Below are 72,089 nucleotides of genomic sequence, written 5' to 3'. Positions count from 1 at the left end.
TGCTGAAACGAACATGACACCATTTATGTCATTTTGAGTGATTTTAGTGATCGTATGATAACACAATCAATAGGATTAATGCTTGTATTGAGTGAACATTTCTAGATCCCAGGGCATGAAGTAAAAGGCATGGAAGCAGCAAACACGAAGAAAGAACCTCAAAGAAAAACGCTGAATTGGACGAGTTCGGTAGAATTCAGTAGCACCGGATGAACGTGTGGGTCCCAAAGAAGACTTAAAGCCAAGGACGGCTTCAGAGAATTTGAAGGCTTGGCGAGGTTTGGGATGCATGAGTAGGGATGCATCATGCAAAGTTACATTAGAGCCAAGTTATGGATTAAAGATTAGTGACCCAAGTTCCCCTCCCCTACACACAAGGTAATGGCAGCTAGAATTTAATTCAAGCATCATGTAGCTCCATTGTTTTTTGCTATGTTGTTTGCATTGCATCACCTAATGTTATATATGGTGGGTTGCTTGTGCCACGACTCTAACCCATGAGCAACCTACATGGTTTGATAAGTGTGTAGAAAGCTACACAAGGTCACCCTTCATGGTACATGGACTTCATAAGGTATGTATTTTATATGTGTACCATGAGCACAAGCTATAGGGTAAACTTCCCAATTGTGTCAAAATCAATGTGCATATATTTGCTTGGTGATTCAAACACTAAATGCACACATTTAGGGGGAGTTCACTCTATAGTTTGTGATTTTGAGACTAATGTGTTTTCAAGTTTATCTTTTGTAGTCTCACGTGGAGTTAACACTCTAAGAGAATATTTCTCACAATTCATGTGATCAAACAACTCTATAAGTGTGATTAGATAAATTGTGCTTTCATGCATATTGAGTCATGCTCAATTGAACTTACATGCTTATATCTAAGTTCATAAGCTATGTGCTCATACATTTGCTTAACCTTAGTGTACCAAGTGCTCTTTGACCTCAAAGACTTTCAAGTGGTTTTCAACTTCAATTAGAATCATATGCAAATCACTTTCAAATTGGTACATGCAAGGTAAATAATCCCCCGGAGGTATGCAAGATTCTAATTTCTAGCAAGTGATATCTTTATCAATCTCTTATCATTTTTAGAGCTATCTCCGTGCATGATATGATCTAAGCTCTCTAGCTATAACATCTAGTTGTGCACTTGATTTTCACATTATAATTTTGTGCACATACTTATGGAGAGTTTAGCTCATGTCATGCTAATTTCATGATTTTGTGATCCATCATAGTAAAATTTTCAATTGGTATCTTCATTGATATCATACAATTGGATCATGAGTCATGAAACTAACTCTCTAGGCTACTAATTTTCTCTTAAGCTATATTATTTTGCAAGACCTTTTAGGTGCAAGACCTTTTTAGGTTATTTGATTCCAAAGGGGGAGAATTGTGGATCAAAGTAAGGCATGTTCTCAACAAAGGGGGAGAGTTCCCTATTCCAAAGGAGGAGAAATGCCAAGTGAATCAAGTCATGAGGGAGAAGTAGCGAGATAGGGGGAGGAACAAAGGGGAAAATCATGGTTCTAGGGGGAGGTCAAGCCATCATTAGATGGTAGTAAGCATCCAAGCAAGCGTAAGCGGCTTCATTTGATTTCAATTAGTATCAAATGGTTAAATTTGTCAATCCTTTCAAATATTATGCTTGCTTTGATTGTGTTGTCATCAATCACCAAAAAGGGGGAGATTGAAACGAACATGGCATCATTTATGCCATTTCGAGTGATTTTGGTGATCGTATGACAACGCAATCAATGGGATTAATGCTTGTGTTGAGTGAACATTTCTAGATCCCAGGGATGAAGTAAAAAGGCCATATGAAGCAAAACACGAAGAAAGAACTCAAAGAAACGCTGAATTGGACGAGTTCTGCAGAATTCAGTAGCACCGGATGAACCAACGCTATAGGCATTGGTGCATCCGATGGTTGCCGGAAGAACCGACGCCATGGTTTTTGGTGCAGAGAAGAATCGAAGCCAAGTCAGCCTAGAGGCACCGGTTGAACCGACGGATCAAAAAGGGGCATCGGTGCATTGGGCATACCATGTACCAGAGACGATGTCAAACGCCCAGGAGAAGATCTTTTAGCACCGGTTCAACCGACGGAGCATCGGTGCATATCATCGGTGTAATGACGTCAGCAGAAGAGAAGAATAGCAACGGCTAGCTGAGTGCTGTGAGTGATCGGTTAAACCGATGCTATGTCATCGGTTAAACCGGTGGTGCTGCAGACTGTGCGTCAGAAGCCAACGGCTACTTCAGTTGCGTAGAGTGACCGGATGAACCGACGCTACCCCTGCCAGAGGCATCAGTTCATCCGATGATACGCAGAATTCTGCTGACCGTTGGAGCAACGGCTACAAGACTTGGTGGCCTATATATATGCCTCACCCCGGCCATTTGAACTTTTCTGGAGTCCCAAGACACCTCATACACATCCAAGAACATCTCCAAGCCATACAAGAGCTCATTGATCATACCCTTTAGTACTTAGCACACTTTTAGAGTGTTGTGTAAAGGATAACTCTTAGTGAGTGAGTTTGCAAGGCATAGAGCTTTTGTGCTGTGGTTCTATAGTGAACCAAAACAAGAGCTTAGTGCGCCGGTACCTTGGAGCGTTGAAGCTCGCCGGCAACGTCGTGCGACCCTCCGACTTGGTGTGGAGCAGCGACGACAACCTTTGTGCGGGGGACGTGGAGACCCCATCATTCGTGGAAAGGCTCCTTAGTGGAACCCGGGGCCAAGGTGACCGTGATTGTGTTCACGGAAGAGACTTGGTGGCCGAGTAACAATACTCTTAGTGAGTGCTACAATAATGTGGATGTAGGTGTGACTTTGTGGCTAACCGAACCACGGGATAAACACCCACGTCAAGAGTTTGCTATCTCCTTATAGAATAGTTTCTTGATAAAAAAGACTATATGTTGCTAAACTCTTTTGGGATAAGGGTTTACCACTAGAACAACCTAGTTGCACATCTAGAATATATTGTTTTAGTTTAATTTTGTGCAAACTAGTTGGAGCCATAAATCTAAATTTTTAGAGAGCCTAATTCACCCCTCTCCCTCTTAGTCTAGAGCACCCGATCACTTTCATGCTCCTGAAACACATCCCGATCACTGATGATGAATCGACAGCCGGCACGGTCGTCGATGCCGTCGCCACGGTCCTAGTTCTTGGAGCGTTCGTCGCAGTGGAGGCTAGCGAACCTGGGATCAGACTGGGCCATGGTGTCGCTATCCCGTTCTTTAAGCTTCCGCAATTCATACTAGTAATTTATATGCCTTTACTTTTATAGAATAGTTTCTTGATAAAAAAGACTATAGGTTGCTAAACTCTTTTGGGATAAGGGTTTACCACTAGAACAACCTAGTTGCACATCTAGAATAGATTGTTTTAGTTTAATTTTGTGCAAACTAGTTGGAGTCATAAATCTAAATTTTTAGAGAGCCTAATTCACCCCTCTCCCTCTTAGTCTAGAGCACCGGATCACTTTCATGCTCCTTAAACACATCCCGATCACTGATGATGAATCGACAGCCGGCACGGTCGTCGATGCCGTCGCCACGGTCCTAGTTCTTGGAGCGTTCGTCGCAGTGGAGGCATGGCAGACGGTGATGTACCTGGGATCAGACTGGGCCATGGTGTCGCTAGCTTGCTGCCGGCTCACCGCAGGGGCAAACAGGTTCCTCCCATTCGCTCTCCGGAAGCCATTGGGGTTTCTTTCTTGCAGGCGCCCAATGTTCAGCTACTGGCACAACAGCATAGGCCAGCACTCGGTCATCGAGGGTTCTCAGTTCTTGAAGTGCAGCAAGGCTTCTTTCTTCTCCTCTGAAACAACTGAATTCGACCCCATGCTGGTGTTCTCGGCTACCGCCGAGTACCTCCGTCGAGCTTGGGGGAATACTCTGACTCTGACAGCAACAAGCAGAGGTCTGCCCTTCGTCAAGCTACCTGACACGCTGAAGCCTCTGATCGTCGCCCTGCTGAAACTGAAATCCAGCAGCGATGGGCATACTCTAATAAGCAACGGGGAGGCATCGTTGGTGAGGAACGGCGTCTCCCGGCAGCTGTCGTGGACGCTGCAGAACGAGACGCAAGCGGAGACTATGCTCATCTGGCACATCGCCACCGAGTACCTCGTGATCGCGCTGCCTGACGAGGCAGCTGCAGGAAGCTGCAGGCACTGTGAGGTGGCGACCAAACTGTCACGCTACTGCGCGTACCTGATGTCCGAGGCGTCGGAGCTGCTTCCGGGGAATTCGATGGACACGAAGTTCATCTTCGACCACGCCATGATTGAAGCTCGAGAAGCTTTGGGATCGAAATCCAAATCCAAGCTGCGACTGCGAGAAAGGGATCGGCTGCGGAAAGTCCTCGCCGCCGGCTCCACCGGAGACGATGCAGATGCGGGCACCATCTTCAGCAGAGGGATCAAGCTCGGGGCGAAGCTGGAGAGCATACGGGAGGGCTCCCTGCGCTGGAAGCTGATGGCCGAGTTCTGGGTGGAGACCGTGCTCTACGTCGCGCCGTCGGACAAGGCCATGGCGCACATGGAGCGCCTCGCGCGCGGTGGGGAGTTCCTGACGCACGTCTGGCCGCGACGAACAGACCTGGACGAGCCGAGCTCCACGTGGATTGGGAGCCTCCGAATCCTTGTCGAGAAGAGGGATCGCAGCTAGCTATGCGAGGGACGACGGTCTGCGGCTAGAGTGAGACGAACGAGGTGAGGTGAGGTGTCGAGCGAGGGCGAAACTTGGATGGGCCGGATCTACATTGGAAAAGAATATTCTATGATATCCTAAACATTATTAATTATTCTTTGAGATTTGCTCCTCATCAATTGATTGAAATCCCGCTTATCCCTCAGTCGACGCGCTTCTTCGTCCGATGAGAAACAGATGGACGAGATTGTTTTGTGCCTTTCAACCCGTCGGGCCCGCTGTTGTGTGTTGTTTCTACCCGGGTTCACCCTATCGGGTCCGCAAAAACGTTAACGGGTCTGATGTGTGTGTTCCTGTGTCCTTAACCATCCATCATTTCTCTTTTCACCCACCATTTTTGACTCCTCGTTTCCATCTCGAGCTGGGGAGGGGGGAGGGGGCTCAGAGAGGCGGCGGCTGCTGTTCAGGTCCTTTCCCCGCTGGATCGGGAGGAGGGGTTCGAGGGAGCAGGGACGGGCGAGCCGGCGACCATATCCCCGCCGTGCCTGCGCACCTCACTGAGGCACGGTACCAGGGGAAGGGGGCCCGGCTTCTCCTTGTTCTCAAGGTAATCAGGCATCCCCCTAGATTAGGATTTTGTTTGTGGTCTAGGGTTAGTACCTTGCAGTGCAGATTCGATTTTCATTGGCATCTAGGGTTTTGCTCATGGTGATTTCGCATTTTACGTAAATTTTTTATCTGCTGGTGTGTGTGTTTAGGGTTAGGGATTGGCTGGAGTAGTGATTTGGTATGAATGCAATTTGATTTGTCATCTAGTTAGATTCGAAATAGGGAACAAATGCTATTTTATTTGGTGATAGCTTTCACGGCATTTGGTTTCCTGCAGGTAGCAGCTCTTTTTGTTTGCTAGTTCTGGTCTGTGTCCCTATGCTGGCAGGCTGTTGGCCTTGTGTGCGGCAGTCCTGTCTACCAAAACTTTTGGTTCTAGTTCTAGTGCTAATTTCGTTGGAGAACATTGTCAAAAGGTCCCTGTGACTTTGTAACTTCCTTTGATGCTTTTAGTGATTCGTTTTGTTGCCCATTATTTCATTAATTTTCTAGTTTGTCTTGGTGAGTATTTTCCTTCAGGTTCTTGGTTGTGGATTTGAATAATTTCATCAGGACTCATGAGCCCATTTTTGGCCGAGGTTAGCTCATTTAGTTGATCATGTTTGGTGTGAATGCTCTGCATAATTTTATCCCATCAGATATTACTTGTGAAATCCTAGTAGAATAGTTATTTGAATTGTTTAATATTTGCTATCTGACTTTTGCGGTAAAAATTATGGTGTGACTCTGCTAGTGGTAAAATGTTGCCAATTCTGTATTGCGGCAGCGGTAAAAATTATGAGATGTGGGTGTGTTAACTGCAACAGTTTAGTATAGTTTTTGGCCATTCCCTGAAGCTCTAAAAATATATCTGAGGTTCATGCCATTAAGTTGACTACATTTTTGTTTCCTTTTTACTTCAATTTTCTTTCCAGCTATGGTGTCGTACCGGGAATAAGAGGATGTATTGTTGACTTTACACTAGTTCTAGAGACAAGACTTTTTTATGTAGAGTTCATACTCCCATAAATCGGCATGCACTTTTTGCAGAGTAGTACCACCGGCGGGGGATTCTTTTCATGAGGTTTAAGGGTTTTGGTTTTGCACATCTAGCAGGTTGCTGGTAGCCAACTAGGAAGATAAGAAATCAGATTAAGGGGGAGCTTACTGCTAGTATTCATGTCTTGCAGGTTTAAAAGTAGTTGAAGCTATTTTGATTAGAATTTTTTTCAATGTATGTGTTTCAATTTTGGTGAGGGGAATCAAGTTTCATGTTTGCTGTGACCAGTTAGCGGCACACCATTTTTTTGACTAGGCAGAAAACCAAATTTTGTTTTGGTGATCAGCTTAATGCCAGTATAGACTGTAAAAATGGTGTTTTCTGTGATATGAAAAGCTTGCATGGTTATTATACTAAATTTACATATATAGAAATTTGTTAAGTTCAATATTGTTTCTATATAATTTTAAATTTTACAACTAGATAGATTTGTTAATTCCAATATTTCTTCTATGTAATAAGTTTTAAATCAGAAAGAGAGCATTATGATGACCAACTAATATCTAATAAAGGTAGCAATCTGCTAGGCCTTTTTTTGTGATATGAAAAACTTTCATGGTCATTATACTAAATTTACATCTGGAGAATATTGTTAAGTTCAACATTGTTTCTATGTAATTTTTATATTTTACACCTAGATAGATTTGTTAATTTCAGTATTACTACTATGTAATTTTTATTTTACAACTAGAGATTCCATAATTTTTCTACAGTTATTAGTTTTATGTGTCTAAATTATCTTGTCGAGTAAAATTGATATATCCTCCCACATTTCTGTTCCTGAAAGCAATGTATCCATGGTAGTTGTTAGAGGAACAGGTTTGATGTAAATTAATTGTGCAAAGCCTGAAAGCAATGTATCCATGCATGTTCTATGCTATTTTGCTGGTGGTAAAATTTTCATTTGTTTGCACCAATGTGTATGCATTTTGGGTTACACAACATGCTTTCTATCGTATGGAGCATTACTAATAATGTTGGTCATAGAAATAGCTTGGTAGTTGCATTGTACCTAGTTAGGAGTTTTGAGGCATTTTCAATCTTGAATATTTATTCTGTATCTTTTTTATATATTTTTGACATTTGTGCTGATGTTATTTTAATTTTGATTTTTTGAGCGTGTTGTGAACAGGGGCTTAGAGGATCGGTTGCGGGCAGAAGTCCTCTTGCTTGTGGGCACGACCGCACGAATTCCTCCATCCTCTAGAGTACATCTGTTTCTCTTCTTGTGTTTATGTTGGAGTCAGATATACCATGTGTTTTATAGATGTCATATTTTTCTTGTTAGGCATCACCGTGGCTATCCATTCTACTTGAAATGCTACTCCATACAATTTTTCTAATAAATGATTAGTCATCGTCTAGTTTATTTTGAGAAATTGTTTTTGTAGAAAATCATACCATCCTTAGTTTTTACATGCAGTTCACAAAGTTGTGCCTACTTAGCATTGTATTCTTCAAAGGCAGCCCCTTGAGAGATGTATTTAGCAGGTGCATCATGAGTGCTATGGGAAACATGCATGATCATATACTAAATTTGCAGCTAGAGAAGTTTGTGTGTTCATAATACTCATATGTAATTTTTCTACACATAGTAGATTATATGTATGATTTATTTGGTCCAGTGAAATTACAGAGTAGTATTATGGGCTTGCTTGTTAATGATGACCAAGTAGTTAAATATAGCCTTTATGATGTTTCTTTTTAACCAACTAAACTGATCTTTCCCAATTTCTTTTTGGCTGATCAAATTGTTCCTGTGTGCATGTTAATATGTTCTTTTCTTATTGGTATATTCCACCCATTTTTAAATGTATGATATTTAGGGCTAGCTAATTTGTTCATCGAGCAACTTGTTCTTAACGTCACATACTTTTAATTGGAGAGAGTATTTGTTAACTATGTATGAGTTTAGTGCTTTTTTTTTGCTCAACAATTATTTGAAGAGATGTGTCATGTATATCTTAGGATAATCTTCAACGTATTTTTCCTCAAATTCACTCTTTAGTGTTCATATCTTAAGGCATCTATATGTTGAAAGCAAGTTAACAGTTGAACTCTTACAGGTATTATATGAAATTTTACAATGAACTAACTTATATAATTTTGGTACATGTAGGCTGCGACTTTTGCAACTAAGTTTGAGATATTAAGGTGTTTTGTCTTTCTACGAGTGTCTAATTTTGGTTTTGTCTGTCTATAATTGTTTGATTGAGTTATATTGTGGCTTGATTTTTGATTTTCCTATAGGGTTCTATCTGATTTGTGTTTTGTAGTAGCTTGATTGAGGAATACTGGGGCTCGATTTGTTGATTCCTAGTAGGTTTGTTTTGTCTGAATTTTCCTTCTCTTGTCACAAATGGCACAGGAGGATCACTTTGTGTCGATTCTCAATTCTTGATGGCTTATGTTACTTATCTGACACGTTGCCCCATCAGAGGTAGCAAGGTGATCTTGCGCTTTTCACAGTAAGTGTAAACAGGTAAGTCAGAGGAGAGCAGAGGTCTTATTTTAATTTAGCTTGCCATGCCTTTGATCAGTATATTTGTTAGTCATTGAAATTGTTCTTTAGTTTGTGTTTTGCAATACTGATATTATGATCAATACACACCGGTGGTGTTACTCATTTCAAATCTTCATCTGTGTTTTCATGTTCCTGAATCTCACCATAACAAACTTTTTTGTTCTTTCTCGCTGCTAGTATGTATTCCTAATGTGGATCTCATTCTAATTTGGTTTTGATAGAAAAAATTGAAAGATTTTCCTTTTTTCCCAGCTGATATATGAAACACTAATTTACAGTATATATCTATGTGTACTGTGTTTGTATGTTTAATATGAATTTAAAAATATTTATAGTTACTTATATTATTTGTAGGATACAAAATAATGAATTGTCATAAATCTTCAAGTTGCTCAATTATCAGTGCTTTGCTCTTCTGCAAATTTTAGCGATCACATTTTAAGTGGCATTTTTTTTTTGCTGTTATAAGGCTTCTAAAGTGTAAGATCATTAATCAAATTTGTATTACTATGATGTTTACATGTTTTTGTTACACTGTCTTCCACCTGCATGTGGTATTCAACTTGATATAGATTTCAATGCTAAAAAAAAGGCTGAGCCACTGAAGAATTGATACATGTATATATAAGATGATGACCACCTATTTTCCAGCAGTTTTTGTAACCATTACCTGCTTTTTTGTGTCAATTGCATGCAAAAGAAGTATACCCAGGCATGTGTAGAACTCAGCAACCTGTTCCTTTCAATGGCTTAGGAGGTTTTCTGATTCCTTAGCATTATGTGTGGACATTACAGTGTAAGCTGCTTCATTAAGAACATACAGGGGACACACATACAAATGTAATGATTCTTTTTAGATAAGTCGTGTACTTATCAGATAGAGTTCATCCAATTTACTTATTATCTTGTTATATATGTTCTAAAGATAATGTATGCTTAGTTAAGTTAACAACTTTATTTTCTTATGAACTTGCTTCCTTAGGATGTTAGCTTGAATCAGAGTAATAGCCTAGGAGGTTTGTGGTAGTGGCTTCTACTTGTTTTTTTTTCTTGAAGACATCTGTATTTCCATTTTATGTAATGGAAATGGGGAATGACCTCAAGTGGAGAGATAAATATACGATTTGGAGACAATCATAAGCAATTTGTATTAGAGTTACTCCTAGCACGACCTCGCAATTTTTTTGCTGTTATTGTGCTTTTTTTTGGTGAATGCATGGCTTGACCAAATTGATTTTTTTTTGTTATTTGCTATAATTCCCTTGTTATTGACATCATTTTATTTGTTGGTTTCATGCATTCACAGGTTCATCAATTATGCTCAAAACCTTTGCGGACATGCTATTACAGTTGCTCTACATATAGTCATGTTTGAACATCGTCAACATTGAGCTCCTTCGGTATTGTTGCTGTCTATTGTAGGTAGCTTTCTTATATTTAGTGAAAAGATTGATCTAGTAGTCTGATTCAGCTACTTATATATGTGGTTAATATGTTAATTATCTTTCAAGAAAGCGGAGCTTTTTTCCTGCATTTGTCTTTTGTGATTTAACATGACACAAACTCAGGGAAATTACCTTTTAACTTTTGTTGAAATTTTCTTGAAATAAATTTTGTTGAAAATTGTCACCAATGCATGTCAATTGTAGTTCCTGTTTGTTTGATTTTGTCTAGGTGTTCGCATTTGTAATGCAATGTATTTCAAATACAACTATGTGTTGCGGGTATTTCAATTTTTAGAAACATTCAAAACAAAATAAACAATAATTATGAGTGCTAATGCTTCAAGAATTCAAAATCCTGGATCCTTTCAGACATAAAATATGTTTGAGCTCCCAATGGGGCAAAATAACAAAAAACCCATCAATAGATCCAAAATACAACTGGCCTGGGTGACAATAGATCAAACCTTTAGCCAACTGAGGCTACAGCCAAGTCAAAAACCACTAGGAAACCTAATAATGGGTCCAAAATCCATTATGCCAGGCCCGTTTGCTTGATGCGAGCGGAAGCAGCAAAAAAAACACAGCACAACACCATAGAAGTTAACAACGGATCTGAGTTGTTGATTTGTAATCTCACGGCTGAAAGGAGTGACTGATGGATAGACTAAAAATCAGTCGATTGACAAGGAGACACACCCTTATTCTTTTCCATAAACTTTATCAAACTTGGAATAGTTTGACTTAGGATAAACTCATAATCCATCATATTTGCGTATGCGGGGAGTATCATTTTCTTTTTTTCAGATAAAGGAAGCATTACTGTCGATCGGAAATTATTACACCAATAAAGCTAATATAATCGGTCAAACTTTATCTCTTCCGTTATACTGAATTTTCGTTTGACATGCCATGGCCTCTAGGCAGGATAGATACCTCTATAATATATACTTGTTGCCCAGCCTTACCAGAATGGCATTGTGCTGTGTTCCTGAGTATAAAATCTGTAATTCACTTCAGCTATTTGAAATGCATTGTACTCTGTCTTATATAAATCTCATGGCGAACAATGGCAGAACCAGTAAAATTTCATGAGGGGAGGTGGACAAACGTGATCGGTGTCTCGCAATATATACTATAAAAGAATCTACATAAAGATAATTATATGCAAGCTAATTTTTTTTGTTACTTAAACATCTAAAACCCGTTTGAGGTACCCATGACTCTACCTTCATATCTTTTACGCAAATCGAAGCACCGGATAGTGAAAATCATTTTAAAAATCGAGATGAATACGAACTAGAAGTAAAGTGAAGCTAAATTTTTTTAGTTTCACTCGAGAATCAAGTTTTGGAAGAAATCCTTGTTTTGACCCTTACTAAGGATTTAGATAATAAAAATCTTATAATAGGAGTAAAACCTATAGAGATGAAAATTTCACATGCGAGAATAAAACAATAGATATATGTGCTAGTGCACTCGTAACACAGGGTTGATCATCCACATGTAGGCATCCTACAAGCGATCGATGGATGCCACATGCACAGATAATTAAGTTATAGTCGTTTAACACTCAATTCCACTATAATTTGATCGTCTTGTGTTTCCAGTGAAAATAATTGCTCCTTTAGATCGTCAATCCCATGCAAATTGACAAAATCAATTAGTGACTCTAAATGCTCTTGGATCTACTGGAGCGGCTAGCTACATTCCTCTCTGAACTTATGTGTTTCTTTACACCTTAGCCTGCACGTATGTACCGTGTTTGTGCAGGGAGCTCAAGAAAATTTACTGGAGTTAGGGGGGCCAAGGCCCGTGCTAACCCCCCTAGTTCGGTGGTTGACGACAAACATGTAAGCATAAAAAGTCTAATAAATAGAAAAGAGAACTAACTCATATTAAAATGAAATTTAAAAAATATAAATATAAAATATATTTTTATATACATGGAAAACAAGTATATATAAAAAGGAGAGAAGAAGAAAATGAGAAACTAAAATAAAAAATAAAAAATAACTAAAATGATAAAAATAATAGGTAAACTGAAATATAATAGAAACACAACAGGAAAGAGAAAACGAAAAGGGAAAAGTTAATATATGGGCCGCAACTACTCACGTAATTGTATATAATATGGGCTGGATGTAACTTCAGCCGCGTGTTTTCGCGGTTTTTTTCTTTTTTATATTTTTAAAAAAATAAAATTTCAAAAATATATGTCCGTTTTGGAAAATTTCAAAAATAAAATTTGCAACGATGTCCCTGGAGGAAAAAAAAGAGGGGGCCTGTCGCCCCCCAACGGGCGACAGGCCCCTGTCGCCCGCCCCTCGGGCGACCAACCAGTGGGCCTGGCCTACAAGCGCCAGGGGGGGGCGGTCGCCTCTCCTGAGGCCGACAGGGGGGGCCTGTCGCCCCCCCCCCCCCCAACGGGCGACCGGGTCAGGCCGCCTATATAAGGCCTCCCCCTCATTCCCTCCTCTCATTTGACCTCAAAAAATCGAAAAAAATCCAGAAAAAAGAGAGGGGTGAGAAGAAGGGAAGCGGCGAAGCTCTGCCGAATTCCGCACTTGTGATCTACTGGTAACTTCCGTATAAATTCGTTGATATTGTATAACAATTTAATTTAATTAGCAGATTAGCTGAATTAGATTTGGTGTTTTAGAACACTGTTTTAGTATTACAATTTGAGTACTATTACAGATTTTTTCAAATAAAATAATTATACATTAGAATAGAATTATGATAGTACCTTATTGATATTGCAGTATAAGACAATAGAATTATAACAGTACCTATATTTTCACGCATCGATTTGGTATACGATATGTGCATTGCTTAAACATTGTTTGTTATTTGGCGCACCACACTATAGCACCAATGTCTTCGTCAGGATCAACCTACATTCCGTGGAGCAAGTGTAAAGCCACCGTACCCAAAGGAATTAATGTGCCAATGTGCTTCTGCGGTTCGTTATGCAAGTTCATGCAATCTGAGGTTTTAGGAGATGACTACGGCATGAGGTTCTTTATGTGTGAGAACTACGAATATGATCCACCTAAGCGATATGGCAAAGACCGGGCCAAGGTAGTAGGACAACATACGCTATTTTTCTCTATGACCTAACATTGAGTTATGATTCTAACTTGTGTTGGACAAAGTCTCCTCCGCCTCTTTGTGATTTTATGCAGTGGTTCGACACCGTGCAGTCGCAGCAGGCAAAGGACATTGTGGAACAAAAAGCAAGATGGGCTGCAGAACGTTGGCGCCGAATGAAGCACGAGGAACAGCAAGAGTAGAAGCGCAACAAAGAGCAAGAAGAGATCCGCAAGAGGATGGAGGAGGTGGATCGTAAGGCGGCGGCCGAACGTAAAGCTGACAGGGAGAGAAAGCGAGAGAGGGCACGCCGTGCGAAGGAAGCCGGGCCCGAAGCAATTAGGAAGGGCAAATATCCTAGGTGCACTCAGTAGAGTAGTACCATGTAATCCCGGCATTTTACATTCCATAAGGCATGGTAGGTTTAGATGCAACAAGAAATTATCTTGTCGCGTGCACATGTCACTGCAATTAGTTGTTTATGTTTTAAGTTGAGAGCTTAACTCTGTGTGTTGTAGCCTTTACCATTAATTTGCAGTTGTAGCCGGGAGTCTATGAAATCTTTGAACTTTTCCTTAATATTTTCGGAGCTTTTCATGTCACTAGAATACTAAAAAGCACACATTTTATTAATATAACGATAAGAATTAAGAACTAAGAAATACATCAGGGTCTGCTGCTAAAAAGCTCGAATAGCTCAAAATAGGAACCATAGTGTATGTAGCTGCGAGTACGAGATCACAGGTTGCCACTGCTCAGCACGACGATCACGGGTTTCCCAAATGTCGCATTCTTTGCCCAGACATACGTGACAGAAGACGACAACCCAATAGCAGTGCTCTTCCAACATTTCAAAAAGGGAATGGCGGCGAATGGTGGCCAGGGTTTTCTTCTCCTCACCCCTCTTTTTTATCCTGAATTTTTAGGCTCAAATGACAAAGGGAATGGCGGCGAATGGTGGCCAGGGTTTAAAATAGGGGGAAGGGACCCTGTCGCCCCCCCCAACGGGCGACAGGACCCTGTCGCCCCTGGGGTGGGCGACAGGGGCCTGTCGCCCGTTGGGGGGGGGGGCGACAGGCCCCCTCTTTTTTTTTCTCCAGGGACTTCGTTGCAAATTTGAAGAAAAAAAATACATTTGAGCCCTGTCGCCCCCCCATAGGGCGACCGGGGTATATTTTTGAAATTTTTCAAAACGGACATATATTTTTGAAATTTTAATTTTTTTAAATATAAAAAAGAAAAAACCGCCGTGTTTTCCTCCTTTGCGTTGGCTGAAAGAAGTTAACTGATCGAGTCTGCTCATTTGCCTTGCTTCAAGTGATTCTCCGCAATTTTGTCGCTCAAGCGATATATAGCCACAGCGCCTCAAACTCGATTGGATCTGGCGGCAAATGTGTTCGCTATAAGCATCGTTGGAAGCCCATATTCTCAATTCTTGAGGCACAACTATAGGCCCAATTACAACTAACGGCCCATTGGTCATCGAGGTGGCTAGGCTCACTCTGTCCATCATCACAACCTGCACTGCAGCATGCAATTATACATCGCTTTATGTGACATAATCGGCCATTGTCATCTAGAATGTAGTCCAAGAGCCCACCGATCACCTCCCTTTGCAGTGGCTCCTAGATTCACTAGAGTCTAGAAATTAAAGTTCGCATCCTAGCATACTCGTCCCCCTCGCCATCCCCCAACACAGTCTCCGATGGCTGCCCCAACCACATTCGAGACCAATGCTCCTAAAATATTTCAAGAAAGAATATAGTCAAGGCGCGTTAGCATGCAGATCACAGGTGTCGAGGAACTACGACCTGTCCTGTGCAAGTGGCGCTGCCCAAGCGCTAGTCTAACCCATGCCGCGCAGGGGGATGCAAGCACGCAGCCGGCCCGTGCCTGCGCCGCCGCCCGTCACGTGGGGAGGGGGCATGGCCATGCATTGGGAGTGGAATCGCAAGGACTCGATCTATTCTAGGGTTTGAGAGGAGAGAGAGAGATGTTATGGAAAAATTGGGAAGGGCACGAGTGACAAGGCCCAGTGCGGCACACTTCAAAGGGCAAAATGGTCTTTTCAGACCCAGGTTAACACCGTGGACTGTTAAAACAGACAGTAGTGCTAAATAGGGAACACAATTTGAGTTTGGGGTCAAATATGGAAGAAAAAAATTTGAGGGCCAAGAAAAAATAAGCAACCTTCACAGTGTCATATAAGGAATTTTTTTTATTATATATCAATTTGGATTCGAAATCTACCAGAATCTTTGTTTATTACATGTATCATGCTGATGAAGTGCCCTATTTGGTGCCGGATCTTTCATTGTATGTTCACACGGGGTTCACATACATTGAAGTTATGGTGTCTTTGAGACTATATGGGTCGGTATACGCATCATCACGCTTGTACATTTTATCCATTGTTCGTGCAATGTTAACCACCTTCTCCAAAATCTCCATAGGATAAGGTTGATCAAGACATCCCTGGACAATATCCATCCATGCTTCGTCAATTAGGGCTCTAAGCTTTTCATAGGCTTGATGTACTGTCATCCCGTACTCCTTCATGCAAGTTTCCACCGTGGACGCGACATGCTTTGAAACTTGTTCTCGCTTCAAGGAAGAGCAAAGAAGGAAGATTAAAGGAAGTAATTTTTAAAACAATTGTTTTTCTTTAGCTACTTCAACTAATTTTAGTTCTTTTCAAGTAAAATTGATTTGCCAATCTCTATAGTTCTAATAATTTAGAGTGGAAGAAACCAATAAAATGTTTGCTAAATGTAAAGGTAAATAAAAGCTTAAGTAAATGCACTAGCAATAGATCTCTGTCGGTCCAGCATGTAACAGACAGAAATAAGATATTTAGTACGTATTTACAACTATGATCAAGAATTATATCTATACGTTGATAGAGTTACCTCATGTGACATGATGTCATTACAGATGCGCCCGACAGTACAAGCAGCTCTTATCATTTCTGGAAAGGAGAAAGCCCACTCAATGGCCTCTCTGGTAGTTACGTCTCCCATTAAGACGAAAGTGATGTTTGCCAGATGCATACATCCGCTGCTAGCCACTGAAATTTGTAGGTGCTCTTCAATTTTTGCTGGTACATAGCGCTCGTCGCGCCATTTTCTCTCAGCGCCGTAACGTTTGACAGCGTCAATAAACTAGGCATATAGATGAACAAATTGTTAAACATAATAACCTAAACATGTATCGTCCTTGTCATTTTTGCATGGTGTGATCTTTGGAGAAAAACTTACCAGTTCTTTGACGAATTCAGCATGCTTGTTTTTCCGAAGTTTTAACTCTTCCATGATATCATTTATAGTGTTGAGTGTGAAGATGAATAAGTCCTTCATGTATGCGGGCAATTTCTCCGCGGCTTGTTCATCCCACCTATATCATTGTATCATCCACTTGAAGCAAATTATATATAGTTTGTCACAGTAAAATAAATGGAAATTTAAATTGTATATGATGTATAGCTTTTGTTCAATGAATGAAATTATCGAGCACTCGCCCAACCTTTCCAGAGAAGTAATGAATATTTCAAATTCTTCTGTGTCGCTATAGTTGTCGCAGAAGTCGTCCATCAGCGACACAAGTTTGAAACATTTTGTCAATGCTATCCGTGCATATGATTGGCAAGGTTCATGAATAACCCCAAGCATCCAAAAATGCATCTCTGTCACTCTATCCCGTGCAAACCTCGCATACGCTTGTGATTGGAGGCCTTTCCACCATCTGTAAATAAAGATCGATAAACACGATTAACATAAGGCCATTTTTTTGTCTGCAGTGCAAAATAACAGTATCTGTAGCAAGTCTTACGCTGTAAGAGCTTTCAACTCCTCACAATACAGAGCTTGCAGAATGTTGTAGTCCAACTTTGCAAATTCAAGTATGGTGTCATTCCGTGTAACCTTTTTCTCATACAAAGAGATGTAGCGCCTTGCTTCCACTCTTTCAACCCTCCTGTAACTAGGTGTTTCCAATGTGTATTCCACCTCTGCTGCCAGCTCTGGGTCTAAAGTTTTCACCATAGACCGGAGGCGACTCCTGGTAAAAACCACGGCATTGTCAAGGATCTCTTCACCGCGAGTTCTGAGATGCGCAGCCTCATACAGGGCCAGCAGACATTTTGCATCATTACTTGCAAAGTTTCCGTGGTCATCCTTAAACTTCGCAAACACATCTGCTTATATTTACAAGCATAATAACATGTTAACAATGAATCTAAAAAAATTAATTGTATAGCAGAGGAATTGCATTGTTTTACTACTGCAGGGCCTTACCAGAAGAGACATTGTACCCATGCTTTCGGAGCAAATAGAACCGTAGGGATACGAGATACAGCTCGTCATTGTGGCCTCCATCTTCACGCTGTGAGCCGTGAATATCACGCAGCAACTCGTCGATCTCCTTCCTGAAGTGGTAGTCCACTCCGATCCGTTGCAGCGTGTCGACGAGCTCCAGCTTGCGAACCACCGGCTCGGAAGAGGCGGCAATGGTGTCGAGTAAGATCCGCCTCACCTCCTCCTGCTTGCTCCATGCTCTCTCCTCCATGGACAGAAGCTGCATGCAACATAGAGCCGACATGAATGATACTCACTCTGTTCCAAATTATAAGTCATAACAAGAATCTTGGAGAGTCAAACTATCTCAAAGTTTGACCAAAATTATAGAGAGAAATATAAAGATTTGTGACATCAAATAGGTGCATTATGAAAATATATAGCTAACAAGGAATCTAATGATACTTAATTGGTATCATAAATGTTATTATCTTGTCATATAAATTTGGTCAAATTTGTAAAATTTTGACTCTCCAAGATTCTTGAATGACTTTAATTTGGAACGGAGGGAGTACTTAATTCATCACACGCACACACGCACGCACCTTGACGGGGGATTTTTTTTCTTTTTTTATGAAAGATGCTGATCTGCAGGTACCGTACCTGCGATGGGGTGCATGGCTGGTGTTGGAGGAAGAAATCGCCCCAGATGCTTGGGGTGTAGGGCCGGGGCTTGCGCTCCTCATCCTGCGAGGCCAAAGCGAGCACAGGGCTGCCGGAGATCCCCATACGGATGATCGATGAATGCACCTGCTGCCTGCTGCTGGTGGGACTGGGATGGAGGAGGCTAGCTAGCTCGATCGATCGGCTGCTGGGATACTCTGAACCTCTAATCCGCGGGCAAGGCTTTATATAGACCCGGCAGGCCGCGAACCGGCCAGGCTTGTAGCAGATGACTAGATGATGAGTGCGTTTGTGGGCAAGCATCAGATCGAGCTGCCTTAATTTGATGCATATTCCAATCCAAGTATAGTAACTACTGCGCGAATACAATTGATTTATTTTGACACCCTATACGGCTATATTCCGATCAACACATCCCGTGCTGCCGGCCACACGTTTTGCACACATGCGCTGTGCGCTGATGAAGACATGCATGGCTGGTACACCATCGCTATTAGCCAGCTTGTTATAGCCCTGCATGTTTTGCACATGTACGTGTGTTCTATATTTCCAGATGCATGTATCTATCGCTCCCAGTGTACTACATGATCAAAATATGCAAATAAAGGCACTTCGATCTGTGGCACTTGGGAATCAGGGGGGGATGAATTCTTCTACATTTATCTTTTTCTTGAAAATTATTGTCGATTTGTGCGAGACGAGTTTCTACGCTAGCGACCTACCCTATAGGAGAAATCTTAGCGGTAGTTCTCGTTTAAGCAACATATTTGGCATGTGAAAGAACCTTGCGGTGTAGAGAATCGTTCCCTTCGGATGAGACGGCCACACAACTTGTTGGAATAAATTTATAATAAATATGATAAGCACCGAGTATAACTCTTACAACTGCTGGGACAAAACCGTTCGGGATATCTTGGCGGTCTCGCCAACCTACAAGATCCTACGAATCTCAGCTCGTTGATATAATCACCTTGCTCTAATATTACGATCATAGCTACCAACAGTAATCACATTATTTCCACCACACTCGCTGATATAATCTCTAGCATTGGCATAAGCATTGTTCCCATTAAACAGTACATATGGTGCTTCATATAAAGTCCATCCAGAGCATTAGCAATGATGTTCGGCCCTACAGTCTGATGACACCCACAAGACCACACATGCATGCATCCCACGATGGATCATCTGCAGGCCACACGTAATTAATATTATACGGCTGGCGAGGAACCACTCATCTAGTCCTGATGCAGACACCACTTCCTCTGGCGCTGCAGTACCCGCTGATGCAGACACTCCTGTCAGCAAGTGAGCAGCAGATGATGAGGTCATCACTGACATCATCATCATCACTATTGGACATTTATAGCCTTGTGTTGTAAATGTATGGTATACGGTATATGTCATGTCTCGGAGTGCGCGTGCTGCAGAATACCGTACCTTATGAAGAAATAGAAAATATGCAAATTTAGACCGTTTAGATGCAAAATTCAAAATTCCAAAACTATCTTGCGGCACATGCATGGAGTACTAAATCTAAACAAAATAAAAAAAACCAATTACACAGTTTGCTTGTAAATTACGAGACATATCAAATGAGCCTAATTAGAACATGATTAGACAAAAAAAATGCTACAGTAAAGCTATAGTAAACATGTGCTAATGACGAATTAATTAGTCTTAATAAATTCGTCTTGTAGTTTAGTTCTGTAATTAATTTTGTGATTAGTCTATGTTTAACATTTCAAATGTGCAAAGATTCCATTTCAAATAACTTATTACACGGTGCATCTAAACAAGACCTCAAGGTACTTCTGACATCTCCGAACCACCACCACAATAAAAGCTTCAGATAGAAGAAGAATTTGGAAGGAAAAAATGTGGCATGCTTAAGTGGTATGCTAACGACATGCAAGAAAGGGGATGTGATGCTGATGAAACGCAAGGAAGTCCGTGCTGGCAGTGCAGCTGTGGCTTCTTGCTCCGTCACTGGCCGGACAAAACCGAGGGCCTCTTTGGGAGGGCTCCGGTCAGCTCCGGCTTCTGCAATGTTTATCTACTGTTGACTACTGTTCACTGGACAGGGGAGCCACAAAATGCTGGCTCCGGCGGCTCCAACCTCCCTTATGCTGACTGTAGCGCGGAGCAGCAAAACCAACTCCAAACTACAGTGTCGCGAACAGTGCAAAACAGTGGCCAAGGAGCCGGAGCCGATGCGGCCGGAGACCTCCCAAAGGGGGCCCGAATTGAAGACGACACAACTTAAAAAAATATTAATCTAGACCTTTAAAAAGTTCTTAGGAAACTGGCACGATATCTAACCGCCTCAGTTAATGCTGGCGATTAACTGAGGCGGTCATTTTTTATTAACCTATCGATGTGGTTACGGAAAACTGTCTCGCAAAATCGAGAAATTAGTAGTAAGAAAGGTTGTGTCGATGATAGGATATATACCATGTTGCTGTCCCAAATGACAACCAATTATGAAGAGAATAGTGGGTGTGCTTGATTTGATCGGGTACCCTCGTGTTTCATGCTTTGGGACGGTTACGTAACTAACCCATGCTCAGGGGCGAAGCTGTATATTGATTAGGGGTCCTAATGCACCCCTAAAAAAAATGAAAAAACAGTATTGATGTTCAAATTTTTACTATATTTACATTATCCATGATCAAACTCTATGCACCCACAAAGCAAGTGCATCCTCTTCAATTTTCTCTAGCTTCGCCAGGCAGCACAGTCATAGCAGCCAAATGCTCCGGCGCATCATAGCCATATCAGCTGGTCCTTCCATTTCAAAAAAAAACAGCTGAGCCATCTCCAACGGGCCGGTAATCGAAGCGTTGGGCTTGGGCTGCTGGTATCTATGGGCTGGCTGGGTCCGGCGCGGCAGCTCCCAAGTAGGAATCGCCCCGTTGCAACATAAGGCACTAGCCCACCAAACAGAGAAAGCAGAAGGAAATCCAACGGTTTTTTTTTTCTTTTGGACTAACAACCAGGGGCAAAGCTAACATAAAAACTGAGGTGGTGCACCCATTAAGTAACAAACAAAATTTTCTTGTGATATACGGTAAATATTTGTAGATTTAGTGGTAAAAGTTGTTTTTACCCTGGTGCCTGTGCACCAGGCTAGCATGCTGTGGCTTCGCCCCTGCTAACAACAATACGCCAGGTTGAATGGGTGAATCCTATACATCTTCCACAAGATTTTTATATATCCACCTTACAGTATTTGAGATTCGTGCAAAACAACTATAGCCCTTGGATCCAACCAAACCCTAGCTTCTTCTCTCTCCCTCCCTCCTCCTTCCTCTCTCCCCAGCTCCTCCCGCGCGCCGCCGGCACCGGCGCCCTGCCGCCACACGGGCCCCGCTCGCCGCTCGCCCCCCACGAGCCTCCGTGTGCCCTGCCAGCCGTGCGGGCCTCCGCGTGCCCCGCTGGCCGTGCGCCACGCGCCGCCGCGGCCCCGCGCGTCGCACGCACCCCCGCCTTACCAGAATGGCGTTGTGCTGTGTTCCTGAGTATAAAATCTGTAATTCACTTCAGCTATTTGAAATGCATTGTACTCTGTTTTATATAAATCTCATGGCGAACAATGGCAGAACCAATAAAATTTCATGTGGGGAGGTGGACAAACGTGATTGGTGTCTCGCAATATATACTATAAAAGAATCTACATAAAGATAATTATATGCAAGCTAATTTTTTTGTTACTTAAACATCTAAAACCCGTTTGAGGTACCCACGACTCTACCTTCATATCTTTTACGCAAATCGAAGCACCGGATAGTGAAAATCATTTTAAAAATCGAGACAAATACGAACTAGAAGTAAAGTGAAGCTAAATTTTTTTAGTTTCACTCGAGAATCAAGTTTTGGAAGAAACCCTTGTTTTGACCCTTACTAAGGATTTAGATAATAAAAATCTTATAATAGGAGTAAAACCTATAGAGATGAAAATTTCACATGCGAGAATAAAACAATAGATATATGTGCTAGTGCACTCGTAACACAGGGTTGATCATCCACATGTAGGCATCCTACAAGCGATCGATGGATGCCACATGTGCAGATAATTAAGTTATAGTTGTTTAACACTCAATTCCACTATAAATTGATCGTCTTGTGTTTCCAGTGAAATTAATTGCTCCTTTAGATCGTCAATCTCATGCAAATTGACAAAATCAATTAGTGACTCTAAATGCTCTTGGATCTACTGGAGCGACTTGCTACATTCCTCTCTGAACTTATGTGTTTCTTGACACCTTAGCCTGCACGTATGTACCGTGTTTGTGCAGGGAGCTCAAGAAAATTTACTGGAGTTAGGGGGGCCAAGGCCCGTGCTAACCCCCCTAGTTCGGTGGTTGACGACAAACATGTAAGCATAAAAAGTCAAATAAATAGAAAAGAGAAATAACTCATATTAAAATGAAATTTAAAAAATATAAATATAAAATATATTTTTATATACATGGAAAACAAGTATATATAAAAAGGAGAGAAGAAGAAAATGAGAAACTAAAATAAAAAATAACTAAAATGATAATAAAAGATAAAAATAATAGGTAAACTGAAATATAATAGAAACACAACAGGAAAGAGAAAACGAAAAGGGAAAAGTTAATATATGGGCCGCAACTACTCACGTAATTGTATATAATATGGGTTGGATGTAACTTCAGCCGCGTGTTTTCCTCCTTCTTTGCGTTGGCTGAAAGTAGTTAACTGATCTAGTCTACTCATTTGCCTTGCTTCAAGTGATTCTCCGCAATTTTGTCGCTCAAGCGATATATAGCCACAGCGCCTCAAACTTGATTGGATCTGGCGGCAAATGTGTTCGCTATAAGCATCGTTGGAAGCCCATATTCTCAATTCTTGAGGCACAACTATAGGCCCAATTACAACTGACGGCCCAGTGGTCATCGAGGTGGCTAGGCTCACTCTGTCCATCATCACAACCTGCACTGCAGCATGCAATTATACATCGCTTTATGTGACATAATCGGCCATTGTCATCTAGAGTGTAGTCCAAGAGCCCACCGATCACCTCCCTTTGCAGCGGCTCCTAGATTCACTACAAAGTCTAGAAATTAAAGTTCGCATCCTAGCATACTCGTCCCCCTCGCCATCCCCCAACACTGTCCCCGATGGCTGCCCCAACCACATTCGAGACCAATGCTCCTAAAATATTTCAAGAAAGAATATAGTCAAGGCGTGTTAGCATGCAATCACAGGTGTCAAGGAACTACGACCTGTCATGTGCAAGTGGCGCTGCCCAAGCGCTAGTCTAACCCATGCCGCGCAGGGGGATGCAAGCACGCAGCCGGCCCATGCATGCGCCGCCGCCCGTCACGTGGGGAGGGGGCATGGCCATGCATTGGGAGTGGAATCGCAAGGACTCGATCTATTCTAGGGTTTGAGGAGAGAGAGAAAGAGAGAGAGATGTTTTGGAAAAATTGGTAAGGGCACGAGTGACAAGGCCCAGTGCTGTACACTTCAAAGGGCAAAATGGTCTTTTCAGACCCAGGTTAACACCGTGGACTGTTAAACAGACAGTAGTGCTAAATAGGGAAGACAATTTGAGTTTGGGGTCAAATATGGAAGAAAAAAAATTGAGGGCCAAGAAAAAATAAGCAACCTTCACAGTGTCATATAAGGAATTTTTTTTATTATATATCAATTTGGATTCGAAATCTACCAGAATCTTTGTTTATTACATGTATCATGCTGATGAAGTGCCCTATTTGGTGCCGGATCTTTCATTGTATATTCACACGGGGTTCACATACATTGAAGTTATGGTGTCTTTGAGACTATATGGGTCGGTATACGCATCATCACGCTTGTACATTTTATCCATTGTTCGTGCAATGTTAACCACCTTCTCCAAAATCTCCATAGGATAAGGTTGATCAAGACATCCCTGGACAATATCCATCCATGCTTCGTCAATTAGGGCTCTAAGCTTTTCATAGGCTTGATGTACTGTCATCCCGTACTCCTTCATGCAAGTTTCCACCGTGGACGCGACATGCTTTGAAACTTGTTCTCGCTTCAAGGAAGAGCAAAGAAGGAAGATTAAAGGAAGTAATTTTTAAAACAATTGTTTTTCTTTAGCTACTTCAACTAATTTTAGTTCTTTTCAAGTAAAATTGATTTGCCAATCTCTATAGTTCTAATAATTTAGAGTGGAAGAAACCAATAAAATGTTTGCTAAATGTAAAGGTAAATAAAAGCTTAAGTAAATGCACTAGCAATAGATCTCTGTCGGTCCAGCATGTAGCAGACAGAAATAAGATGTTAACAATGAATCTAAAAAAAATTAATTGTATAGCAGAGGAATTGCATTGTTTTACTTCTGCAGGGCCTTACCAGAAGAGACATTGTACCCATGCTTTCTGAGCAAATAGAACCGTAGGGATACGAGATACAGCTCGTCATCGTGGCCTCCTTCACGCTGTGAGCCGTGAATATCACGCAGCAACTCGTCGATCTCCTTCCTGAAGTGGTAGTCCACTCCGATCCGTTGCAGCGTGTCGACGAGCTCCAGCTTGCGAACCACCAGCTCGGAAGAGGCGGCAATGGTGTCAAGTAAGATCCGCCTCACCTCCTCCTGCTTGCTCCATGCTCTCTCCTCCATGGACAGAAGCTGCATGCAACATAGAGCCGACATGAATGATACTCCCTCCGTTCCAAATTATAAGTCATTCCAAGAATCTTGGAGAGTCAAACTATCTCAAAGTTTGACCAAAATTATAGAGAGAAATATAAAGATTTGTGACATCAAATATGTGCATTATGAAAATATATAGCTAACAAAGAATCTAATAATACTTAATTGGTATCATAAATGTTATTATCTTGTCATATAAATTTGGTCAAATTTGAAAAATTTTGACTCTCCAAGATTCTTGAAATGACTTTAATTTGGAACGGAGGGAGTACTTAATTCATCACACGCACGCACCTTGACGGGGGAATTTTTTTTTCTTTTTTTTATGAAAGATGCTGATCTGCAGGTACCGTACCTGCGATGGGGTGCATGGTTGGTGTTGGAGGAAGAAATCGCCCCAGATGCTTGGGGTGTAGGACCGGGGCTTGCGCTCCTCATCCTGCGAGGCCAAAGCGAGCACAGGGCTGCCGGAGATCCCCATATGGATGATCGATGAATGAACCTGCTGCCTGCTGCTGGTGATGAGATCGATCGATAGATAGATAGATTGCGCCTGGGACTGGGATGGAGGAGGCTAGCTAGCTCGATCGATCGGCTGCTGGGATACTCTGAACCTCTAATCCGCGGGCAAGGCTTTATATAGACCCGGCAGGCCGCGAACCGGCCAGGCTTGTAGCAGATGACTAGATGATGAGTGCGTTTGTGGGCAAGCATCAGATCGAGCTGCCTTAATTTGATGCATATTCCAATCCAAGTATAGTAACTACTGCGCGAATACAATTGATTTATTTTGACACCCTATACGGCTATATTCCGATCAACACATCCCGTGCTGCCGGCCACACGTTTTGCACACATGCGCTGTGCGCTGATGAAGACATGCATGGCTGGTACACCATCGCTATTAGCCAGCTTGTTATAGCCCTGCATGTTTTGCACATGTACGTGTGTTCTATATTTCCAGATGCATGTATCTATCGCTCCCAGTGTACTACATGATCAAAATATGCAAATAAAGGCACTTCGATCTGTGGCACTTGGGAATCAGGGGGGGATGAATTCTTCTACATTTATCTTTTTCTTGAAAATTATTGTCGATTTGTGCGAGACGAGTTTCTACGCTAGCGACCTACCCTATAGGAGAAATCTTAGCGGTAGTTCTCGTTTAAGCAACATATTTGGCATGTGAAAGAACCTTGCGGTGTAGAGAATCGTTCCCTTCGGATGAGACGGCCACACAACTTGTTGGAATAAATTTATAATAAATATGATAAGCACCGAGTATAACTCTTACAACTGCTGGGACAAAACCGTACGGGATATCTTGGTGGTCTCGCCAACCTACAAGATCCTACGAATCTCAGCTCGCTGATATAATCACCTTGCTCTAATATTACGATCATAGCTACCAACAGTAATCAAATTATTTCCACCACACTCGCTGATTTAATCTCTAGCATTGGCATAAGCATTGTTCCCATTAAACAGTACATATGGTGCTTCATATAATTATATAAAGTCCATCCAGAGCATTAGCAATGATGTTCGGCCCTACAGTCTGATGACACCCACAAGACCACACATGCATGCATCCCACGATGGATCATCTGCAGGCCACACGTAATTAATATTATACGGCTGGCGAGGAACCACTCAATAATCTAGGCCCTATTTAGATGCGTAAATTTTTTGGTGTAAAGTTTTGTAGCACTTTTATTTATATTTGGTAATTACTATTCCATCATGGGTTAATTAGACTCAAAAGATTCGTCTCGCAAATTATAGACAAACTGTGTAATTAATTATTTTGTTTAGATATATTTAATACTTCGTACATGAATTGAAACATTCGATGATGTGATGAAAAATCTTATAAAATTTTAAAATTTTGAAAGAACTAAACAAGACCCTAGTCATCTGATGCAGACACCACTTCCTCTGGCGCTGCAGTACCCGCTGATGCAGACACTCCTGTCAGCAAGTGAGCAGCAGATGATGAGGTCATCACTGACATCATCATCACTATTGGACAATTATAGCCTTGTGTTGTAAATGTATGGTATACGGTATATATCATGGCTCGGAGTGCGCGTGCTGCAGAATACCGTACATTATGAAGAAATAGAAAATATGCAAATTTAGGCTTGTTTAGATACAAAATTCAAAATCTAAAAACTATCTTGCGACACATGCATAGAGTATTAAATCTAAAGAAATAAAAAAACCAATTGCATAATTTGCTTGTAAATTACGAGACGTATCTAATGAGCCTAATTAGAACATGATTAGGAAAAAAATACTACAGTGAAGCTACAGTAAACATGTGCTAATGACGAATTAATTAGTTTTAATAAATTCATCTTGTAGTTTAGTTTTGTGATTAGTCTATGTTTAACATTTCAAATGTGCAAAGATTCTATTTCAAATACCTTATTACACGGTGCATCTAAACAAGGCCTCAAGGTACTTCTGACATCTCCGAACCACCACCACAATAAAAGCTTAGATAGAAGAAGAATTTGGAAGGAAAAAAATGTGAGCATGCTTAAGTGGTATGCTAACGACATGCAAGAAAGGGGATGTGATGCTGATGAAACGCAAGGAAGTCGTGCTGGCTGTGCTGCTGTGGCTTCTTGCTCCGTCACTGGCCGGACAAAACCGAATTGAAGACGACACAACTTAAAAAAACATTAATCGAGACCTTTAAAAAGGTCTTAGGAAACGGGCACGATATCTAACCGACTCAGTTAATGCTGGCGATTAACTGAGGTGGTCATTTTTTATTAACCTATCGAAGTGGTTACGAAAAACTGCCTCGCAAAATCAAAAAATTAGTAGTAAGAAAGGTTGTATCGATGATAGGATATATACCATGGTGCTGCTGTCCCAAATGACAACCAATTATGAAGAGAATAGTGGGTGTGCTTGATTTGATCGGGTACCCTCGTGTTTCATGCTTTGGGACGATTACGTAACTAAGGCCAGTCTCAGTGGGAGTTTAATGGGCACAGATACCTAGATTGGAAACTAGGTAACCGTCCAGATGAGTTTCATGGTGATGAAACTCTCCTCACATCCCATGAAACTCCAATATTCTCTCTCCTTGCCACGTCAGCAAAATTAATGATATTTAATGTCATGAAACTCTCCATGAAACCTCCACTGAGACTGGCATAACCCATGCTCAGGGGCGAAGCTATATATTGATTAGGGGTCCTAATGCACCCCTAAAAAATGAAAAAACAATATTGATGTTCAAATTTTTACTATATTTGCACCATTCATGATCAAACTCTATGCACCCACAAAGCAAGTGCATCCCCTCCAATTTTCTCTAGCTTCGCCAGGCAGCACAGTCATGGCAGCCTAATGCGGGGGCAATTATATATCGCTTGAGGTGATACAATCCCGTTAGAAGATGGGCTTATTAGGTACGGTCCACTATTTATTAGCATAGGGAGAGGAAATATATATGCATGCATGCAAGCAGAGAAGACAAAACAATCACATCACCCACATGCAAACAAGTTTGAGACAAAAAAATCCGTAAATTCCAGAACAAATATCCAAATTCATTTCTGATTGCAGCAATGTATTTCTTGTGTCAAGATCTTCAAAATAAGACCACACTTGACTATATTTAGATAATTTTATTTTTAAGTATTTTTTTGATAAAACTTGAACGTATGGACCTATGCGAACAAATGCATATCTCTTTGCGAACAAAATATTAAACTCAACGAATAAATAATAGTACATTGTGAACAAAATTTGAACATCGCGAACAAAAATTTAGTGCATGAACGTTGTCAACTAAATAAATAGGAGAGAGGTTCTGTGCATGCATATAAAAGAATACAACGAAGATGACTTCATCCATATACATGCAAATTCAAAGATAAAAAAAACTTATAACTATTAACCATGCATCCAAATTAAAAGCATTCGCGTAGTCAAATAATATTTTAAAAATGCAGAAAATTTCCAGCTAAATAGGAAAGAGAATATGCCCATGCATGAAGATATAGATAAAATGTTGACATCACTCCCTTGCATAAAAATACAAAACTAAAAAAAGATATAACTATAAAACGAGCATCCAAATTAAATTTGAATTACACCATTACTTTTTTTATGATAAAATCTCCAAAATAAGATCACACTTGCCTATAATTGGATTGTATTTTTTACAAATATTTTTATTAATACTAAATAATAAATTTTAAATAAGACTAACAAATATTTAACAATATAAATAAATAATTATTTTTACGAACAAAAGATTAAATGTCACAAATAAATAATAATGTACAATGAACAAAAATAGTAAGCAATGCAAACATTTGATTGCATAGGATAAATAATAGAAAAAAATTTCACGAACAAATGAATCAACATCACCGAACAACTTAGTCTACAAAGCGAACAAATAATTTAGCTTTGCGAATAAATTAGTTACACACAGACATAAAAAAAATATATCCACGTTAAGAAAGATTCTTATAAGCATATATATACACGTGTTAAATAAGTTGATATATAAAAAATAAATTGTAAAAAAACTCTACACTACACGTGCAGGCTCCACACATTACATATATTCATAGTTGACAAGTTAGTTAAACAAAAAAATGAAATGAAAAATAAAAATGAAGGAAAAAATTGAAAAGTTAGTATTACTGAAAGGAAGGGAAAATGAAACATGAATATTCTAAGAAAAGTATATTATGATTCATACTCATTTGGGTCTCGAACAAATAATCTGCATGTGAAAAGAAATATACAAAGCAATAACAATTTTATGAAGAATGTATACAAAAAATATAGAAAAGGCTTATAATATTATAGAATAATATATGATATGCAGAAATGGAACAATCAAATATACTCTTGCGCTTTTGATAATCCAAATATACTTTCAATCGTTGCATAAATATAATAAGCTATGAAAGAATAAATTTATATTAGCAATAATCTCCTATATAATAAAGATTCATATATCTTACTAACAAAATGCTAAAATTATTAGTTTAACATGGACTATAAAATAGAGAAAAAAAACATCTACATAGTTTAGAAGAAAAATTAAATAAGTAAATAAGAGTAAATAAATAGAAAATAAGATTAGTATAAAATATTGGCAAAATAAAAAGAAAAGACAAGTAACGTAAGGGAAAAAGAATGGAAGGAATCGAGCAACAAGAAGAAAAGGAGCTAAATGAGTGTGAAAGAAACAAGTAACGTGAATACCAACGCAAGTCAAAAGAAAAAAAAAGAAACAGGAGAACGTGGCGTGTGGAATCCTTCCACTCTGTCAAATCAATCCTCTCATGTGGAGTGCTAGACTCAAACTATAATTAATGGAACAACAGGATTCAAGAGACCGTGAACCAATAAACTGAGTTGACATCTTATTGGACTGCGAGAATCAATATTAGAACGGAGAAAGAGATAACATTAGGCCCAAGTCACGCAGCCAGCTTATTTGAAATCCTTTAGGTGATGGATTGAGAGTTTGCAGCCCGAGCAATATATAGCTGCGGCGGTCTAATGCTCCGGCGCATTATAGCCATATCAACTAGGCCTTCCATTTCAAAAAAAAAACAGCTGGGCCATCTTCAACGCGCCGGTAATTGAAGCGTTGGGCTTGGGCTGCTGGTATCTGTGGGCTGGCTGGGTCCGGCGCGGCGGCTCCCAAATAGGAATCGGCCCGTTGCAACATAAGGCACTAGCCCACCAAACAGAGAAAGCAGAAGGAAATCCAACGGTTTTTTTTTCTTTTGGACTAACAATAATACGCCGGGTTGAACTAACAGAATTGGAAAGTTGAGGTAAAGTTGAGGTGCAGCTGTTCTCCATCTCCAATCCGCGGGTGTACCCCATCTAACGTTGTACACTAGTCCAGATTTCATGTTTTGAGCCTAAACTAGTCCAACAAATCGGCCCACATATGTAATCCAGTCAAATTTATTTTAGAAAAAAAATTCGGAATAATTTTTTAATTATTGAAACAATACAAAAAATTATTCGGGAAAAAATTGTTCCAGAATAAAAATATAGTTATAAGATCTTGTGCGATGGTTTGACTATCAGTCGCCGAGCGACTCCTAATATTTGCGTCTCGAATCTCCATGTACTCCCTCCATATTGAAATACTTGACGTTTTGGACAAGGTTTGAGTCAAACCTCGGGAATATAAATGATGAATAAATCTCAAGTTGTTGAGTTTGAAAATATAAAAATTATATGAATAGATTCATCTTGAAAAATACTTTCATAAAAATATACATATATCACTCTTTGATAAATATTTTAATATAAATAAGAAGTCAAAGGTGTGTTTTGGAGACCGTGCCCTTGTCCAAAACGTCAAGTATTTCAATATGGAGGGAGTATGCTTTTGAAAAAAAAACTTTCCTCCATGTGGTCCGAGAGGTCTTTTCCCACGTGTACCAAGTATTTTTCTTTCTAGAGAACACCCTGGACGCGTGTTTCGTTAAGAGAAAGACGTGTACCGGTACTGTTTAAAACAATCAAAATCTTGCATTGCATCGAAAAATTAAGAAACCAGGTTGCTTTCATTTGATTTTCCGGCCGTGACAAAACAAACTTAGATTGCCATGTTTAAATTCAGTTTTGTTTACTATTGTGCTAATAATAAGAAGAATAGAAGAACTACTGTAGATATATGAAAATATAGTTTTTGTCGATTTGATTAATCCTTCCGCAAGTGCTTGAAGACGCTAAACATGAAGTCAACGCGCTATATATACAACGGCGTGTACAGTCCGTGGATGTGACTAGATTGGGTCCGTGCCAGCAGACGGTGCTTCTGGGCTCTGGCGCCAGGGTTCAGCTTTGACCGGTCAAGAGTAGTCAATATGGGTATGATTTAAGCGGTGTTTACGTGGACTAATTCTTAATCCGGATTACAAGATATTTGGATGCCAATTAGAAGGATTAAATCTAAGCTAACTATAAAATTAATTGTATAAACTGGAGCTAATTCATGAGATGAATCTATTAAGTATAATTAATCTATTATTAGCACATGTCTCATGTAGCACAACATGAGAATATCATGAACTAATTAGGCCTAATAGATTTGTATCGCGAATTAGTCTCCATTTATGTAATTGATTTTATAATTAATTTATATTTAATACTTCTAACTCGTGTCCGAACATTTGATGTGACAGGAGCATAGCTACAATGATGCTTCGGTATTCCCCAGAATACCCAACTTTTTTGAGAAAAAATTAAGTATACTTCAAATTTATATACATATACATAATATATATAAAGCTGGGCTTGATTTTTTATTTTTTATGTTAAATGTAGCCCAGCCAGGCTGGCGCAACTGGCCCATCAAACACCACCAGCCCACCAGCCCCCCACGACCCACCTCCGTCTCTCCCTCTCTCTTTCTCTGAACGCACGCACGGAAGGCGGAGCAGAGCGCTCGACCTGCTTTCTTCTCCTGTCGCACTCGCACCGCTCTGCTTCCCCAATCCCTCGAATCCCCAAATCGCGCGGTTTTTTTATTTTTGTATTTTTCCAAAAAAAATTTTTACAGAAATATATTTTTAGTTTCAGGTTTTACAGTTCTATACCCCTACTGCCCGGCAGGGGGCGGCAGGGGGCCTACCGCCCGTCAGGGAGACGGTAGGGACCTATGTGTAAATAAAAATAAATTTATTTTACGCAGAGGTCCTTAGAGGGAGCCTGCCGCCCCCCTACCGGGCGGCAGGACCCCTGCCGCCCCACCAGTTGGCGGCAGGGGGCGGCAGGCTCCCTCCTCATATATAAAACTCCGCCCCTTCCCTCTGCGTCCTCATTTTCTGCCCACGAGATCCAGAGAGGGGAGATGGAGAGAGGAGGGGTGAGGGAGGTAAAAAAACCGGCGAAGCCCTGCAGGATTTTGGATCCGAACCGCAGGTAACCAATATTTCTCAACTTTGTCATTTCCGATTTTTTTTGTATGTTTAATTTATGATTAGTATTTTTTATTATTGTAAGCACTTAGGGTTCGGATTAGTGGTTATAATTGAAGTCATAGTATATTTGTAGATATTAGATTAATTAAAATGAAGTCTTTGCATGGCCAGATATGTCGAGCAAAGTGGCATTTCAAGTTCATTACGGTGACTTCTATAGAATTACTCATGATTCCTATGGAGTAAATCTATCAGCATTGGAAAGAAGACAGTGCAGTCTAGATAAACCCCTAGAGACGAGTTTTGAGTCCATACGGAAATGTCTTCACAAGATGTTCAATGTGAATCCAAAGACTCATTTGCTTACGGTTCATACCTTGACTTCATGGGAAGCTAATGGGGATTTCTGAGAGTTGACGCATATAAGTAGTACGGAAGAATGGCAACATTACATGCACGCAGCTCTTGAAAGTGGATGGCCTCTCGCAATGGTAATTCAGATTCACCAGAAGACCGCTGATTTAGGTGAAGGGTCAACACACACAACATCTGACTGCAATGAAGAGATGGAAGAGGATAAAGAAGAAGAGAACATGCAAGCTCCAGAACCAAAACCAGAACCACAAGGTTTAGCAGATGAAGGTGAGCGGATACCTGGAATTGTGGAGGACATGGAGAAAGAAGACCAGGATGCACAAATAATAGAGCAATGTGGGGACTCATCGGACGATGAGGACGATGAGCGCTTCCCAGTGTTAGGTGAATGGCGTAAAGAGAGTTTTGGTAATCCAGTGGTACAAGATATTAGATGTCCGGAGTTTGAATACAGAGTGAATGAGGTCATACAAGGGGCAAAGTATCGTACCATTGAGGATGTGAAGGATGCTGTGAAGCTCTGTGCTGTATCTCTGAGGAAGGAATTCAGAGTACTGAAGTCTAGTAGCAAAGAATACGAGGTGAGGTGTGCAGATAGAGACTGTACATGGCGAGTGCATGCATACAAGGGAAAGTTCAAGACACACTGGGAATGTTCAATTGTTACACCACATACTTGTAGATTGACAGGTGTTGTGGGACATCATCGTAATATCACATCAACTTTCGTGGCTAAGAAAATGTATGGTGTGATTCTTGACAAAATGGATTATGAGCCTGCATTGATAATTAAGGACATGAAGTCATCCATGTCGTCATCCCAGCTAACACAAGTTGGTGCTCGAGGTGGTGCTGCCTGACTTGACGAACCTCCGGTCATCTGTTCTTGCGGAGGCCGAGAACTATCACTCGAAGATCTTTTACATCTCCTTCGTTTAGTTTGCGGCATAACTCCACCAAAAATACATACCAATTTACGGAAATTTGGTATCGATTTGTTAATCAACTCCGTGTCCTCGGGGTAATCCTAGCATATAATTACACAATAATTTTACTATTTCGTAAATATGGATTACAAATAACGGACGTGATTAGAACTAAATAAGAGTTACCTTAATGTGCATCTCATACACTTCTGGCCGCATCCATATCTTACAATTAGTTTGTAAGAATCCAATAACATAAGGATGATTCGCTAGTTCACATACCCTCATGTATATCTTCCGACGTTCTAGCAGGTGTTCCTTTAAATCTGGCATTGTAATACCTCGAAACAATGTCAAATCTTTAAACTCAACTAATTTGGACAACACCATCTCTATCGTACCATCCGCTAATGGATCCAACTTCTTACTGATTACAAGATGTGTCATGATGTCAAGAAATATACTAGATTTTTCTTCGGTCCATGAAAATCCAACAGAATTGGAGGCAGCCATTGCCTTATGCTGCAATAATAATAAGGTACTGTCATTCTAAGTTTACTATTCTATATTTCACTATCCAAAAACTAAATCTATTCTAATTCATAATTATTTTAGAAACAAGTCTATAATAGTTGAGAAATATTGGTTACCTGCGGTTCGGATCCAAAATCTTGCAGGGCTTCGCCGGTTTTTTTTACCTCCCTCACCCCTCCTCTCTCCCTCTCCCCTCTCTGGATCTCGTGGGCAGAAAATGAGGGCGCAGAGGGAAGGGGCAGAGCTTTTATATCCTTGGCGGGAGCCTGCCGCCCCCCTGCCGGGCGGCAGGCGGCAGGGGGCCTGCCGCCCGGCAGGGGGGCGGCAGGCTCCCTCCAAGAACCTCTGCGCAAAATAAATTCATTTTTATTTATATATATAGGTCCCTACCGCCTCCCTGCCGGGCGGTAGGGGTATAGAACTGTAAAACCAGAAACCAAAATTATATTTCTGTAATTTTTTTTGAAAAATACAAAAATAAAAAAACGCCCAAATCGCAAGATTGAAATCCAACCCACCAGCAGGCCGCGCACGGTGCCCGGGCCCAGGTAAACACGGATTTGCTCATGGTGCGTGGCTGCATTTAGTCCTATAGATAATTTTACTAGTAGTTGGGACAAAGACGAGTTGATTAAGCTTGCCAAATTTTATCCTAGTGATTTTACAAGCACAGAGATGAATGAAAACCATCTTCCAACTGCACTCAGACTCTTCCATACTGAAATGCGTAAAGATGGGAGATGAATGTTCTGTTTGTTTAGTTGGTGAAAAGTTGTTGATTTTGATACTGTACCACATTTCGTTGTTACTTGACAAATAATATCTAATTATGAACTAATTAGATTTAAAAAATTCATCTCGTGCTAATCAATTAAATTGTGTAATTAATTATATTGTAGAAATTTTTTTGGAAACTAAACATTAAACATGAGTCGTACCGTCAACAGAAATAAGTGCTGCCGACGACCTAGCCGAACTAGGAGTATCAAACATCACTGCAACCAGAAGCTGCTCGATCGAAAAGGTGAACGAAGGTGCGTGGCCGGGCAAGAGCTGTGCCATGTGTGGGCGGGCCGGGGTGAAAGAAAGAAGAAAAAAAAATATGCAGGCGCAGAGCATCGCGTGGCACTTCGCGGACTAACGGACTCCGGATCGAACTGCCACGCGCTCGTGAGGCTAGCCGGACCAGCCCAGCCAGCGGCACCTGGCGTGCGGCCGGCGCGCACGTGTTGGGTTCCGTGAGTGGGACGCAAGCTTACGGGCGAGCAGCACGTGCTCCGGCCGCGGCCGCTAGCTCTCTCGCTCGCCGGGAATTCGGAGGTGGTCCGCGGACGTGCCGAGCCGACCGGACTCCTTCTAGAAGACTAGTAGGTAGAACACGGGCGGGGCCCGCCTCGTCAACCCGCCCGCGCGCGGCACACCAGCGAGGCGGCCAGCAAGGAAACAGTAAAGAGCGCGTGCTCGCCAGGAGAAGAGCAAGCTGGCGGGCGTGACTGCTGCGTGCCAACCAAGCGTCCAAGCGCCTTGGCTCCTTGCGGACCGGTCTTGCCGACGCCATCGGGCAAACGCCCGGAAACATTCATTCAAAGAAAAAGAAAGAGAAAAAAAACGGCCGGGCAGCCTAGTGGGGGGATGCGCTGGCGCCGCCGCTGCCTGCGACCAGTGCGGTTGGCACGGGAGAGGGCGCGGATATGCCTCACAGGAGACGACAAAATATGCAACCATCACCTGAAGAATTTCTTTTCCGCGTACGGTTAAATGGGCCGTCAGTCCGACATGCTAGGATCATAGTATGTTTTATTAATTAATCGTCTCATGATGTGTAACTTTTGACTGTGAAAAGGAAAGAGGCAGAGTATGCATGCAGAAAAAACAAAATTAATAATGTCATCCCACATGCAACAAATTTAAAAATTAAAAAAATTATAGATCTTAAACAATTAATTCAAATTAAATTTAGATTACACCATTGAGTTTCTTACGTCAAGATCTTCAAATCAAGACCCCACTTGACTATATTTGCACGATATTTTTTAAAAAATATTTTTTTAATACTAAACAATTAATTCTGGATACTGGGAACAAATAATTATTCTTATGAATAAAATAATTAAACATAACAAACAAATAATAATGCACAACGAACAAAATATTAAACATCGCGAACATTTGATTGTATATGATAAGTAATGAAAAATGAATATCGCGAACAAATGAGTCAACATCACGAAACAATTTATTCTAAAGAAGTGAACAAATAATTTGACGTTGCGAACAAATTGGTTACATGCAGACAAATAATTTTATAGGAAGATAAATACATCTATATATAGGACAAGTTTTCCTATATAGGACAAGTTTTTTCTACACGCGCGTGTAACTACTCCCATCATCAGTATAGCACCATGCGTATGTTCTCATACTCATTTATCACTTCGAGTATGTTCACATACTAATTCTAAGATACATCAATTAACACGTAAAAAATATATTTATAAAGATATATACATGTGCTAAAATAAGTTAGTATATAAAGGAAATAAATTATTTTATACACCAATTTATGAATCTACAATACAAAGAAATTAATCTTCATGTGAAAAGAAATATACTAAGTAATAGCAAATTTTGAACGGATTGAGACGCTAAATATGCATGTGAAAAAAATATACTAACTACTAACAAATATTCTAAGTGTTGTAGTGCTAAAACATATAACATTCTATTAAAATTTTTAAAAAGAATAAAAATATAAATTTAAAAATAAATCATATGAACTCACACAGTAAATTAGCATATAAAGGCTCTGTTTGGCAGGGCTCCATCAGCAGCTCCACGAGTGGCTCCGGCCGGAGCCCTGCCAAACGGTGAAAACTGCAGCGGCTCCGGGTGTGGAGCTGCCGTTGGAGCCCCTTTCGGCTTCCAAAGGAGAGGAGGAGCCAGGAAAAGGAGGCTCCGAGCGGCTCCACGGTCCAATCGTCCACGTTTGCCCCTAAACTTCAAGGTAATTACAACGATTTTGCCACTCCCCATCCAGCCTCCCACCCATGAACCCCCTCTCCTTTCTGTCACTCTCCCTCCTCCCACGTGAAACCGAGAGGTGGCGCCATGAATCCTCTCTGGCGGCCGACGGCGGCAGCGCGCAGGGAGGGCACCCCGGGCATCGGAATCGACGGATCCACTCTTTCGGATGCCGATCCAGGCTTCGGCGGCAGCGGAGGGTCGCTGCACGGGGCGGATGGCACCCTAGGGGCAGGCAGAGTAGCTGCGGCGGCTTGCCAAGCCGTAGTGCACGCGCTGCAGGCACTTAGGGGGAGGGTCATGGACGCTGCGTGGCCCAGCTCTCCGGCGGCCGCCGTGACTGCCTCCCCAAGTGCAGGGGCCGGTGTGGTTGGTGGAGGGGGCGGCCATGGCGGGTGGCTTGCAAGACTGGTGGAACAACACAGCCGTGACACTCGGGCCAGAGTGGCTTGTTAGCGTACTGAATGCCACGACGGCGCCGGCTTCGACATCCATTGGGAACCATGCAACGGCCAGAGATGCAAGGATGGAAGAACCAGCATCAGAAGGAGCCCCTGCTCGCCGACGAGGGGGACGCGGTGGCCGCGCACCTAGGCCGCGGGCTCCGGTTCGTGCTGCCCCTGCAAGCGTCGATGTTGACCTGACCGATCCAATGTAAGAATACACTACTACAGAATTCTATTTTGCGAGGCACTTAAAATAGGCCTCTGAGGCGGGCACACTAAAACACCGCCTCGGTTAATGCTTTCGATTAACCGAGGCGATCATTTTTTATTAACCAAGGCGGTTAAAAAAACCGCCTCGTAAAATTGATTAACCAAAGCGGCCATAGTTAAAATAACCTCCTCGTTTAATAGTCCTATTTTTCGAGGCGGTCACCTTATAATGGTTCGCCTTGGTTAATAGACGAAGCCCACACGAAGCCCATGTGAGCCCAATTGCTGAGAAGGATTATATAATAAACCAAAACCCTAACTCCTCCTCACTTCCTCCCTCTCCCAGCTGCCACTCACCAAATCTCTCTCTCTCTCTCTCCCTCTCTCTCTCTCTCCGTCGCTCAAGAGGTGGCCACGCCCCGAGGCGGGATGGGCCGGCGGCGCTCGTCCCCGGCCAAGCAGGGGGCGCTCATCAATGGCCGAGCAGGGGGCGCGTGGAGGCCCAGCAGCCCTCCGGCGATGCCCTAGGACGGGGCGCGCGACGGCGCTCCTCACCGGCTTGGCGGCCCCCATCAGGGGGCGCGTGGAGGCGCGGCAGCCCCGAGCAGGAGGCGCAGCGGCCCTAGGACGGTGCTCGTCCCGGTGCCAGCGGCGGCCTGGGACAGGGAGAGCGGCAGCCCCGAGCAGGGGCGCGTGGAGGAGCGGCGACCCCGAGCCCATCCGGCGGCGGCCTCAGTTGGGGCGAGCAGCGGTGCTCTTCACCAGCCCCGGTGCCGAGCTCGTGGTGGGCGGCACCCAAGGACGGTGTGGGAGGCGCTCCGACCTCCCAATGGCGGACGTGGCGGCCGGCAGAGGTGCTGCGGCGGCTGGCGGCGCACAGAGCTCAGATGGGCTCGGCGGGCCCGTGATGGGCTCGGCGGGCTCATCTTTATTTTTTTGACTTTTTTATTCGATTAACCAAGGCAGGCAGCAAACCGCCTCGGTTAATGCTTCATTAACCGTGACGGAAGCTCCGAGGCGGTTGCGCTGCCCGCCTCGGAAAAGGCTTTTTGGCCGCCTCCGAAAATGTATTTTGTAGTAGTGATACGTCCCTTCCTACCAATTTTCTGTATATTATTAAGATGCCGTATGATGCATTAGAATGCGAATATGGAATCCATAGTATGCTTGGATTTAAAATTGAATGGAAAGTATACTTGAGTTCAAATGGATTGTGTAGCTGCTTGATGTTTTGAACTTATGGTATTGATGTTGTTGGCAACAGAGAAGCTGATTGGTGTGATGAGAACACTAGAATAGTGTGTGAGCTTTTTGCAGACGAAGTGCAAAAAGGAAATCGTGATACCACTCATTTGAATAAGACCGGGTACTTGAATATGATAACAAGGTTCAAGGATAGGACTGGGCTTCTATATACTAGAAAACAGTTGAAGAATAAATGGGATAAGATGAAAACTGATCATGGTATTTGGAAGCAACTCACTAAGCAGACAGGTTTAGGATGGAGTGCATCAGGGAAAGATATTGTCATGACAGAGGCTTGGTGGAAGGAAACAACTAAGATATGTGACTGAAAGTTAGTTGTTTGTCAATTTTCGTGCATTGTTATGGGACTGAAAATTATTTGTTGCATTACAGAAAATAAAGGGTTGTACCAGATTCAAGAACAGAGGCATCCAGAATGAGGAACAATTGGAAATTATGTTTGAAGACATTCGTAACACCGGTGATGACCATTGGTGTGCCTCTAGTGGTTTACCACCTTCCCAAGCAAGCCCGCCACAATCTCCCATTCCTGTTCATGATGAAGATGAAGCCTTTAATGAAGATAGTGAGCCGGAGGAGGTGACACCTACAAGTGGGAGAGGGAAGAGAGGCAAAGGGGCTGATAACGACAAAGGAAAGAAACCAAAGACAACTGTAGGTCATTGGTTTCATGAACAGATGGGCAAGATTGTGGAGATGAACGAGAGAACAACTGCTTCTTTTGAGTCAATTGCAAGGAGGGAGGACAAATCTAGTTGCTCCATAAAGGATGTAATGGCTTTGGTGAAGGAATGTGGTGTTGTTCCATCGACAAATGAGCATTTCATAGCATCTATTGTTTTTACCAAAAGATCCGAAAGAGAGATGTTTATGACTTTGGACACTCATGAGAAGAGATTTGATTGGTTGACAAGGAAACATGAGTGGATGACAAGAAATGATATCCCTAAGTAGACACCATCCCATTAGTGGTGGGATGCTTGTAGCATCACCAATGTATCCTTTCAAATAGTACTTTTTATCTATATGTTGTTTATCTATTGATTCATATGGTACTATTTTTAATGGGTTGTAATAATTTCACTCTGTGTGGTTTCATGAACATTTACTGTAAGCTTGTTGTAATGGTACCGTTTTAATGAGTGTTGTTTATCTCATGTACAGATCTGACTCTTCTTCTCAAAACACCGATAGTGGTTCTGATGATGATTGAACTATGAAAAGTATGGCATTGATGAGGGCTGCTTAGAATAATCTATTTGCTACTGCTCTTGTTGCTTCTAAATATTTCATGGCATATCATGACAAAAATGATGCTATAATTCCACAACAGAGTGGTTTAAGTTGGACTTTGGAAAGACTTAACAATGGGTGAAGGTATAAATTGTTCAGGATGGAAGCACAACTATTTTACCAACTGCATGATTTGCTTGTGAGTAACTATGGTCTACAGTCATCTTTGCATATCAATTCCATAGAATCACTTGCTATGTTTCTTATTTCATGTGGGCATGGTATGTCCTTTGGTGCAATACATGGTGTTTTCAGCCATTCTTCAGAAACCATTAGTAGAAAATTTGGGGAGGTCTTGTTTTGTGTGGTGGCTATGTGTGAGGACTATATAAGGCCAATTGATCCTAATTTTCATACTACACATCGAAGGATTACTAATGATCGTAGGATGATGCCACATTTAAAAGATTGCATTGGAGCACTTGATGGTAGTCACATTTTGGCAACACCGCCTCCACAAGATTTTGTTAGATACATTGGCCGAAGTGGCAAAGCGGCACAAAATGTTCTTGCTGTTGTTGATTTTGACTTGCGATTCACATATGCATCAATTGGGCAACCTGGATCTATGCATGACACTAATGTGTGGTTTCATGCACTAAGGCATGATCATGACACGTTCCCGCACCCCCCTGCAGGTACCTTTCTATATCCTTGGTTTGGCTCACAAGCATTTACATGAAATTATTTTGCATTTACCTCATATAGTTTTGCATGTGATTTTAGGAAAATATTATACTGTTGATGCTGGATATCCAAATAGACCTGGATACTTGGCACCATTCAAAGGTACAAGGTATCATATTCCAGATTGGAGGAGGGGTCCTGCTCCAAGTGGTGAGCATGAGCACTTTAACTATTTGCATTCAAGTATACGCAATGCGGTAGAGCGTGCTTTTGGTGTGTGGAAAATGAAGTGGAGAATACTTCTCAAGATGCCGAGTTTCCCATTGGATAAGCAAAAGATGATTATTGCTGCAACCATGTGCCTCCATAACTTCATTTGTGAGAATAGTACACAAGATATAGATTTTGCTAGATGTGATCGGGATCCTGATTATGTGCCCACTACACCAGCAAGATATAGAATATATATTCATGCAGGAGATACATCAACTTCAGAATCGAATGATCGGACCATGGATATATTTCGTGACAACCTAGCATGGGCAATCTTTCTTTCTAGATCATCTTGAGCATGTATCCATGGTTGTATGGTTTATGTGAGGATTGACTCCTTTAAAATTACTCTAGTAATATAAGAAGACAATGATTATTATCTAACCAATATTTCTATTTATTTTATTTTCACGTACTTCAATTAAACTCATGCACGTAGCATGAGTTCGCATTAGTTTCCTACGTATTGCAGCACATCTCATCAGTTTCAGCAACTCAAGTACTTAAGGGCATATTGGTCATTGACCATTTCAATCCATTCATGAAAATCAAGGTGGAGCTATTTTGCCAAATGGTTTTCAAAACGGCTCTAGCTCCACCAGAGAAGCCGCTCCACCAGAGGAGCCGGAGCCGGAGCCATTTTTGGAGGAGCCGGAGCCCTGCCAAACAGGCCCAAAATAATTGAAAAAAAAAGAAATAAAAAATGTAATCTAAAAAATCAATGGAAAATACAAGGAAAAAATTTGAGAATAAAAGGCAAAACAGAAAATAGAAGAAATAATATGTTCAAAGAGAGAAAACAAATAGTGGAAGAAAAAAATAAAAGATTTTCACTGGTCATACGAAAAGAAATAAGATATGGGAAATAGAGGAAGAGAGAAGGAAAAGAAAAAAGAAAATATTAAACGGTCAATGACCAGCTTTCATGCGTACTAAAAGAAGAAAGGAAGCATAAAGACTACAAGCAACAAAAATAGTAATAAGAAAGAAAAGCCAAGGAAAAAGAAAAATAAAAAATAAATACTACACAGCAAACTTGCATGCATGCATGCATGCGTTCGTGTATACTATAACACACATGCGCATATGTATGGACATGCATAGCAAATATGCTTACTGCATGCTATAACCAAAATGTTATTGGGTTGAAATCAATTCCGTCGGCCCACTAATTTCTTCAGGCGATGGTTCCGCCAATCATAGCCCGCTCAATATATAGCTATTCCACACGGGAGATCCCTCGTGCCACACTGACCCTGAGATCCCTCGATGTGGTGGTGGCTTGGGGTGGGATCACAATTCTAGACTCCTCACCATCTTCATATGTCCATCTTTCACCAATATAGAAACATTAATATATTTTTTCGCAAAAGTAATCCAATATCAGTTCGTTACCTCTCATTTTTTCCCTAATAATTATTAGTTTCTCCCAAAATTTCACACAACACCCCGATTAAAGAGAGAAAGAGAGAGGTGGTGCTCCTAATATATTAGTTCTATAATAACCCATGAGATCAGTGGTCTTGAAACATGCATCCAAATAAAATATTATTAGGAGATGTTTATTAGGAGACTGTTGAAGATGTACTATCAAAAAATCTTGAACTGCTTCACATGTAAAAATAGAAAAAAAAATAAAAAGAGATTTTCTCCATCCATTTTAGAATTTATTTAATTTCTTTTTCACAAGCCATAAATGAGTACGCCTGGTGTAAATATGTGATACCAAAGAAAAAGAGGCCATCTTCTATGCCCTAAAATACTTTCCCCACCCCTCGCGACGGAATTCTAGACCTTTGAATATAAGATCGACGGTTTACAATGAGCCTTTCTCCTTCTTATATTCTCCCCCACCTCTCCCTTGGTCTCCATCTCATTCGTTCTTTGCGCCACAATTCCCAGCCCTCCGCCTCGCCGATGATGTCCATGGTGCCTTTTTCTTCTCCTTTTCTTGCTCGGCGCATGTTGTCTATCGCCACAGCCGCCGCTACCTCACCAGGATCTGTTAGTGCCTTTGGCCGCTATCGCTATTATTGCCCCCGCACCCTCCACAATCCAAGCCCACTACACAGTGTGTTGGGATGCACCATTCTCTTATTTGAACATATGATGACTAGGACGATAGGCGCGCTTCGCCGCGCCTGCCCGTGCTGTACGCGTAGATGTGTGCCAATACTTTTGACGGGAGTGTTTACACTGTTGTTTCATTTGTTGTTTGCTTCACCTATTTGGTGTTTTACAGAGGATCATTTTATAATTCAATAAATTTTGATTGAACGGTCACTGTTTCAATCGGCGAGGGTTGTAGGGGCACGTGCGAGTAGCAGTGGGCCGGCGGCGGGACATGTGAGCGTCCCGAGCGAGACGGGAGACAGCCATGCATGGGAGGTAACAGCATCGGTGTTGGAGGCGATTTGTTTCACAGGCACTGACGACGCGCCGGCTTGTTGATGGGCCCATGTGTGGGACGCTGTTTTTGAATGAGCTGGAGCACACCACGCCACCACTCCATGCGCGTAAAGAAAACGCAAGCACTACTACATGGTGACAGTCAGGTGGCAATCTTCCATTCGTGAGTAGCAGTAAACAGGAGCAGAGGCTCCCGTAGACCTTGAAATCTTTCAGCGATATAGATTTACATATATATTTGGTCGAGGAGCGGAGATAGTGCCCCGCATGGAAGCAAGGCAGATGGCGGGGGGACGGCAAAGAGGTGGTGTTAGTGGTGCTAGTGTCATCATGGTCGTAGTTAGAGCTGGGACTTGAGCCGTGCCATTTTTGGGCAGGCCGCGGCACGATCATTTGGCACGACCCAAAGCACGACACGGCACGAAATATTTTGGGTCATGCCGGCATGACACGAACACGAGGGCCGTGTCGTGCCTAGAATTTCAGTGCGACGGGCTATATGGCACGACCCGTATTTTGGGCCGTGCTTGGGCCATCACGGTACGAAAACAGCCCATCAGCCATTACGAAGCCCCTTGTTCTATTATGACAGTTAATCTTCCTTTCTAATTAACAATAATCATGAAAGAAAATATTATTCATTCAAGAAAATCATGTAATTTTCATACCATGGATAGTTTATGTGCGTTTTAATTGCAATAATAATATTTCTATATTGATGCATATAAATCCAATTATCCGGAGGGCCGTGCTTGGGCCGGCACGGCACGAAGGCGTGCCGGCGTGCCATGGACCGTGCTTGGGCTTGATAATAGACTTATCGTGCCAGCACGGCACGGCACGATGTGCCGATCTTGCCTAAAACTCTAAACCCGACACGGCACGAAGCAAGAGAGAGTTGGGCCGGCACGGCACGGCCCAAGTCCCAGCTCTAGTCGTAGTGCTGCAGATGGTGGTTGGGGTGAGGAGAGTTCATAGAGCCGTGCGTCTCTATCCTTCTATGCATTGTCGCAAATAGTGCACCATAAACTGTGGGGATGGCACGAGAAAGAACGACAATGCTAGGGAGTGCCGAAGGAGCCATGTGTATCCAACCCACTTGACCTGCAGCAGTGGATCGGATCTGTTGCTTGGAATTATGCATTATTGCCGGCACTTGCTGGAACGGCGGTAGGGGAGCGTCAGCTCAAATGCCGCCACTCCTAGCTATCACTACTAGAAAACAGGCCTTCAGCACCGGCTGAGAAGGGCCAAAAGAACCGGTTTCCCAACCGGTGCCCCGCAACCGTGACCAATGGCCTCGTCTTAAGACACCGGGTTTTTCAACCGGTGCCTTAGGTTTCTATTGGTACCAGTTGGAAACACCAACCGGTACCAAAGAGGCTGCCACGCTGGTGGCAGCCCCTTTGGTACCGGTTGGTGTTTCCAACCGGTACCAATGACCTTTTCCCGTTTTTTGCCAAATCCAGTTTTGTTTGTTATATTTATTACTGTTTATTCTTTTATAATTGCTAAACGCACTCAAGCTCTACAGTACTATACGTTCATTGGTCGTTCGTGTTCGTTTTCAGAGAATATTTGAAACTAACTAAAAGTGAAATGCGAGCATATAATTAAGCTAATTAGATGAACTAATATATTTACAAATTTACAAACATCAAGGCATAACGTTTAAAAATATTTACAAATGTACAAGTCATGTTTGCAGTCCAACTACTAGTCCCCTCAGGAGGTCGATGGAAGTCCTCTATGGATGTGACCGTCGTGGTAGAACTCGCCTCTAGGATCCAAGATTTCGTTCAAAATGAATCCGGCGAGCTGCTCGCACACGGCGTTGATCCGATCAGTAGAGTAACATTCATCCCCCATTTGAGACATCTATCATTTAGGAAAAAAGAATTAACATCATGTGCGTTAGTACAATTATGAAAATATACTAGTGAACGGTTTGGACGTACTCTCGTGTCTTCATCAGTAGCCTTCCCGCATGGAGTCATGATGTGCAAGTAGTCGCATACGTAGTACCCGCACCAATCAGTTCCTTGTTGTTGTCTCGCACACTTAAGGAGAAACAAATAAATTACTCAATTTAGAACAATCTGGGATTATATACTTAACTAGACAAATCTTTATGAATCAACATACCGGATAATCCATGTTAACGTTCAGTTCGGGCCTCCATTGACCACGTCCTTTGTTATTTTTCACAATTTTTTTCCCAAACCCTGCGCTCAAAGTTAAGTTTGATATTCAGGAATTGTTATTAACAGAAAAAAGATTTGATTGTGTAAACTGAACTTACCTGTTCAAGGGGTCTAGGATATGTTGGATTGCGGACTTTGGATTTCTCATTGAGTCAAAGACTATAAGATTGCCGGTTTCTACGGAAAGTGTGAGTAAAATCCAATGATAACTGCAGATATAGATAGAATATATACATACATGCATTAGACGACTTAGTATTTATTTAATAATATAACAGAGGATTGAGTCGATCAAGACTTACCCAAAGTTGTATGGTATGAATATATAGGATTTGTTATTTTGTCTAGTCAGCGAATCGTACATGTTTTGGCACGTTTCCTTGTAATTTTCGTTGAGCACTTTCTGGTTGACTAGCAAAGGAGACATGAAGCCGATCTGATGGTGCCATCCATGTTTTTGGCTTCTTTGGGTCTCCTGTCTAAACGATACAATAGAAATTTTATAAAGCACACATATAATTATGTTCTTTTTAACAAAAAGTATTAATGTAGAGGTAAGTGATACTTACAAAACCCAAATGGTGATGATAGAGACGTCAAGGGTTTGTCGATGGTAAATGTGATATAAATTTTCGAAGTACACCCAGAAGTCGTCCTCCCCGCGGAAGAAATCATGGTCACGATACTTGACTCCAAACATTTTCCCTTCGTCATTCGACATTCGCAGGTACCATCTATGCAAATTGAACATCTGTGTGCCTAGACTTTCCTCCTCTTCCTCAGTGACAAAAGGTTTTCCGTGCTGGAATGGAGTAAGAACGGGAGCGACAGGGATTTCCGCCTCCACTTGCCCCGTTGCCTCCTCTAGCGTTAATCCAGTTTCAGAAAGAAATATCGCGGCCTGTAGGTCTGCCTGGAGTTGTACATCCATCGGGTGTAGGAGTGGCAACCCTGGCACCCGGAGGGGATCGAGTCCTTTTTGTTGTGTGCCAAGCTGAGGAATGGTCTTGCCACATTTTTTCAGATTTCTCACCTTGTGTGCTTTTGTCAGAGTACGATCATCGTCCGAGGATAAGCTTTTCGGTTTTGGTGTGTTGTCTAGGTTTGCGAGAAGCTTTTTCCCTAGTTCTAGAGGTACCTTTTCCCTCGGTGGGGGGACTTTAGGCTTCAATTGTTCTTTTATATATCGAGCAGTCTCTTCTTCCAACTCCTCAGCGGTTTTCTCGTAGATTAATATTCTTTCGACCGTTTTCTGCTTCTTCTTTTAGGGTCCAGCCGCTGGGAGGGATGCTGTCTTTTTCTTTTCTTTTTCTAGGTCAGGAGGAGTTGGAGTACTCGTGGCCCTTTGCGCCGGCGGAGACGGTGGTGAATGAGGTGGTTGTGGGGACGGCGGTGAGGGAGACCGCGGAGACGGGCGATCGGTCTGTACGGGAGCTGTTGTGTTTGCAGTAAGTTTGATGTCGGCCTTGCGCCATAGAACGACCCCGTGTATTGCGTCTCCCAATGTCTTCTCTCCATCCCCTCCAACGAAGTCGAGCTCAAGATCCTCATTGTTTCCAAGTATCTGCTCGACTGTGACGGAGGTGTAGCCAGGGGGTATCTGCCTTCCATGAATTGTAGTAGAAGGATTCAGGGGCAGGGCTGACCCGTATGCGACATGAATGGATATATTTCTTGCTCGCACATGAAGCTCGCACGGTGTCGGCATGGTGACATCGTCCACTGGATACCTCTGGTCATCTACCGCCGTTGGCTCAATCTGGGGTTACTGTTCCGCTTGTACGTCGGGCGCCGCTGTGGATGCACAGCTGCTGCGTCGCTGAGAGACCGGGCTTATCACAACATCCGGGTGCGATCTAGCAGTGTCTCTTTGGCTCAGAGCTAGCTGCACTGCCTTATTGACCCTGGCGTCCATCTGAGATTCCAAGGATGCAACCTTCCTGGTCATCTCTTGTTGCATGGCACGGAGTTTCTCTTCCTGTTCGGCTTTGCTCTTTCGGTGAGTCTTGTAAGAGGAATCTCCGGCCCAAGCAACTTTCCATGGGACCACGCCGATGCCGCGGGCTCGTCCAGGGTGTTCCAGATTCTTTAATGTCCTTGTCAGCTCATCATTCTCCCTTTGAGGCTGGAATGTTCCTTGTTGGGTCTCATCTATTGCAGCGACTAGATCGCGGGACACTTCTTGCATATGCTCGGGCACGACCAAACTTCCATCCAACTGGTTTAGTGTCACGCCATTAGCAAATAACCACCACTTGGATCTATCCGGCCAATCCCAAGTCGTCGGCCTGATGGCTCTATCCATAAGGTCCTGGTCCATCTTCTGCCATTTTCTTACTGACTTCTTGTACCCGGCAGCCCCAAGGTGGTGGATGTACTTCTTATTTGCTGCATTCACCTTGGCCTGTTCGGATTTTTCTTGGGCTTCCTCTGATAGTTTGTATTCTTTGAACTCCTCCCAGTATGGTTTAACCTGAGGAAGATCGTCCCAGTTCGGCTCCTTATCCTTCTTGATGTAATTGATGTACAACTTCTTCTTGAAAGTTGTAAAGGAAAGGGCCATCTTTTTCAAGGAACATTTCTTCACAAGTTCTTGGTCAACTCCTTCAGGAAGAGTGAACATATCCTTGAGTTCTGCTCATAGCATTTCCTTCTAATATGCAGGCACGGCGTGTTGCTGTTCTTCGGGTTTGCTCATTTTCCATAGTCCTGTGGTGATCGGAATTCTTGCTCGAACAATGACCCCACATTGGTTGACAAATTTTGTGCTAGCAGCCTCTGGAGCACTTGGACAGCCCTCTGCGTCCACTTCTGTGACGACCTGTCTTCCCTCCATTTTCTTGGTTGGCCGGCGTCTCCCTTTTGACTGGCTCAACGAAGTCGATGCGGAGGTCGACTAAATTACAGAAAAGATATGTTAATCACAAAACTAATCTACTGAAGTCACCATGCATATAGTTTTAAGATTCGTACTGGAACATGCTGCTGTTGATTGGGCGGCGGCGCAAAGTCATCATCATCTTCATCGGCATCTCCAGACATATTCAGGAACGAATCAGCTGTCCAAGCATCTTCTTCAGCGATTGGCTGGGTGGTGTTGGCCCTCGTATCTTCGTTTATTGCGTCCAACATGTATTGCTTGGCGACCTCGTCATCACCGAAGGGGTCCATCCTTAACTGAAACTGTAAAAATGTGTTAGAGTATGTGTCCATCCTTAAATGAAGCAGGAGAATTCAATTCTTTGAACGAATATGCGTGTTTGAAAGAGTGTGTGTGTATGTTAGAGGGACAGAGAAAGAGAGAGAGTTAGTGAGTGTGTGTGTGAGTCAGTGTGTGTGTGGGTGTGTGTGTCTGTGTGTCTGTGTGTTAGTGGGATAGAGAAAGAGAGTGAGAGAGTTAGTGTGTGTGTGTGTGTGTGAGTCAGTGTGTGAGTGAGTGTGTGTGTGTCTTTGAGAGAGCGAGAGGGGTGTGTGAGAGAGAGAGTGTGTGTGTGTGTGTGTGAGAGAGAGAGAGTGTGTGTGTGTGAGAGAGAGTGAGTGTGTGTGTGAGAGAGAGAGAGTGTGTGTGAGAGAGAGTTAGTGTGTGTGATGTGAGTGTGTGTGTCGTGGAACCGGGTCAAGGAACGGGGTCGAGGAACCGGGTCGAGTAACGGGTCGAGGGTCGAGGGTCGAGGTCTAGGGTTGAGGGTTGAGGTCGAGGGTTGAGGGACGGTATTGAGGGTCGGGGTCGAGGGACGGCGAATGCGTGTGTGAGTTAGAGAGCGAATACGAATGGGTTCGAACTCGAGAATTAATTTAAATCAATCTAAATTACAAATGCAATACATGAAATCAAGAATTACAAAATAAAATAATCAATACTTGGTAAATTGAATTCTTTGAATACAAGTACACACATGTCGTCATTACTCGTCGTCGTCGTCGTTACTCGTCGTTGTCATTACATTATACATAAAAGTAATAAAATTCTAAAAAGCATTATTATATCTAATACTAATAGTAATAGTTAAAAGCATTATTCTATCTAAATACTAATATACATAAATTATATACTATATACCTAAATTATATACTATATACATATATAATACAAACTAAATTATATCTAATTATATAATTATACAAACTAATTATACAAACTAATTTAAAACTAAATTCTATCTAATTATACAAACTAATATAATAAATTATATACTATATACCTAAATTGTATACTACATACATATATACATATATAACAAACTAATTATACAGAATATATAAATAAATAAAAGAATAAAGAAAAAAGGGCGGCGAGCGGCGGTGCCGCCATTCCTTACGACGTCGGCGCGCGCGGGGGCACTGCAAGGCGCGGTCGAGGGGGGCGAGTCGCCGGCGCGGTGGTGGGGGGCGAGTCGCCGGCGTGTTGGAGGGGGGCGGCATTGAGGTGCTCGCTGCCGCAGGGGAGAGGGCCGCGCGCGGCGTCGAGGCGGGCCGGGAGGGCGATCGAGGATGGCGCGAGCACCGGAGAGGTCGAGGACGGTGGCACGAGGGTGTTTCCCAGCTGGGCCGGGCGCGCGGAGTCACCCGGAGTCGACGTCGACGAAGACGTCGGCGCAGGCGAGGGAGGAGGAGGGGCGGGCCACCGGCGCGGGCGAGGGCGGAGGAGGAGCGAGCGTGGATAGGGCCACCGGAGACGGCGGCACGATGATGCGGCGGTGCGCGGTGAAGGACAGCGACGGCAGCACGAGGATTGGGGTCGACGTAGTGGCGGTGGTGGCAACGAACAAAATGGGGGAGGACTTAGCCGAGGAAGAAGAAGGGGATGGATTATATAGGCAGGGCCTTTGGTACCGGGTGAAAACATCACCCGGTGCCAATGGCTGCCTTAGGCACCGGTTTCTGTATCACCCGGTGCCTTTATGAAGCCTTAGGCACCGGTTTCTGTTTCACCCGGTGCCTTAGGACTCCAACGGGCGGGGAATGAAATACACTTTGGCACCGGGTGAGGAAAACAAACCGGTGCCTAAGGCCTCTTTTGCTTTATCTAGACTGGTGGCCCTGTAATGTTTGAAATCTCTAAATAGCGCAATGTAACTCAACTTGTTTTGAGCGCGGGAGCCTGGGTTCGACTCCCGCCCAGAGCACCTTTATTTTGACAAAAAAGCATTTGGTACCGGTTGAAACTACCAACCGGTACCAAAGGAGTTTTCTCTTAATTGCCACATAAATGATATATTTGTCTACTAATTGCCTAATAAATCATTTAAAGACATAATAAATCATTTTAATTGCATAATAAATCATAATAAATCAAATAATTGCATAATAAATCAATTAAATGCACAATAATTCTAATTACTACATGATAAATCATTTAGGAGCATATGTAATCATTTTGATTGCATAATAAATCAAAAAATTGCATAATAAATCATTTAAATGCACAATAATTCTAATTACTACATAATAAATTATTTAGGTGCATAACTAATCATTTTAATTGCATAATAAATCATAATAAATCAAATAATTGCATAATAAATCATTTAATTGCCCAATAAATCAATTCATTGCATAAGAAATCTGATAATGTTCACAGAAAATATTACAAGACATAACCATTCAACTAAGGGAATATTAACGATGGTTCGCTTTACAATCGTCCCTTCATTATGATCATGACGCGCGTACGGAGCCTCCTCTTCGGCTAAAAGAATACTTGTGTCAACCTTCACTGCGAACGGAGTCATATCTTCAACCTTATTGTATTCTTCTTCATCTGTGACATCGTCGACTCCCACAATTTTCCTTTTTCCTGCCAGAACAATATGGCGCTTTGGCTCATCTCTGGCACCTACAGAACTTGATTTATTTCTGGACTTGTCCTTTCTCGGTTTGCTAGACATGTCCTGTACATACAAAACTTGAGTGACATATTTAGCTAGGACGAATGGTTCGTCTCGATAGCCAAGCTCTTTGAGGTCTACCGTTGTCATTCCGTACTCATCGATATCGACACCTTTTCCTGTGAGTTTAACCCATTGACAATGAAATTGAGGTATCTTCAACGGCCCATAGTCGAGTTCCCAGATCTCTTCAATGTAACCAAAATATGAGTTTGTTTGACCACTAGAGTCGGTGGCATCTATACGGACACCACTATTTTTATTGGTGCTCTTGTTATCTTGGGCTCTTGTATAAAATATGTAACCATTAATTTCATATCCTTGGTACATCATGATTGAATTTGCCGGACCCCTGGCCAGCCAAACTAGTTGCTCATGAATTTGATCGTTGGCCATGACTTCATTCTGCAACCAGGTGGCGAATGTATCGTTATGATGTTTTGTAATCCATGTCTCGGACTTCAAAGGGTATATGCTTCGCACAATTTGCATGTGCTCCTCCATGTATGGAGCCACCAAGGCTGATTGTTGCAGAACTGTGAGATGTGCTTTGCTCAATGTGGCATGATATGTGGCATTTACTGATTTTCTTCCAAGTGTGCCCTTTCCAATCAGTCGCCCCTCATGACGTGATACTGGAATCCCAATTGGGCAGAGTTCTTCCACATAGTCAATACAAAACTCAATGACCTCCTCTGTGACGTAACCCTTCGCAATGCTTCCTTCTGGACGAGCCTGATTACGAACGTATTTCTTTAGGACTGTAAAGTATCGTTCAAAAGGGAACATATTATGAAGGAAAACAGGACCGAGAATACCAATCTCTTTGACCAGGTGAACTAGAAGATGCGTCATAATATTGAAGAATGATGGAGGAAATATCATTTCAAGACTGACTAAACTTTGGACAACATCCTCTTGTAGTCTGCTTAAACTCGATGGATCGATTGCCTTCTGAGAAATTGTGTTGAGAAAGGCGCATAGCTTTATAATTGTTGCTCGAACATTAGCTGGTAGAATACCTCTAAGTGCAACTGGAATCAATTGTGTCATCAACACGTGACAGTCATGGGACTTTACGTGTGCGAATTTCTTCTCTTTCAAGTTCAATAGCCTCTTTATATTCGAAGAGTAGCCTGATGGGACCTTGATACTGTTCAAACAATCGAACATAATTTGCTTCTCTTCCTTACTAAGAGTGTAGCACGCATGACCTAGATAATGACGTCCTTTATCCCTTTTTTCTGGATGTAGGGCGGCCCGTTGTTTCATACGTTGAAGATCTTGCCGTGCTTCCAATGTATCCTTTGGCTTACCGTAGACACCAAGGAAGCCTAGAAGGTTCACACAAAGATTTTTTGTTAGGTGCATCACATCAAATACGTCATGGACGTCTAAGACATCCCAATAAGGTAACTCCCAAAAAATACTCTTCTTCTTCCACATAGGTGCACGTCCGTCATCACTCTGCACTGATCTGCTGCCGGGTCCTTTTCCGAATACTACTTTTATATCTTTGACCATTTCAAACACTATTTTCCCACAACGGTGTCTAGGCTTGGTACGATGATCTGCCTTTCCATCGTAGTGAGCATGCCTCCTCCTTAATGGGTGCTTTATCGGAAGAAATCGACGATGACCCATATACACGATCTTCCTACAGTGCTTGAGGTACGTGATGTCGGTTTCTTCTAAACAATGGGTGCATGCCCTATAACCCTTATTGGATTGTCCGGAGAGGTTACTTAGTGCTGGCCAATCGTTGGTGGTTACGAAAAGTAATGCACGAAGGTTAAAATGATCCTCTGCGTGCGCATCCCACATACGAACACCCTCCTCTTTCCACAACAATAGAAGATCCTCAATCAATGGTTTCAGATACACATCTATATCGTTACCGGGTTGCTTCGGGCCGGGGATAAGCACCGGCATCATAATGAATTTCCGCTTCATACACAACCAGGGAGGAAGGTTGTATATACAGAGTGTCACAGGCTAGGTACTATGGCCACTGCTCTGCTCACCGAAAGGATTCATGCCATCCGTACTTAAGCCGAACCTTATATTCCTCGCATCATTTGCAAATGTTGGGAATGTTCTGTCCACTTTTCTCCACTGCGACCCATCAGCGGGGTGTCTCAACATATTGTCTTGCTTACGTTCTTCATTGTGCCATCGCATCAATTTAGTATTCATTTTGTTCATGAACAAACGTTTCAGATGTGGTATTAGAGGGAAATACCACATCACCTCGGCAGGCACCATCTTCTTGAAACGCATCCCCTCAACGTCGCCTGGATCATCTCGAGGGATCTTATGCCGGCATGCGTTTCATATAGGGCATGAATCCAAATTTTCATACTCACCTTGATATAGGATGCAGTCATTATGACAAGCATGTATCTTCTGTGCCTCTAATCCTAAAGGACAAACAACTTTTTTTGCCTCGTATGTTATCGCCGGCAAGGTGTTACCCTCAGGGAGTAAGTTTTTTATAAGTTTCAGCAACTCCTCGAATCCCTTGTCAGACAAACCATTTGATGCCTTCCATTGCAACAATTCCAATGTCGTACCCAACTTCTTTTGGTCTTGTTTGCAATCAGGGTACAACAATGTTCTGTAGTCCTCCAACATACGCTTCAGATCTCTCGATTCCTTTTCTATTTCGCAACCTTCCTCAGCTTCGCGCACCATCTGACCAAGATCATCTTCTACAATGTATCCTTTAGTATCTTCTTCAGGCTCACCCATTGCAGTGTCATTGAAAAAGGAATTATAATTGGCTGCAAAGTCAGGAATCTTGTCCTCTTCTTCTACATTATTATCCAGCACAATTCCTCTTTCGCCATGCTTGGTCCAAACATAGTAGTTCGGCATAAAACCACTATTGAACAAGTGACTATGGATGGTTCTTGATGATGAGTAATCCTTCTCATTCTTACATAATTTGCATGGACAACGAACGAAACCGCCATACTTGTGTTTCTCGGCCGCTTCTATGAATTCATGAACGCCATCTATGAACTCCTTTGAACGCCGGTAGGCCATGTACATCCATTGCCGACTCATCCGGGTCCACAATATATTTATATACATCATTGTACTGTACAAATAGTTCATTCATACTACCAATTTATAACAATATATTTATATAATTGATAATGCATATACTATAATAAATAGATACTATTCACTTATCAAATAAATTGATAAAACATATAAATACAATAATTTGATAGTATTCAAATATCAAATAAATTGATAACGCATATAACTACAATAAGATGCTATAAATAAAAATAATTATCACATGTATAAACTAAATCAAGTAATAACTATTTCTAAAAAATTGCTAAGTTATAAAGAAAAATAACTAACCTTTTTTTTTCAAAAAAAAGCAAAAATTCGCCTCCCCTCACCTCACTCAGCTGCCATGAACAGTGAGTTCACGGCAGCTTGAGGGGGGGAGGGGCTGGGGTATTTATAGGTTCGGACCAAAGGCACCGGTTGGTTTCAATGACCCAGTGCTAAATTTTGTTCAATAGCACCGGGTCAAGGCACCAACAGGTGCCTTAGGCCCAAGCTCCTGGCAGCTGCCACGTTTCATCACCATAAAAACCGGTTATTACCATCAACCGGTGCCTATAGCGCCGCCTTCGTTTGGTACCGAGTGGTGGTTCAAACAGGTTCCTATGCTGACGCATTGGAACCAGTTGGAACCACCACCCGGTGCCAATTGTCCTCCACTAGGTCGGTCGAATGCCAAAGGTACCAGCTGCTGTTGCAGCCGGTACCAATGGGGTACCATCGGTACCGGCTGCAACAGCAGCTGGTACCTTTGGCCTGGACCGATGGCCCGTTTTCTAGTAGTGTATGCAGCTGTCCCGGTCGGAGCTCCTTTTGGATCCGTTGGACACAGGTACCCTCTTGTTCCCCAAAACCTACCCTTTAAAGCTTATCGGATCTATTGAGAGGTAGGGAATTAGGGTAATATATGGGAAGAAAAAAATTCATGTGCAAAGGAGAGGTAAAATACTGGATGTGATGTAGCATTCCTCATAAAGAAGAAAACCAAATAATACCAAATCAACCTAGTTGTGCCTACGCAAATACATGGAAGATAGTTGCCTATAAATCCAACTTTGGTTTGTTTTTTTCACTCAGTGTTAGAATAGAGTACAGAGAGTGTTATCATCCTATTCACCATTAAAACAAAATCGCATGCTCACACACCTCAATTAACTGATGAAAACTATAGTTAGCACTATTGCAAGGAGTTTGATTGGATCATGTCCAATGATTATCTCCTAACATATTTTTCTACTTAGGCCTTCTATAGTGTGAATGAAGCTTAAAACTATAGATGACTAACACCTCACTGTGATGTTTGATTCCTTTTTTACCCACAAAGTGTTTGTTTCGTTCCTTGCCATCTCCGTGCCACCACAACCAATAAAAAATGACATAATTACTCACTTTGCCCTCTAATTCCTCGTTTGACCACTCATGCGGGTGTACCCTTCGCTTTGTCTAATCTTTAAGCATTGGTGCACATGAACTTTCATTGCTCCTGAAAATTCTAAGCCCTGGCAACTGGCATCGGTCGTTGCAATGTGACAAGTGATGCCCGAATGCTCTCTCCCCTCTTTGGGCTTCACTCTAGTCATACATTCTGGAGATCCTTAGATGTGGCAAAAAATATACTCCCTCCTTCCCAGTTTATAAGGCATACACGTATATCAAGATTCAAACCTTCTTATCTTTGACCAATAATTTAACTATTAAATTTTTGTTTTTATAATGCAAATTTCATATGATTGGATTCATAATCAAATATAGTTTACAATGATTATAAGCTTATAATCAAAAGTGATATAATATATGATAAATAAATGGTCAAAGTGTTGTTTAGAAGACCGTGTCATGTTCCACCATGCCTTATAAACGGGGAAGGAGGGAGTAGGAGTGTAGTTTTGCACCTTCCCTTTTTTTTAGCATAATATTGCTCGGTGTCGTATTACTATAAATCCGTAGCCAATCTCACCTTTATTATTCTCAAACCAGTAACATACATGTCCATAGGAAAGATACATGCTGGGTTTTCCTTTTCTTTTCCGAGCAATGATATGAATGTTCAAATTATTCCACCCCTTTGCTCCAATGGAAATCCATACACATTCAATTCCCTTGACATTTCTCTATCTAAGGCCCCCTCAAGATTTTTTTTAGATGGATCGGGCCCCTAGATTCTTGGCATGGTCCATGGATAAAGTCCATCCAGGACACTGACACCAACACCCTACTAGCAGGCTAGCACCCCCCCCTAAACACCCTACTCTCCCTACCGTCACAAACAGCCACCACATCCACATGCCAGTGCGCCGCACGGGATCCACATCCGCATGCCGCATCCCGGGCCACACGTTCCCGCGGCTGCAGAGGAACCACCTCGCGCTGCCGTACCCGCTGATGCGGACACCCCCGTCGGCGAGCGGCGAGATGACGTCGTCGCTGACGCCACCGCGGCAAAAAAGCAGAGCTCCGAGCTCGGCGCCTTCCGATCCCGTCTGACGGCGACGCGATCCCGTCAGGTTCAGAGAACCGAAGCAGAGCAGGCCGGCGACCTGTTGGCATGGCGTCCTGTCGACCGAGACCGCCGCAGGTCGCAGGATAGTACCCAGCGGGGGCTCTGCACTGCCGGCTCGCCGCACGTGCCGGCAAGGACATTAAAATACAAGCTTGACCTCACCCAAAGGCGTGCTCACCGCTCACGTGCGGACTTTGTTTTTTTTTTTTGACATTGTCCTCGTGGTGCCGTGGTGGTCTGGTGGAGAATGATGCAGATTGCAGGTGCACCTAGTTTTTTTTTTTGAATAATAGGTGCACCTTGGTTTCTATGCAGGAGGGTTTACCCTCTCAGGCCTCCTCGTCAATGCCTTGTCTGTTCTTTAATTTATCCTAGTAGTAGTAATTTTTTTAGTGACGAGATAGTGGTTGCGTACCTGTGACTTTGTGAGGTAAAATAAAGCTAAGAGGTCGGTTTTGGATAGAAAATGGTTGTCACGGTGGAGGGTTAGTATCTACTTGTACAAGTAGCAACGCTAGATAATGTATGGGTGTCGGATAGCAAGCAAGTTTGTAGTGAATCATTTAGGGTTTTCCAAGAGGTGATTTGCACTGGGTGGTCGTGTGTAGTTTTGAAGAGGAAACCGTAAAAATCCGATCGGAAATAGCTACCATCGGAGTAGCTACCATCGGAGTAGCTGTTATAAATTGTCGGAAATAACGGATCTACGTAACTACTGTGTCTGAAGATTTGCACAACCGTCTGTTCTCGTATGTTTCTCTTAAATCTTGACAAATCGGTACAAGATTTGCTCCAGTTCGAGGAAGCTTGAATTGTACTGTAATCACTGTTTCCCTTTTTTTTCTCTGAGAAAAAAAAATGAAGACAGCGGCCGCCGCTCCCTGTATCCAACGGTGCCCCATGGGTGGTCGCCGGTCAAATGGACGTCACCCGCCGCCGCCGCCGGCCCCAATCCCACCTCGCCCCCTCGCTTTGACCCCACGGCGCCCGCGAACCTTCCTGCCCTTGACCCCTCCTCCCCTCTCCTCTCTCTATTTATCCCCCCTCCCCCTCCGCTCCCCGGCCTCCCCAAGAACCCCCCACTCCACTCCACCCCACCCCGCACCCACCGCAAGCGAGAGGCGAGAGCCAGCAGCCAAGAAGCAGCAGCAGCAGCAGCTATGGTGGCGCAGCGCCGGGACGCCGAGGCGGAGCTGAACCTGCCCCCGGGGTTCCGCTTCCACCCCACCGACGAGGAGCTGGTGGCGCACTACCTCTGCGCGCGCGCCGCCGGGCGCGGCCCGCCGGTGCCCATCATCGCCGAGGTCGACCTCTACCGCTTCGACCCCTGGGACCTCCCCGAGCGCGCCCTCTTCGGCCGCCGCGAGTGGTACTTCTTCACGCCCAGGGACCGCAAGTACCCCAACGGCTCCCGCCCCAACCGCGCCGCCGGGACGGGCTACTGGAAGGCCACCGGCGCCGACAAGCCCGTCCACCACGCCGGCCGCACCCTCGGGATCAAGAAGGCGCTCGTCTTCTACCACGGCAAGCCGCCGCGCGGGGTCAAGACCGAGTGGATCATGCACGAGTACCGCCTCGCCGACGCCGGCGCCAAGAAGCCCGGCAACGGCTCGCTCAGGGTAAGAAATTTCCACCATTTCTTGATGCGCCAAGGATTATTGAACTCTTCTTGATCGACTGGAATGCTGATGTTGGATTGGCTCGATCATCGTGCAGCTGGACGACTGGGTGCTGTGCCGCCTGTACAACAAGAAGAACGAGTGGGAGAAGATGCAGCAGCAGAAGGGGAAGGCGATGGAGTCGGAGGCGTCGCTCTCCCACTCCCACTCCCACTCCGACACGCGCACGCCGGAGTCGGAGATCGACGACGACACGTTCCCGGTGCTGGGCTTGCTGCCGGAGTTCGACGACATGGGCCCCGCTCCCGCTCTCGCCCCCGCCCCCGCCGGCGCCGTCCTGCCCAAGGAGGAGGTGCAGGACTTCGTCAACCTCGGCGGCGACGACTGGCTCGCGGGGATCAACCTCGACTACCTGCAGATGCCCGGGGACGCCGACTTCTTCAACAACATGCTCGGGTCGCCGATGGGTCCTCCCAAGCCGGAGCAGGACGGCGGCTTCCTGCTATTCTGAACCTGATGGGCTCTGCTCCGATTAGCTCTGCTCTGCTCTGCTCCGACCCCGAAGAGGGATGCAGCTGCAACTGTGAATAGTTCAGATTTGCTTTCCATTTAGAGAAACAAAAAATTCCTGCTAATGCCTGGTTGGTTGTAGTGCCGTAGACCGTAGTGGTGTAGTGCAGAAGTAGTGGTGGTATGCAGGTCAGCCAAGGATTGGAGTCCAGTGTAGGACTGAAGCTCATCATTGGAGCTTGTGATCAGTGACAAAATTCTTTCGTTTCTGGTTCAGTAATTTATCATCATTTAGATTTGTTTCTTCAGAATTCAGATGGGCAAATGACATTCAGCCGTTTTGTGTTCCTTGTCTCTGAATATTGGATGGTCATCCCATTTCTGTTTGGCCTTTTCGTTTGTGATGATGATTTTTCAGTGTGCTACTCTTTGCATTCAGGAATTGTTCTTACTCGATGAGCACCGCGTTCCTTTGCTTCCGTACAGGCCATGTGTTCTGTTTGTTCAAATGTAGCAGTGGATGTTTGGTTTCTGTTCAGCGGGTAGCACAGAGAAGAGGCGATGGGCAGTACAGTACTTGTTTATTGCATTGATCTGACCACATTGTCTCCTAAAAATAAGCAGAGACTCGTAGGCAGGAACATTTTTTATGTACTCTGTAAAATTTTTATGTTACTCCTGAAAATATCTTTCTTGTTTGGTTGTTCAGATGGGTGGTAGATGGCTAGATGCCAACACAGAAGGCTTTTTGTTCGTTGCCTCTGAATGTTGGGTATTCTCCAACGTCAGATTGGTAGCACAATACTGACATAAAACACTGTATTAGTCTGAAGAATTTTTATTTGGTTCTGGAAAATATGCTGCGGATCATGTAGCACAATACTGATACAGAGCAGCAGCCTTGATGTCGAAAATTTTTAGGCTTGATGGAGGCATGATGTTAGCAGTCAGAATTATGAAGCATTATAACTCAATGGCATATGGAGTTCTGTATTCATCCGAGAACAGTAACAATGAGGAACTGAAACTTTTCTGCGTATGTAGCCCAGCAACTTGTGAGTGAAAAATGGCAACAGAATCCAGTCGATCGTAGTCGTGTAGTGTTGTGGCACGGCAGTTTGGAGGCGAATAACATCAGTAATCTTCAGAGCTCTGAACATTCAGAGTTGTTTCCAGTGCAAAGTCTTCATCTTTGTGATGTGTCTGTCGGTCCAGATGATTGAGGTTAGCAGTGAGAGTGAGGTTGGTGCAGCCTTTCCTTGCGTTAGCAGTGACCAGTGAGAGTGAGGTTGGTGAGCTCTGAGCATTTGTTCGATTTAGCAGCTCCCCGTTTTTCTCGTTCTGCAGGTACGGCGGTCTCTGCGAAGCATTTGGACAGATGCTGATGATGCTGCGAATATGCTTTTTTTTTTTCACTCGATGAGCTGGAGGAGACGAACGTTTCAGCCGTTCAGGAACTTCCCATTTGACCACGTTGTCCCTATCATCAGGTCCCCAGTGTCTCGGATACGCTGAGGAGGAATTTTTCTATGCAGTGCCTGGAAATATCTGGCAGATCATGACACCATTGCGCTCACCCGATTCAGAATGTGTTCACGATCCTTTTTTTTTGTTGAAGAAGTCGTTCACGATCTGCTAAATCTTGAAAAAATGCGAGCTGCTCGTCGCTCCCCACCACGTGATGAATTGATCTGTACCTATACAAGCTTTTTTTCTTTTTTTTTCTTCTTGAATGGTCATGACTGCTGAAATCTTTCGCCAAGCTAGAAAGTTAATGATCAAATATTGGAGATTTTGGTGGTTTGGATTAAAACACTGGACACGCAGCATGGAATCCCACAAGCTGGCTCGCCATAACTTTGTGCCAGATGGTGCCATCCAACCATCGCACGGTCCAGCGATCTAAACAGCCCGTAGCTTTTACAATCCAGCTTTAACCAATCCACAATCTGAGGCGGATCAGAATGGGATCTAAATCTAGCAAATCAAAGGCGCTGTTAGTTGCTAGCTCGCACCATGTGATGAAATTTTTCGGCAAAATTGGCAAATTCGTCGTCCAACTTTCATCCAAAGGTCAATTTCGTCCCTTAACTCTTAAAAGGTCCAATTTAGTCCTCCAACTTCAGTTTTTGATTCAATTCCTTTTTTCATCCAAGTTGGATAGCCAGGTAGGCATTTCACGTCACTTGGATGCATGTTTCACTATAGAAAATGTCGTATATGCCCTTGTTTCGGTTGGTCCCCCCCCCCCCCCCCCCCCCCCTCGATGCACGGTAGCTCTTACTCAAGGTCGTCCTGGACAAAGCAGTAGCAGCGGCACAACAAAGCCAGGCTCTCTCAAGCTTTCATGGCTATGGATGAGGATTGATCTGCCAACAATATGTTTCTGCTTACCCATCCGTAGAGGTGGTAAAGGGCCCAAAATTTTGAACTAGAAAATCTAAGGGCCGGGCTCTAAAATGGTCGGGCTCTAATCTTATATAATTTTGAGCTAAAAATTTTATGGGCCTTGATGAGCTGTGAAGAGGCCACTAGAGCCATGGCCCATTACCACCCCTACCCATCCGTCTTAGCTGTGGTTCATGTTAGTAGTTCTTTATTTTAAACTATGTTAGTAGTTCTTGGTAGTCTTTGACTTGTGAGATTAGTATAGCAATTTACTCTTCTTTGTATGGAGGGCACTTTGGAGCTTTTAACCTATGTAGCAAAACACTAAGACCCAGTTGGATGACGTGGAGTGCCCATGTGGAGGTACAGCTCGGATGAAGGATGAGATTGAAACCAAAATAAAACTTGGAGGGCCAAGAATCGAGGGACGAAATCACCCTCAAATAAAAGTTTGAGGACGAATTTGTCTATTTTGCCATTTTATCCCCTCTGCACCCCGAAAGCTTTAAATGGGATATTTTGCCAAGCTAGCAAATCGACGCAGCATTTATTGGATGTTTGGATGGTTGTGAAGCACTTGATGCACATGATACAAATGCAACACGGGCGTAGCATGCCGAATCTAAGCTAGCGCTGGGTGGCCTTCTGGATGGTCAAACGACAGCTGCGAACGGCCGTCGTGGTAGGCTGGTAGCCGTGTCACCGAATCTGGTCGTGTGACGCTCATGAGTGCGACGCCATTACCAGCTCACGCCAGGCGACGGCAGGCAGACGTACGTGCGTAATCAGGCCTGCTGTGGTGTGGCCGTGTAGTGTAGATGCCAGCCAACAACCAGCAGCTAACATTCACAGCTCAAAACACAAACTGGCAATTTGAATGAAGTTTTGAAAAAAATGTTACGGGAGTGCGGAGTGCCTCGAAAAACCAGAGACCTGACCGCAGAGGATCTATGTCCATGCAGCTAACATTCAAGGCTCAAAACACAAGCTGGCGATTTGAATGAAGTTTCGAAAAAAATGTTACGGCACTGCCGAGTGCCTCGAAATGGCGATTTGAATGAAGTTCCGGAAAATGTTACGGGGGCGCGGAGTGCCTTGGAAAACCAGATCAGAAACTAGGAGGTTCCATGGGCAACAGTGGTCATAAACTATATAATGTTTGTAATTAAAACATGAAACAGCAAGGTCAGGATGGCCGAGTGGTCTAAGGCGCCAGACTCAAGTTCTGGTCCTCTAACGAGGGCGTGGGTTCAAATCCCACTTCTGACATGATTATTCTTTTTTATTTGTGGCCATTTTTATGAAGTTCTAACTGTTCCTTTCACTATTTCGTTAGGTAGGTAGTTTTCCTGGAAGAAGATATGTTTTTTTTCTGCGGATAAGAAGATATGTTTTCATATCTCTGTATACTGCCATTGTTTGTATTAAAGAACAAAGCAAGTTCAGCCCTGATTACAATTTGTGTAGACACCCCTGCTATTGGGAGTACAGCAGCCTGGTGGCGGCCTTGACTCGCTCAAGGTGATAATGGTCCGAGAACCAGATCATAACTGCACCAAACCATTTTACTAATATATATTATTTCACACCGCACCACCCCAAACTATCATCTCTCAAAACCAAACCAAACCAGACCGCATGCATCGTTGTGCACTTTGCGGCCCCGCAACTGATGTTCACGTTCGCCTGTGAGCTCTGCAGACCTATCCAGCTGCATTAATTGGTCAGAACAATCCCTCTAAATTAACAAATGAACTTGAAAATGAAAGCTCAATCCATATCAGACCGGCCAATTGTGAAGAAAAACCAAACCAAACCAAATTAGTAGACACCTCAACCCATTTGACACCAAACCAAAATAGCCCAGATAGCAAAACCAAACCATTAAAACTGGATGCAGCCCAAACCATTAACAGCATTCTGGCTCGCTGATCCACGAATGAATGACGGGCCAAGTCGCCGGAGGTGGTCGCTCGAGGCATTTCTTGGACCTCACCCCCCTTGTGGACTATGATGGTGTGGTGATCTGATAATTCTTGGAGGCCGCGTAATTCTCACACGGTTGATGGTTAACCAAGGACTAGGTTTAGACCACTCTAATTAGGTTTAGAAGCTCCATCATGCAATGTAAATCATCTTATTTTGTCCTAAGTCAAGTAGTTTAAATTTGGCCAAATTTATAGAGAAAAATATTAACATCTAACACATCAAAAGTAAGTAAAATTATAAAAATACATTTTATAATTGATTTAATTATTCTCAGTTGATATTTAAAATATTATTTTTGTTTTTATAATTTGATCAAATTTAGAATAGTTTGATCTAGAACAAAATAAAATGCCTTACATTTCAGAACTGAGGGAGTAGTTTGATTTAGGGGCACGTAAAAACCAACGCTCTATTTGGAACTTGGAAGCCAGCCGCACACTTTTTTTTTTAAAAAAAATCCTATTGGGAATACGAAATTTGATTTAGAGATACGGGATGGTTGGCCCTTACCCCGGGGCCCAGAGCAAGCCCATGAGCAGACAAGCACCAGCCCAGCCCAGTCCAGCCTCCTCTGCCTCTGTCCTCCACTAGACGCTGGGCTTGCAGAGATGCTGACCACATTTATGTTACGTTGGAACCGACGATCAAGAACAACGACCACAATTCAGTTACAATTGAGGCTGCTAATCTATTGGATGCTGACCGAATTTATTTTGGATCTATCAACCATTGCTATCGGATACAGTTTGTGTGATTGACATGATCTTTAATCCTAACAATTGACAACATTCTTTTCCTAACTGTATTGTATTAAAAAGGTTTTTTAGTTACAAATTTTGTAATAACAATTTTATGTAAGAAGTATGAAAATTTATTACAATAATGGTCTACATTATATAAATATATTCTTGTAGCATTTTAAGCCAGAGCTGGCAATATTTTTTTTGAAAAAAGTCTGGTTTACACCCTTCAACTATTGCACAAGTCCGATTTTCAATCTTAAACTATGAAACCGGACAACATAGGCCATTTAACTGTCAAAACTGGGCAAATTTGGCCCCTGGGTTGGTTGTTTTGAAGGTGGTTTTCCATTTTGTGAGGATTACAAATATTCAATTTTACACTTAAAATTTATAAGTAATTCATTTTAAGTCAAAAAATTATGAAATATGTATCAAAAGTTTTCTAAAAATATAACCTATCTGTTGTCACATGACTTGTGAGCTATTCAGATGTAATTTTTTTATGTTCATAATATTTGATTGCTTGCAATTATGTCTATTATTTTTAATAACTAAGATTCAAATAGAGCAATAATAGATAGGTTACATTTTTAGAAAAAATTGGTACTAGTTTCATATTTTTGTGATTTAAAGTGAATTAGTTTTGATTTTTTTAGATCTAATTGGATTTATTTAATTTTTTAGAAAATGCAAAACCACTTTCAAAACCACCCCAAGGGCCAAATTTGCCCCGTTTTGACAGTTGGATGGTCTATGTTGTCCGGTTTCGTAATTAAAGGTTGAAAATAAGGCTTTTGCGATAGTTCGAGGGTGAAAATTGGACCTTTTCCCTTTTTTTTATATAGTTGGGCTTGAACTTAGAATAAAGCTAGGCAGCAAATTGTTGGTATAAATTTGGGGAATTTATACCAATTTTGCGATGCCTATTCAAATATCAACTAAAATTTACAACTAATCACAAAAATCGGAGAAAACTTTACAGCATCAGAGGCCGGCCACCCTATGGCTACTGGCTAGTTGTCCTCTGAACTAGACTTCTTGCGGTGCCCTGCCTTCCCAAGCTTGGTTCACCCTCTTCTCGTTGCCACTGATGGAACGAGACTTGTATTTTCAACTTTTATTTAAGGGTACTCTTTATTTAAACCTTGCTATCAAGTATCAAATCACAGCACCACTGGATCATCTCCAAACAGTCGAGTAGTTGGGAAACATTTGATACTGATGTGCTGCTTTGTCCTGATTGTCGCCATTGGGGATTGGGCCAACCTCCAAGTGTTCGACCGGGGTCCTGACAGCCACGCTACTCGACGCCCTGCAGCGACGGCGTTGACATCACCTCAGTGTTGAGCGTGGACGACGACGTCGACGGCAAGGACACCGGCTCAGGCGTCGCGGCCGTCGACGAGGCCATGACCTCCGAACTCTCGGTGTCGGGAGACAGCAAATCGTTGCCGTTGACGAGACGCGCGCTGTAGTCGGCGAGCATGCCCTTGAGCAGGCCGAGCACCTCGGCGATCTCCGGCCGCTCGTGCTTGTACGGGCGCACGCACCGGCACGCCAGCGCGAACACGGCGCGCACGGTGGCCCTGTCCCACGCCGGCCCGAGCCGCCGGTCCACCATGGCCTCGGCGGCCGGCCCCGGCTCGCCGCCGGCCTCGGTGACAGCCCAGTGCGCGGCCTGCACGATGGACTCGGCGCCCCCCGACGGCGTCAGCACCACGGCGCGCATCCCCGTGGCGAGCTCCAGGAGCACGACGCCGAAGCTGTACACGTCGGCGGCCTCCGAGACGTGCCCGGCGCTGAAGCTCTCCGGGTCCACGTACCCGCGGGTGCCGCGGACCTCCGTGGACACGTGCGTGCCGCCCGCCGGCACGACGCGCGACACGCCGAAGTCCGACAGCTTCGCCGTGCCGGACTCCGACAGCAGGACGTTGGTCGGCTTGACGTCGCGGTGCACGACGGCGCCGTCGCGGAGCCCGTGCAGGTACGCGAGCCCCTCGGCCACGTCCCCGGCCACCTCCAGCCGGCGGCGCCACGGCAGCTCGCCCTGGAACAGCGCGCGCCACAGGTTGCCCCCGGCGAGGTACTCGTACACGAGCGCATGGTCGCCGCCGCGGCCGCCGAGGCAGTAGCCGACGAGCGTGGCGAGGTTGCGGTGGCGCAGCCTGGCGAGCACGGCCACCTCGGCGTAGAACTCGGACACCTTCTTGGCCCGATATATCTTCTTGATGGCCACGCGCTGCCCCGACGGGAGGTGCCCGAGGTACACCTTGCCGGCGCCGCCCGTGCCGAGCAGGAACTTCTTGTCGTACCCGTTGGTCGCTTGCATGAGCTCCGCCTTGGTAAAGATGTACAGGCCTTCACGCGGCAGAGGCGGCAGCGACGCCACGGAGTCGTCGTCGTCGCTCGAGTCGCCGGCGCCGCTCTCGCTGTCATCTGCGGTCAGCCTACGACGGCGACGGATTCTTGCAATTGCCATGGCGGCGAACCCGGCGCAAACGACGACCGCCACGCCTGCCGCCGCCGAGCCGGCGGTGATGCCGACGGTGTTTTTGCTCGAGGAAGCGGCTGGAGCGGGAGGCGACAGGGTGGCCGTGGCGGCGGGCGGCGGCGGCGAGGGCACGAGGTCGCCAGTGCCGAGGCTGTTGACGTTCTCGAGGACCTGGAGCATGCAGAGAGCGTAGGCGCTGTACCGCTCCAGCGGCGGCGGCGCGGTCGACCAGACGGCGACCGTGGCCGCCATCCCGCAGGGCACGAACTCCTTGGTGCGCGCGCTGGCCAGCATCTCGTAGGTGGTCGCGATCACCGCGCCGCGGCACGCGGAGCAGCCCGGCGTGTCGGGCGCGACGCTCGGCGCGTGCCCCAGGTCCGGCGCGGCGCAGAGGCGCGTGGCGTTGGGCAGCGCGCGTGGCCCCAGCGCGCGCACGCCGTCGACGGTGGCGAGCTGGCACGGGCGCGACCCCGCCGCGAGCTTGCCCGGGTCGCCGGTGAGGTCGCAGGAGCCGTTCCCGGCGAGGAGCGACCGCGACACGAGGCCGCCGGCGAGGAGCGCGGAGGCGAAGGCGTCGGAGCACGCGGCCGCGGGCCCGCGCGGGAGGAAGGCCTCGCCGGTGCGGTTGGCGTGGTCGGCGGCGGCGAAGATGTAGGCCGCGAATACGTACCAGCAGCAGCCCGTGGCGCCCGGCGCCGCCGTGGCGTTCGCGTGGCACTCGCGCGGGATCATTCGCGCCGCCGTCGCCAGGTCGAACGGGCACGAGGGAGCATCGTTCTCCGCCGGGCCAGGCGCGGCCGCTGCCGCGGCGGGTGGTGGCGCCAGCGCGAGGAGGAGGAAGGCGGCGAGGCAGAGCATGTCGTGTGGGTTCCGTGGCGACTGGCGCGAGGAGGTTGTGACAGTCATGGACGACGTGGCCATAAATGCGAACGGCTGGGTCAGAGCATGGGAGGTGGAAGTTGTGACATTTGACTTTTGCGAAGTGTCACTCACTTTCACTTTGACAAAATTTTGTTCGCCGTCTCACCTGAGTAAGGGTCCCTCTACCTTCAGGCTTCAGAGCATGACTGTATTTACATTTTTCCTTCGAATTTTTAGCACTGCTAAGTGAATAAAGTTCCTTTGCATCACTGAACTAGGTAAATATTTGCTGAAATTCAAGATTTTTTTGTATGAAAACATATGCTTAATTGCTTATAAAGGCACACAAATTTACCCCTACGAAATATGAATACATATTTATCCCAAAATGATCGTGGGGTGTTATACTAAAATGCTCCCTGTCATACATTTAGTTCATCAACACCGCAACCTCGGATGAAATTAAAGATGACTCAACGATGAATCGATGATCGGTTGGTTCAGCATAAAGAAAAGCATTTTGATTCGGGTGCAGCTGTGCCGGAGAAGTTGTGTTCAAAGTAGCATATAGCACATTCACCAAACATCCTAGCAGAGAACCACCATATACTAACAGCAGAAACAAAAGCTTCCAGACATTCATATTTCATGGAAGCGAACCATCCCAGTTTGTGGCTTCAATGATGGGTCCAAGAACGTATGCGAAATGCAAACCTTAAAGTAGTCAATATTCAGAGAGAGAGAGAGAGAAAAAAAAATTCAAAACCTGAAGATTGTGATCGAGATTACAGTGGATATTCAACGCTGACAGGCTGGTATGGTACATTCTTTAACATCCAATAAGGAATCCTCGCTGAAGTCATGATTATGAGATATACTACTTTTTTCGCTAAGTGTTAGTGTCAATCAAAAGTCAGACAATCAGTCCAATATAGCAACTTAGAATAAGAATACTAGATCACTTGTGTTTTCACACCATGTTCTGAAACGAGGTCGATGGCGACGATGAGGAATTCAACCGAATTTTCGGCTATGGGGCGTGGAAGTGGTTTGATGGCCCAGATTGGTCAACGCTCTGCAAGCTAAGCAACTTGTGAACTCTAGTACTGACTCTGATCAGGAGGTCAACCTCTGTTAAAAGTTTACAAGATCCCATCGGTGGTTGACTTCAAATTTTCTTTCTCCAATTCAGCTCTGTCAGGTAATTTCTTTAAAATTCCTTTCCCTTGTCAAACAGAGTTGTAAAATAAAATTCAGTTTCTGAACTGCCAGCTTTAGACTGAGGACATATATCACATAGTATAGGACTTCAGCTACCGGGTGTCGAAGTGCTAATTAACTTTTTTTTGGATCTTGTGCTATCTTTCCATCCTCGTGGTTTGGTGATGCACCCACTCTTTCCCCTGCGAGTAGCAGTATGGAGCAGGTCAACAAGTTACCTAGGAAATTTAAAACAAAATTGTGAAAATGCTGCAACTTCAGGAGAAATATTCTATTCATAGGTTTCAGAGCAAATTTAAGAACTTATTGATATATTTAAAAACTTAAGAACTTCAGGGCACAACATTAAAAATGGCGCATTCTTAACAAATGCCTGCATTTCCTGCGATTTTATTACCTTGGAATAGTTCTAATGAGGGTGGTGGACTACCACTATCGCCCTGTTTGAATAAATTTTGTGTCCATGGTTAGTGGTATCATTCTCACTGTTTCCGCCGCTACCGGAAGCTATGGGAAGACAGGATCATGGCCTCCACTAAGCACATGGTGGCATGTCCCTAGGAAGCCAGGCGCTGGTCCCCTCTCACCCGTCCAGCGACTGTAAGTATGGGAAAAGAGACAGGATCATGAGGGAGAGTTTGCAGTTGCAAAGGAACTGCAGGTGAAATTTGTTGCTGTCATCTTATGACATGATTGTGCCCGTTTATGCTGGTGATGACACCGCTTCTTTTGTCGTTTCATCCGAAAACATTGAGGAGTTTGGTGTTGTACTATGCAGATGTGGAGAATGTTGCTGTAGTGTAGAGGTTCTCTTGCATCTTACACTACCTGGAGCATCTCAGGTAGACACATACTCCTATTCCTATAGGCAGTTTCCTGATACTTTGTTGAAATATTTTTATTTTCAGAAATCCAATAAAAAGAAAAATAGAAGGACATTCATCTTGTTATAAGCTGTGGTTGTCCCAAATCTTGGAACCAAAATATGCATGGGAAACTGGTTAGCCTAGTATCTGGCCTAGATTCCTGTTCTGTTTTTAATATGCACTCCATTATGCAAAGCACCCAATTTTTTAAAACCACTTATTGTTACTATTCTTTTGAAAATTTATCCTTCCTTTACATAAAAGAATACAATTTCCCTGCTACACTACCCCATTTGCCTCTTTCTTGTATCAGAATGTGTGCACATGGCCGGCATAAAGTGCAGATTCGATGATAAGAGTTCCTCTGTTGTGTGCTCCTGGAAACGAAATGGATGCACTTTCCAGATTTTGAGCAAACGATTCTTGCAAAGTTGGCTAGTGCAACTTCTAATTTGTTTTGACAAAATTTAGCCAAAATTTTCTTGTTTTAATTATTAAAGCACGTTTATCAAACTTTTATGAAAAGTGGATGGAAAAGTGACTCCTTTTCCCCTACACTACTAGAAAAATGCCTTAAGGCACCGGTTGCAGGTGCCCTTTGGTACCGGTTTTTTGAACCGGTACCCCGAAAGTGGTACCAAAGGCTCGAACCTTTGGTACCGGGTAAATTAACCGGTACCTAAGGCCTTCAAAATTCACAAAAAATATTCTCTTTGGCTGGGATTTGAACTCGCGACCTCTAGCCTTACGCGTTGCTCCTTTACCATCTCAGCTACATAGTTCTTCTGATTGAGAAGGAGATGTTTTCCTTTTGAAGTAACCCATGGATGAGCCTAAGGTACCGGTTGGTAACACCAACCGGTACCTAAGGCTCGTCTAAAGGTACCGGTTGGTGGTACGACCCGGTACTAATATAAAAGCTACCACCCGGTACCTATGGAGAGCCTTAGGTACCGGTTGATAATACCAACCGGTACCTAAGGCTCATTCAAAGATTTCATCCACCCCAAAAGTACCGGTATGGAGATGAACCGGTAACTATGCTAGCATAGTTACCGGTTCATCTCCATACCAGTACTTTTGGGGTGGACCTAAGGCTTGTTTTCTAGTAGTGCTAGATTAACACCACACTACTACTTCTACGTATTGAAGCAATTATTATGGTGTACTTTAGACATGTCCTTTTTTATGTTTGCACCATATTATTATTGTGCTGGGGTTACTATTATTTTCTTCTATCTTTGTTTTGTGATTAATCTTTTTCTTCTCTTTTTTCTTAATGTAATGATACATATCATCTTGTATTAACTACTAATGGACTTTTCTATATGGCTTTGTAAAAATTTACAAGTAAGTAGATTTCGTGTGCAA

General features: G+C 43.4%; 4 protein-coding genes and 1 non-coding gene across 8 annotated transcripts; 3 read left to right on the top strand and 2 right to left on the bottom strand.

The window, feature by feature from the left end:
• Positions 1–3,511: 3,511 nt before the first annotated feature.
• On the top strand, positions 3,512–10,461 carry LOC120695106. The gene is made up of 2 exons (XM_039978420.1): positions 3,512–5,285; positions 7,459–10,461. Exon 1 carries the CDS (start codon positions 3,512–3,514, stop codon positions 4,694–4,696), a length of 1,185 nt encoding a protein of 394 aa, XP_039834354.1. The 3' UTR covers positions 4,697–5,285; positions 7,459–10,461.
• Positions 10,462–15,590: 5,129 nt separating this feature from the next.
• Positions 15,591–25,652, bottom strand: LOC120667092 ((E)-beta-caryophyllene synthase-like). Of its 4 annotated transcripts, none has more exons than XM_039947135.1 (7): positions 25,390–25,652; positions 24,734–25,010; positions 17,214–17,580; positions 16,908–17,126; positions 16,643–16,778; positions 16,295–16,546; positions 15,591–15,989 (listed from the first exon to the last, which is right to left on the bottom strand). In XM_039947135.1, exons 1-7 carry the CDS (start codon positions 25,513–25,515, stop codon positions 15,708–15,710), a joined length of 1,659 nt encoding a protein of 552 aa, XP_039803069.1. In that variant the 5' UTR covers positions 25,516–25,652; the 3' UTR covers positions 15,591–15,707. The 4 variants fall into 4 exon arrangements, with proteins under 4 accessions (XP_039803069.1, XP_039803078.1, XP_039803052.1 ...); XM_039947144.1 differs by having other exon boundaries at positions 17,214–17,577; XM_039947118.1 differs by lacking the exons at positions 24,734–25,010; positions 25,390–25,652 and adding exons at positions 17,678–17,957; positions 18,341–18,512.
• Positions 25,653–38,330: 12,678 nt separating this feature from the next.
• Positions 38,331–60,509, top strand: LOC120695105. The gene is made up of 5 exons (XM_039978419.1): positions 38,331–38,434; positions 39,748–40,021; positions 40,122–40,520; positions 58,816–59,649; positions 59,747–60,509. The coding sequence occupies exons 1-5, from the start codon at positions 38,331–38,333 to the stop codon at positions 60,158–60,160; spliced, it is 2,025 nt and encodes a 674-aa protein (XP_039834353.1). The 3' UTR covers positions 60,161–60,509.
• Positions 60,510–63,732: 3,223 nt separating this feature from the next.
• TRNAL-CAA lies at positions 63,733–63,816 on the top strand. Its single transcript has one exon. It is a non-coding gene; the product is annotated as a tRNA-Leu (tRNA).
• Positions 63,817–66,090: 2,274 nt separating this feature from the next.
• LOC120667083 (probable serine/threonine-protein kinase PBL4) lies at positions 66,091–68,699 on the bottom strand. Its single transcript, XM_039947107.1, has one exon. It carries the CDS (start codon positions 68,689–68,691, stop codon positions 66,580–66,582), a length of 2,112 nt encoding a protein of 703 aa, XP_039803041.1. The 5' UTR covers positions 68,692–68,699; the 3' UTR covers positions 66,091–66,579.
• Positions 68,700–72,089: the final 3,390 nt, after the last annotated feature.

Source organism: Panicum virgatum, chromosome 2K (genome assembly GCF_016808335.1).
Source record: "Panicum virgatum strain AP13 chromosome 2K, P.virgatum_v5, whole genome shotgun sequence".
In the NCBI taxonomy this organism is placed as follows: Eukaryota; Viridiplantae; Streptophyta; class Magnoliopsida; order Poales; family Poaceae; genus Panicum; species Panicum virgatum.
The sequence above is the reverse complement of the archived record's forward strand: the minus strand, read 5'-3'. Positions and strand labels throughout refer to the sequence as shown.

Bases quoted from the DNA above. Each gene is read 5' to 3' on its own strand.
- LOC120667083 (XM_039947107.1), bottom strand. From the start codon at position 68,691: ATGGCCACGTCGTCCATGACTGTCACAACCTCCTCGCGCCAGTCGCCA.
- LOC120695105 (XM_039978419.1), top strand. From the start codon at position 38,331: ATGCAACGGCCAGAGATGCAAGGATGGAAGAACCAGCATCAGAAGGAG. The intron at 40,022-40,121 runs GCTTGGTGGAAG...GTTGCATTACAG, and splicing joins AAGATATTGTCATGACAGAG to AAAATAAAGGGTTGTACCAG. The intron at 40,521-58,815 runs GTAATGGCTTTG...AATCGGTACAAG, and splicing joins CTAGTTGCTCCATAAAGGAT to ATTTGCTCCAGTTCGAGGAA.
- LOC120667092 (XM_039947118.1), bottom strand. From the start codon at position 18,466: ATGGGGATCTCCGGCAGCCCTGTGCTCGCTTTGGCCTCGCAGGATGAG. The intron at 17,581-17,677 runs GTAAGGCCCTGC...TGTAAATATAAG, and splicing joins TGGGTACAATGTCTCTTCTG to CAGATGTGTTTGCGAAGTTT. The intron at 15,990-16,294 runs GTAACTCTATCA...TCTTCCTTGAAG, and splicing joins ATGACATCATGTCACATGAG to CGAGAACAAGTTTCAAAGCA.
- LOC120695106 (XM_039978420.1), top strand. From the start codon at position 3,512: ATGCTCCTTAAACACATCCCGATCACTGATGATGAATCGACAGCCGGC.